Genomic DNA, 69,951 nt, shown 5'->3' with positions numbered 1-69,951 from the left:
CCTCCTCCATGTTGGGGATCTGCTGTCCTTGTCCTTGGGCTGTGACTGAGCTGTGCTGTGGACATGCCTGTCCTTGGCCCTGCACCTCTCAGGTGCTGACCTGACCCTGTCCCTCTCCTGCTGACCTGACTCCCTGTCTCTGCCTCAGACCTGCCCCCTCACTACAGTCAGGAAAGCCTTGGCAAGAAAAGCTGTGACCTGAGCAGATCCCAGGGAAGGTTGTAGGTACAAAAGGTGACCCTAGCTCCATAGCAGCAACTCCTGCCTGACAGCCAATTTAAAAGTGTAAGGAGAGCTTTGGATTTGGGACCTGTACCCAGGTAACACTGCACAGAAAGTCTTAGCTGGGCAAAAAAGTGAGCCAGGCACTTGGGCCTGATTTTATGATGCATAGTTATGACCACAGGTTTTTCTGTATCACAGCTCAAGTGTTCATGAACCATTTGTGACAGGGTTCCTGCCGGGAAGAGTATGTTGTCAGGAGCACCAAGAGCGGGAGCAGACCTGGTTTGGGGATGGTAACTGGGGTCAGGCACAGTCCAGCAAAGGCCAGATAAGACTGGAGGGCTCCAACCAGCCCTGCTTTGTGTGGCAGGTTGGACTGGAGACCTCCAGAGATCTCTTCCCACCAAAACTCCTCTGTGACTCCATGCATTCCTGCTCCTTGGCATCTGCTCTGGCACAGGTGGCACAGGGACAAGAGCACCTGGGGCAGGGCAGAACGAGCCTGGTTGGGAGAGTGTCAGGGGGAAGATCCAACGGCCCCTGGCTCAGCCTTGGGCTTTGGAAAACTCCCTCATGCACCTCGAGAGGTTCCGTCTGCCTCTTCCACCCTGCCCTGTGCTCCCCTCCCCTCAGCCGAAGCGGAGTCCAGCATTGCCTGGGCACTCTCTTCCTCATGGGGAGGAGAGGGAGGGCCTTCACCAGTGTTAAAGAATAGCGAACTGAAACTATCTAGAGGTAGCCGCTTAGCACAACTTATATAAAACTTGCTTAGCATGAGGAGCTAAATTTGCTGAAATCTTAGGCCGCACTTAGATAAAATAATGAACTTTTACTTAGTCCAGTAAGAAAAGGGCCTCAGAGCTGGTTCCAGCTGGGAAGATAAGGAAGTTACAAGCAGTCTGCATTCCTGCATCTCACACTCCCAAAGGGAGGGTGTCAAGGCTTTGAAGTAAGACCAGTGCAGGGCATTAGGACCTTGAGGGACAAAGCCTTAGCTCACTGCTGGGGCAGTGTTAATTGCTATGATTTAGAATCAGCTCCTCCTCCTCCTCAGGACCTTGAGACACAACAGCAAGACCCAACAAAAACAGAGGTACAACCAACATCAGAGACTGCAAAAAACAAAAATAAGGAGAAAAACAGCTTACCTCAGAATGACGATGAGACCCAATGAGGAGCAGGAGACCCCAGACCAAAAAAATTACTGTTGGTCTAACTACCACGTGAGGGGTGGGAAATGTAAGTTGAAAAAACTATAATTGTCCAGGATTTGTTTATGTTAGGGTCCCTCTTTGGAGGCACCCAGCTCGAGCTGTAATTACTGCACGCGCGTCATTAATATTTAATTATTTAATTTGTTTTGATTTGGCTCTGAAATTTTCTGCAGGAACCTAGGGTCGAGCCCTCTTCTGGGGGCTGACAAGCCTAATTTCCATAACAACCAGCCCCACGCTGCCTTTCCCACCCCTGGCCTTTGCAGTTGCATGTGCCTGGCTCTGCCCACTTGCCTTCACCACTGTCATGGCTGCACCGAAGTCCATTGCAGCACTCCTACCCTCGAGCTGGCATCCACCCTGCACCCAGAGCCTGGCTGGCCACAAAGGCATCACCCATCCAGTGCCTTGGCTGTGCAGCCGAGGGCAGGGGTCTTCGCCCCAATTTCCCTGCTCCCGGCACCGCTGCTGCTGTGCCCATGTCAAACCCTCCTGCCACCAGACTGCCCCGAGGCCTGAGGCAGCTCCAGCTCCCTCCAGGGCTGTGCTGAAGCCTTTCAGGAGCGGGTGGAGGTGGAGCTGGCACCAGAGATCTCTGACATGAAAAGGGTATCATTAAATGACTATTAAATGATCTCAGAGTCGGGGGGATCCAAACACCTGCCTGCCCATCCTGGGCTGTGCCCCACTCGGGGGTCAGCAGACAGCCATGCTCCAGGATCTGCTGCGGTCTGGTGCAGAAGAGAGGCCGTGCAAGGCTGGCATTTTCCTCTCCATCGGGATATGGAGACCTGCACAAGGAAGGAGCTGGCCATGGTCCACCCCACAGCTGGGGTGCGCAGCCAGCACTGGAAGGGCTGGTCTGGGACGATGACCATGGGGCAGCTTCCCCAGCGTGTACATGTGTGGTGAGAATACCTGCGGGAGATCTGGTGAGGAGTCAGGGGACTGGTAGAGTACATGCTTGCAGCCCCAGCATGTGCTCTCTGTACACCGACTGAATTCCCGTCAAAGGTCAGACATGCATGTCCCATTTTGTCAACAACATCTAGCTGCCTCACAGCCAGTATCTGCTCAAGCTTAGCATAGCTGAGATAAGGAAACAGTTCTAGCAGATTTAAGGGGCCCTCTAAGATACAACGAGGTCCAACAGCGAGCCCTCGGGGCAGTTCCCGGGTTTGGAATGTAAGTCTTCTGTTAAATCTGTCCTGATTAACCTCCCATGAACCTTGAGTGTCCCTCTATGCAGTATCTGACCCTCCCTTTCCCGCCTTGCCATGACAACATGCAACACAGGGAACAACCTGGGCTCTTCTCTCCTGCACCCGCCATGTCCTGCTGCCTTTCCCAGCAGACCTGCATTTGCCTGCAAGCAAACAGTTCTGTGCTCCCACACTGCCCTTCACACGCAGCAGCTGCCTGCTGGCATTTGTCCTCTCCCAGGTCCTTTCCAGACCAGCCCAGACCCTCCCCAGAGCTCCCCACCTCCCCTGCCCTCTCCCCAGCCCACCCAGCACAGCAGACCAGGCTGGGGTGGCCCCACAGCAGTGCCTGTGGCAGGGGGCTGCAGAGCTCTGGGCACTCACCCCACAGCCCCAGCCCCTCTGCAGGCCACAGCAGCTGCTGGGGGGCAGAGAGGGGTGTCAGCCTCCCCATCAGCCCCCGGGCTGGGGGCCAGCAATGGCACAAAGCAATGGAGGCCAGGCACTCCATGTCTCCACTGCTCTCGTGACCAGAGACCCTTAACCCTGGCTGCCTGCAGCCCCTCTGGGCAGCCCCTCTCCCCAGGGCAGCACCAGAGTCCTGGCCCCGGGGCTCCTCAGGCAGCTCCAGTGACAGGGCAGCCTGCCCGGAGCTGACACACACGGAAACAGGTTTTCATTTATTCCTCCTCACAAGCACACAATTGCTCCTTTGCTCTTCTCTGGAGATGTCCCTGCTCCCCAGAGAGCCTTTCTTCAGGTCAGTGTGTCCGTGCTGGCCTGATCGGCCATTCCTGCACCCCTGTCCTGGGCTCCCTGCAGGGCCCCGGGCTGGCGGTGCTGCTCTGCAGGGCAAGCAGGCTGTACGGCCCCAGGGTGACTCCTCACTGGCCATCCTGGTGAGGGCAGACCCAGCTAGACCAGCATCACTGCACCTGACAAACCCTCCCCAGGGTCTGTGGCTTTGGAGGGTCCTTGGAGCAATCACAGGCCATTTCACATTGCTCAGGATGGGTTCAGAGGTGTCCTTAGGCCCAGTCCACTGCCTCTCCTGAGACTGCAGAGCCCTGATGTGGTGCATTCCACGGTTTGGCTCTTCACCTTTGGGTGACTCCACTTGGTTTTGGGAGTCTACATGCACTGCCCATCCCAGGCACAAACTGCTCCTGGAGATCCCCTCTGCTCTCCGGGTGGCTCCATATTGCCTTCCAGAGGGATGGGCATCTGTCAACAGCCCTCTAATACATGGCACAGTCCTTGGCAGAGATCTCTTGAGCACTCACCCTCCCCAGGGGTACTGGGCACCCACTGGGCACCCTAACACATCACCCTATGAGTGCATCCCCCTTAGGCCATGGAAAACCCAGGCACAGCAACAGGGCCTTATGGGGTGCAATTCCCTGAGTGCATGCTTGACTCCAGCTTGAGAAGAAGACCTCAACCTTCAGGCACAGGACTAAGTAGTACCCCATTTATTACAGAGATGCTACTTGGGAGGCCACCTCTGACACAGTGATTTACAGATTTACAGAAGGCCTCTGTGTCAGGCAGACGGGGTTTGCACTTCTGGAGAAGTGGGAGGAATTCACTGATTTGTGCACAAACATGCCTATCACAGGCAGAACTCCCAAAACACAAGAGCTGCCTGAGATAAACTGGGAATTGCTTGTGAGGAGAGATGGGCAGCTCATTGCTGCTGAACTAGTACCACTTGAAACAGTTTTTTCAGTGTCTCCTGGATCTCCTTGTTCCTCATGCTGTAGATGAGGGGGCTCAGAGGTGGAGGCACCACCGCATACAGAACAGCGAGCACCAGACCCAGAGCTGGGGAGGAGATGGAGGGGGGCTTCAGGTAGGCAAACATGCCAGTGCTGATGAACAGGGAGACCACGGCCAGGTGCGGGAGGCACATGGAAAAGGCTTTGTGCCAGCCCTGCTCAGAGGGGATCCTCAGCACAGCAGTGAAGATCTGCACATAGGACAGGACAAGGAAAATGAAACATCCAAAGAATAAGCAGGCACTAACCACAAGAAGCCCAACTTCCCTGAAGTAGGAGTCTGAGCAGGAGAGCTTGAGGATCTGGGGGATTTCACGGAAGAACTGGTCCACTGTGTTGCCTTGGCAGAGTGGTATGGAAAATGTGTTCGCAGTGTGCAGGAGAGCATTGAGAAAACCAGTGCCCCAGGCAGCTGCTGCCATTTTGACACAGGCTCTGCTGCCCATGATGGTCCCGTAGTGCAGGGGTCTGCAGATGGCAACATAGCGGTCATAGGCCATGACAGTGAGTGCGAGAAGTGCAAGAGCTGCAGCTCCCATGTGTCTGCGAATGGCAGGAGGAGGAACTCATTGAAGGAGCTGCTGTTGGACATTTTGCTATCTCCAGGCATGGGGGACTGTCCAAAGGAGAAAAGACATTGAGAAGTTAGGAGAGAATCTTCAAACTAAAAAAACCCCCAAATGTTGCAGTTCTCACACAACACCCCACATTGCCCCTCTCTTTACTGAGAGGATCTGTGTGCAGCTCCCTTGCTTAAGCTCCACTTTACACTGGCTGAGTGTGCTGCTGTGAGGAGCAGGGACCTCTGCCCATGGGCTCCAGAGGAGTCAGTCCTGCTGTACAGCAGTGGGAATAGGGAAATGGGGTGACTAGCTCTGACACTCACAATTTCTGCCAGGTGAAATACACTCGTCACATAGAAGGGCTTTTCAGCATCTTCGCTCCCCATTCTAAAGAATGAGGTATGAAGAACAGAGTTTCAGGGTTTTTTTTATTTTCTTTGACATGTCCTCATCACCCCTGGGGAGTGTTCCTTGAAGGTAGAAATCATGGGCATTCCTCCTGTGAGTCCTGAGAAAAACAGGTTCACTGTCCCTTATTGCAGTGTGAGGACAGCGAGTCTGTCTATTAGTCTTGTTCCCTGCTGTCCTGTGCTCCCACCTCATTGAGCTGGTGGACGATCGCACTCATATGTTGCCCTAAAAAGACACCAGCCATTGCTGAGAGCAGAAGAGTCCCCTTTCAGAGTGCAGATCTCCAACCTTCCACCCTTTCTCCAGGCACCAGAGGGAGCTCTCCACACTCCCCTTCCAGCCAAGGACACACAGGGCTCTTTTCAGCTGCCCATATACAGCCTCCCACTATCATCTCCATATTCTCAGCATCTCTGCAGCTTCTTCAAGTCTCTCAGATATCACAGAGGTACTGTGCGACTGCTCTTCCTTTCTGGAGGGCAGCTCAAAGCCTGACAGGCCACCCGAAGGATATGGTCAAAGGACTGCTAAGGCTGAAGATGGGCTCTCCTTAAGGGAAAGTCAGCTCAATTCCCAACCCTATGGACTGCCTTTCCTGGAGCTCCACAGGTTAGAAGGGGTCTGGGGCAACCTCATTCCCATGCAGATCCCTCTGCTGCACAACTTGCAGCATCAGTGGCTGCAGCTGAAACCCCCCAACCCCAGGGAGCCCAAGAGCAAGAACAGGAGCAGCATGGACAGCAGGGGAAACAAGAAGCAACACGATGATCCTGCTGCCAAGGGAGGCAAGGAGAGAGAGAGAGACAGGGGGACTTGGGAAAGCCCTCACCTTACCTAGATGGGCATGCCAGCTGGCAGACTGTGACATCGCAGGACAGTTGCTCTCAGTCTCTTTATTAAGCAGTATGAAATGGGTCTGTGGCAGGAGAGATGCCCTTCTCCTCTGGCAGAGGTCTGGCTGCAGAGAAGGTGGCTGATGCCCTGGACCCCATGGCTGCCAGGACAGAGGCTCTGCTGAGCTTTCCTGCCCATCTCTGCTGCCTGCAGCTGTCCCTGCTGGCAGCTCTTTCTCTGTCCCAAGACCCCATCCTACCCTGGCTGTGCTCAGTTCTACCTTTCAGAACTCGGTTCTACCTTACACAAACCTCCTGGACAGGGCACTGGCCAGGGGCATTGCTCTGCTCCAAAGTGCTAAGCAGCAGGTCACATAAAGCCTGATAATGCCTTAAAGGTGATGCCGATGCTGTCTGTAGGCTGGGTGAGGATGAAGGGGCTTGCTGAGGTTTTTCACAGCACTAGTTTAGAAGTCCAACTTCTTTGTCAAAGCAGAAAACTCTTTTCTTTCATCTGCCTGCAAAAAGTAGGGAACTGAAAGCACATACCCTAAAAGGAAAGCTCCTTCCACTCCAAGTAGCCCTTGCCCTGAGCTCCCTCTTGAAAAGTCCCCTCAGGAATGTGCTCAGGGTGAGCTGGAGCTGTGAGCAACTGTGACCCTGACCCACACAGCACTCTCTCAGGGGGAGAATGAACCTGCCCTGCCACCCAGAGCTTCTCCCCGCAGTGCCATGGGGAGCTCCCTGGGCAGGCTGAGTGCTGACCCTCGCAGGCAGCAGAGTCACTGCCCTGGGCACACAGCACCCTAGGGCACAGGGACACTGCCCTGAATCACAGCCCTGTGCAGTCTCTGGAGCACTCCCTGGCTTCCCACCCCTGCCGCCATCTCCAGAAAAAGAGAGCAGCAGGCCCTGTGCCTGTGATGCTGTGGCAGGAATCCTGCTCTAAAGCATCTCCCTCTCCTCTACAAAGGAGAAGTCAGCAGAGTGATCCTTAAAAATCCAATCATTGGATGGGCTCCATTTAGAAGACCCCTCCAGGAATCTCACTAGCATTGCCCTGCAGCCAGAGACTTACCATGCAAAAGGCTCTGAAGATTTCCCCCACAAGCAGCTCTCCTCTGTCCTCCCACTCCACACTGCCTTGCACTTCTCTCTGCCTTCTCTCATCTCATGTCAGCAGCAGCAGGCAGTGCCCGCAGCCCTGCTGCTCTCTGCAGAGGAGCTGCTCCTGCACACAGCTGTGTCTGGGCAGTGCTGCCAGGTTGCCCTGAGCTCCCTCCATCCCAGGAGCCTGGCCACACTCAGGAGCAGAGGCCCAGCTGAAGGCATGAATGTCTCTGTCCCTTGTGCTCCCTCCTCCTGGGAAATGTTCCCTGAAGTAGACTAAAATAATCACTGATAGTCCCTCTCTGAACAGTGGAGAGAGACTGTTTCCAGCATTGCACTTTGTCTCATCAGTGGATGGTTATCTGCAAGAGGTGGAAACATCCCATTCTGGAAGCCCCTATTCCTATCCCTTCATTAGGCAGGAACCTAGGTAGGGACAAGAAGGGAGTTCATTTACTCATGGTTCAGATGTTGATTCAGATGAGTCAGTTTGGGCTTCCCAGGGTGCTTTAGAAGGCCCTGGGACGGAGTGGGATTCAGTTCCCTCCTGTGAGCTCCACAAAAAGCACACAGGAGGTGGGATTCCCCTTGCCCAGGCAGAAGTGAGCACTGCACAGATGTCCGCATGTGAGATCTTGGTCTGTGCTCCCATTATATTCCCTGGAGATGGAGGGTGGGAGTCAGCTGGACACACACAAACACCTGGTGACAGCTGAAGAGACAGAGGTGGTCCAAAGCATGTGCCAGTGTCTGCTTGTTCTGACAGAGCAACTATGACACCCACATCCTTCTAGAGCATGAGGTGGGGGCCAGGTGGGGAATTGCCTTGGCCATCTGAAATGACCCTAGATGCCTACTGCAACTAGAGCTCCACTCACTAGGAAGCTGAGGCACAAGCAGATCTGTACAAAGCAAACAGCCAATGCAATTCAGTGCAGACAGTAGATTCAGTGACATAAAGACAGACCATAGGCAGGGCCATGTCCCATGCCTGGTGTGTCCAGCACAACCACAGGTCTCTAGCAAATTCAGCATGGGACCTACAGGAAAGCCATGTCCTTCTGGAGTGGTTGCTGGGAAAGCACCCCAGGGCCTCCCAGGTTTCCTACCTGTGCCCAAACAACTGGATCCCACCATTGCCTTTAGGCAAAGGCCATCGTGTGTACATCCAACAGGGCTGCATAGACGGAAGGCACATCACACCAAGGTCTCCACTGTAGTCCCTGCACTCTCAAACCCTTCCAGCTTTTCTCTCCATGAACAACTTCTCACCCCCTCAGATGATGTGAACAGGGACTGTGCTAGTGATGTCCACAGGTTGGTTGGATGACAGGACATCCAGGTCCAGGGAATGTTTCAGTGGCACTTGTTCTTCCTGGAGATTGGTTCACCTCTGTCACAGGTCCCACGGTGCTGCAGAGTCAGCTCAGGCAGCAAACGCCTCTCCTGTCATTTCATCACAGCCCAGCTCTGTTTCTTCTTGGCCTTGGGCACTGCAGGGTTAGCTCTCTTAGTGGGAAGCTCCTTTCACCATTACATTGCCACCTGCTATCTGTGCCAGCATGTCTCTGCTCTGAAGTGGGGCCATTGCACACATGGTGTCTTTGGCTCATGGTAACAGGTTTTACCATTACAAATCTGTTCTCTGTGCCACAGCTGAGGCTCTGCAGCCCAAATATACACAAGTGCATGCAGCCTGGGGCACAGGCATGGGCAGATGGAGATGCACAAGCCAGATAAGGGTGATGTCTTCCTGGATACGGAAGCTGGAAATAAGGAGGAACTGATCAGGGATAGGATAGTGCCAGCCTTGCCTACCGTGACCATGAAAATGTACAGTCCCAAACCCTGGAGGGAGTGAGGAAGGACAGTGGCAGAGTACAGACCCTGGACTTCAGAGGAGCAGGCTTCCTGGCCTGTTCAGGGGACTGGTGCGGGATCCCAGGGGAGGCAGCTCTGAAGGGCCCAGGAGCTCAGCAAAGCCAGCAGGTCTTTAAGGACAGACCTGCCAAGCACAAGGATGGGCCATCCCGATACTTGCTAAAACTAGCAGACACCTCAGGGGACCAACTTGGCTAAAGAGGGACCTCACACCTGAGCTCCAGGGTACTAGGGCAGCATGCAGCAGGGGGAAGAAGGGAGAGGCAAAGGAGGAATTTAGAAATATTGTCCAGCATCATAGGCTTGGTGTTAGGGAAGAAAAAGCTCCCCTATGACTGACACTTGCAGAGGACGTCAAGGGCATGAAGATGAGCTGCTACTGCTCCCGTAAGAACCAAAGAATAAAAAGGGAAATGTGGCCTCACTGCTAAATGGGACAGGGAATCCTCTAGCAGCAGATGCAGATAGGTCTGAGGAACTCAACCCATGGTTGAGCTTCCATTTCCACAAGCAAGGTCTCCTGGGCTGTTGTGCCTTGAGTCAGGACTCCAGAGGAGAAAAAGAGCCAATGGTGGATGAGGTTAGTGAGGGATTCCTTGTGAGAACTCAAACTACACCAGTCAGGGGGGTTGGATGGGCTGCATGTGAGGATGCTGTGAGAGCTGACTGCTGTCACTGCAAGGCCACTTGCTACCATCTTTGAAAGGTTGTGGAGATGGGTTGAAGTCCCAATGACTGCAGAAGAGCAAATGTTACATCCATCTTGAAAAAGGCCACCAGAGCAACCTGGGGAGGTGCAGGCAGTTCAGCCTCACTTTGGTGAGGAGTGAGTCATGGACTGAATCCTCTCAGATCACATTTCTGGGCACATGAAGGAGAAGAAGGTGCCTGGGAACGCTTAGCATGGATTTATCTGGGGAAGGCTGTGCCACACCAACCTGATTGCCCGCTATGAAAAAATAATGGTATTTGTGGATGGAGAAGAGTAAAGTCTTTTTCCTAGACTTTAGCAAGGTGTTTGACACTGTCTCCCTCAATATTCTTGCATGCACATTAGAATGTTATAGGCTAGAAGAGTAGACAACTGGATGCGTAGAAGCTGCTTGGATGGTCAGGATCAGAGGGCAGTGGTGAATGGGTAGCACTCTTCCTGGAGGCCAGGGAGAAGTGGAGCACCACTGATCTCTCCAGAAGCTTGTCCTGTTTATCATCTGTACTAGTTACATGCAGGAGGCAACACTCATCATACTTGTAGATGATCCCAAACTGGAGGCTGGGAGGCCCAGCCATATGCTTGAGGGCTGCCATTCAGAGGGAGCTAGACAGGCAGGAGGAATGGGCTGTCAGGAACCTCCTGAAATTCAACAAGGACTAATGCCAGGTCTTGCGCCTGGGATTAACCAACACCCCACAGTGTTACAGGCTGGGGCCTGAGTGCCTGGGGAGCAGCTCTGTGGAAAAGGACCTGAGGGTCCTGGTGGACAGGAGGCAAAACATGAGCCAGCAGTGTTGCCTGGTAGCAAAGAAGGCCAGAAGCATCGTGGACTGTCTGAGCAGGAGCACAGCCAGGAGGTCGAGGGGAATGATGATCACCTTCTGTTCATTAGATCACCTAGAGAATACTGCATCCAGGTTCAGGTTCCCAGAACAAGAAAGAGGGTGATAATTGGGAGCAAATTCAGCCAAGGATCCTCACAGTAGCCAAGGAGCTGGAGCACTTGCTCTGAGAGGAAAGGGGGCTGGTTCAACTTGCAGAAGAGATGGCTTTGCAGGGATCTCCCAGCAGCCTTCCAACGGCTGCAAGGAGGTCATCAAGAAGATGGAGCCAGGCTCTTCACCAGGGTGCATGGTGGGAGGACAAGAGACAATGGGCATTGGCTGAAAGAAGAGACATTCATGCAGGAAAAGCTTTTCCACTATGCGGATGGTCAAGCATTGGAAGTGGTTGCCCAGAAAGGCTGTGCAGTCTCCTGCCTTGGAGGTTTCCAAGACCAGACTGGATGGCAGCCAGAGCAACCTAGTCTGACCCCAGAGCTGACCCTGCTGTGAACAGGGAGATTGGGCTAGAGGCCTCCTGAGGTTCCCTCCTCCACCCTGAAGGAGTCTGTGATTCTTCCCACTCTTGATCTTCTCTTATTGATGTCAGGCAAAGCACGCAGGTTCCCCGTGACAGTGGAAGTAGGTCAGCTTTCTTGTCCTTCTCCAGGCAGAATTATTCAGATGCAGGGCATCTTGGCAGGAATCCCCCAAGCAGCTGTGAACCATCCTTTGTTTCACTTTTAATTTCATTTTTTTCCTGTTTTCTCCCCTTCTTAATTTGTATCTTTTACCATTCTGATTGTTCCCATACAGCCCACCCCACCCCTGCTTACCCTTAGCTCATTGGTGCTGTTTTGGTTTAGTGTGGGGTTTTTTGCTTTGTTTTTTTTTCATTTTGACACAGATGAACTTTAGTCCAGAAGACTCTTGAGAAACTCAGGTGATTCAGACAACAGATGCCACATGAAGATTTACAAGAGAAGTGTCAAGTCCTGTGGATAGATGGGAGTAATCCCATCCGTGAGGAGAGGTTGAGGGACCTGGGCTTCTTTAGCTTGCTGAAGTGCAGGCAAAGGGCAGTAGAGTAGGAGCCTGTGACTGCTGGAAGGGTGGTTTCAGAAATGCTGGAGCTTTCCTTGGTAGTGGGAAACAGCATGAGAAAGAGAAAAAGCCACAAATAGCAGCTTGTGGGGTTTAGATATGACATTAGGAAAAGAAACTGTGCTGTAGTGCTGTGGTGCTACCAGTCACCCAGAAGGAGTCTGTGGTCAGCCCCTGGCTTTGTGTTTCAAGGAAAAGCAAGTGAGGACAGGAAGTCATCAGGAGAGGTCGGGAGATCCCAGGGTGAGTGCAAGGTGGGGAAGCAGGTTGGGTGTCTACAGTATGCAAGGAACCAGGCACAGGTGTGGGAAAGCATAGCACAGCCTGTGGTGGAGATGGCCTGGGGTACTATCAAGGCTGAAAGCTCCCAACACAGCGAGGTCTTTGTCCTCTTGGCTATGGCTGGTGTCTCTGCCATCATGGCCCATGAGAAGCCACCATTCCTCAAAGCACTGTGGCCTTGCTGCCTCCTTGTCCCCAGGGAGCCCAGGAGGTGCCGTATCATGGTCTAGCATTTGGCATTGCACACCCTCACCCGCATACTGCCTCCAGGAAGAGCCCTGAGCAATGCAGGATGGAAAGGATCACCCTACCCAGGGGCTGGCTGTCAGTGCCTGGCTGCTCTGCTTGATAACACACATCCAGGTTGACTTGGCATCACAGCCACCTGCACATTGCCTTTGCCTGCCTGCAATCAGGGCCTCCAACTTTCTGCTCTAATCAGCCCCTGGGGAGGCTTTGTTGGTAATGGCCCTCAGTGGGACCTGTTAACACTCCAAGAAACTTGGGATTTGCTTCTGACTGTAACTTCTTGAGAGGTTTCTTCAGTCTCTTCTCAGCATCTGTGGTTCATGGGCTCAGCACCAAAAATCCCATGGGGCTCATTAAAATGCCAAAACCCCTAAGGAGCCATGCCTCTTTCCATTATTTTCCTCAGTTCTTCAAGTCTCATGTGGCTAATTGGGAAGCTTTCAGGAGAGTACTGAAATTAGGCAGATTTCAATGAGCACCTGAAAACAAAAGATGTCTGCTTCTGAAGTTTTTCTTTATTCTTCAGTTTTCACAATAAGTGATACCCACATTCTCCAATTCACACTGACCCACTCAGTCACCAGATGATGTCTGGGCATGTAGGACAAGCAGGCTTTTTGATAGGAGACATGTATGGACAGCCTTCCTCCCCAGCTCCCCAGCCCTGCCAATTCCATCATCAGCCACTGGGGACTTAGAGCACTCTGGTTAAAATCTAACGTTTTTCCTCTCAAGTCTCTAGCTGAAGGTTACAACTCATGTGCACCAATTCCCACCTGCTTTCCTTAGAGAACTAGCTGCAAAAAGGCACAGAAAGATTTATCTTAATGGCGATCAAACAAAAATAATGTTTAAAACAGTTTAATAAAAGATAAAAGACACTCCTCAACTCTATGCCAAGTCCAAGCTGCCTCCGGTGAGGTCCACTTCCCACAAGACATAACCTTCCTTGAAATGTTCTCGACAGATAGATAGGAAAGGATAGACAAGAAGCAGAACAAAGGATCTGGCTAAAGAGACAATAAGACTGCTGAAAGACAAGGCAAGCTTCAGTACAACCACAAGCACCCAGTGGCACTTGGAGAGGCCCTGGTGTCTCTGAGGCATATGCCTGGGCCTGGCAGCTCTCACACAGGACCTGCGGGAGACCGGAGCCCCTGGGAGCTGCAGAGGGAGGCTGGGCAGAGGGGACCAGGGCACCTGCAGTGGCACCAGCCGTCCATGACCCTGTGACTGCATCCCAGCCCAGTTCTGAAAATCATTTTCCCTTTCAAAAAAGAAAATAAAGATTCTCCAAAAAACATTAGTGTATCAAAAAAGAACTAAGCAAAACAAGATACTAAGAAAAAGGAGAAAACAAGAACACAAAAATAATGAGAAAAAGAAAATAACACAAAGAAATTTTAAAAGCTGAAAAGTGTAAAGAAACATGTTTCCTTTTTAGTTTAGATAATTTTTAAAATTTCTTTCTTCTTTCATTTCTATTGACAGTTTCTAAAGATATCTTTTATAATAAGGCCTACACTATTAAAAATGATATCTTTGTGTCTCACACAAGTCCAGTGCCCCTCAAACCACTCCCTGCCCAGGATCTTCCTTGCCACTGCTTTCTCGTTGCACACAGTGAGTCGCACCATGAGATGTCGCATGCTCACAGCTGATAGAGGAAAACAGGCTGATCAGCTTCAGTGAAAACGCTCTATTTATCGATGGCGTAATTTGCACCAATCTCAACATACCTGTGTTACACTGACATCTTAAAAGAGTCCCTACACCTCTAGCCACACTCCCTTTTCATTCCCTGCATTGTCAATGAAGCGTGACTCCATTTGAGGTGACAACAGGGATGGGAATTATCTCACCCAGTGCCAGACCCCTGCAGTGCAGATGCCTCTGGCTAACCCAGTTGTCTGGACTTCCCTTTCTAGAAATGGAAAGAAATAAGTTGTCCAACTGAGAGGTCTGGAGATGCTTCTCCTGGTGACCAGCTAATGCTCCAGAAAGGTTCCCATAGTTCCTGGGTCACATTTCCCAGCACCACACAGGAACATACCTACATAAGGCATCGCCTTATGGCCACCCTGCTCAGGACTAGCCCTCTGGAGCAGACCTGCCACCAAGCAATGCACAGCTCCTCACCTAGGTCTCCTCCAAGCCCAGCGTGCTGCCCCTATCACCCAGAGACACCATGGACATTATCTGGAGGCTTCCTTTGGCAGCTTGACCTTCCCAAAGCAGCACATGATGGATTATTACCAGCCAGAGGGCTTTTTTATAGCATGCTACCAAGGAGGAGTCATCCTGCAGGCTCCAATGTGCAGTTTGATGATGGGTGGGTGAGCTGAACTGTGCAAGGCCTGCTGGGACAGCCCTGCACTGCTCTAGAAGGAACTGACCCTCACTTGCTTTTATCCACACCTCACTGCCAAGACGGCACCTTTCTCCAAATTAGCCTCAGATCCACACTTGGGATGTCATCTCACAGGGGGTTCACTTGCAAAGAAGAGTCCACAAGTGAGCTAAGACCCAGGCTGTGCCTGAGCTCATCAGGCAGGAGCTTCAGAACCTGCAGGCCTCAACCAGCTCAGTGACACACTGCAAAACGTGCTCAGCTGAGCTGGACACCTGATCTGTCAGGTCAGAAATGACTCCCTTAGAGCAGAGAGGAGCACATGGGAAGGTGAGGAACTTAATTCTGAGGAGATTTGCAAGTTATCTGCACAAAACAACTTCAGCTCTGCAAGCTGGTTCTGAGCGATGACCCCTGAAGTATTTCCTGCTGACTTGCAGGGAAGTCCTTGAGCATCACGACTAACTGTAGTCACTGGACAACTGGGAGAAGTGGTTTTAAAAGTCAATTATATTCTGAGTAAATACTTTGTCTTTGGAAGTCTCCCTTATTTTGCCCATTTTAAAAGCTAATGACTGTGGCATTGCCACGTGGAAGAGTGCCTCTGAGTTCTGCACTGTGGCAACACCATTTGCTTGGTAACTGTGTGGGTGAAAAAAGTCCCACGTGATCTAAACTGCTCTCTGCGTCCTCCTGCTAGATGTCAGCCCTGGATGTCTGGTGTCAGAGCCCAGGGCAGTGCGCAGTGTACAGAGTGCAGCAGAGAGCCCTGAAGCAGCTTGGCCTTCAGCAGGAAGAGCTCAGGACCCTCTCTTCCAGCTATATTTCACTGGATTGTAGGGGGATTAATCGGATGGTAAAGTAACGCCTAATTGGGGGATACTACTGCATTGTTAGCAAAGAGTTTCTAGGGTCCTGCCACATGAGAAGAAAAGAGTGTCTGCACCAATTAGGTATATGGGCAGTATTCCCCACGTAGCCTTAGCTAATAGCAGAGAGAGGCAACTGCTATGTCTCCAGCCTAAAAAAACCTGTGGTTGCACAGATCCCAGGAGTGTTAGCTTCAAGAATCTCCAGCAAGGAACCCTTTCTGAAAGATGACCTCTTGTACTCCAAATACTCTAAGATCCATATGTCTATGTACTTCACAGTCTATGTGGCATATCTGGCTGCAGATCCTGGCAAGAGCTTTGGAAACTCAAGGCCTGAACCTCAGCGCACAGAAGGCAGCAGGCTGCCAGCATCCCTGGCTCTGGCCACCAGGGCAGCCTGGGCCCTGCGAGCCAAGTCACCTCCTCACCTCCAAGGGCTCCCCCAGCTCCCCAGCCTGGCAGCACTCCCCACGCACAGCACTGCTCTCTCCAGACACTTCCTCTCATGAGAAGTACAAAGACACTGGAGCCACCACCCATCCCGAGCACAGGGCACCCCACCACTGTGACACAACCCAAACTTCTCCAATTAGCCATACAAGACTTGAAGAAAATTACGGGAAGAGACACAGTTCATCAGGGCTTTTTCATTTTAATGATCCCCGTGGTGTATTTGGTGCTGCGTCCATGAACTGTAGCTACTGGAAAGAGATCGAATGAAATGTTCAAGAAGTCAAAGTCAGAAGCAAAGCCCAAGGTTTCTTTGAGTGTTAGTGGGTCCCACTGAGGGCCATGAGCAACAAAGACTCCCCAGGGGCTAATTCGAGCAGAAATTGGTGATGACCAGCTACAAGCAGGCAAAGGCAATGTGCAGGTGTTTTTAATGCCAAGTCAACCTTGATGTGTTTGATCAAGTAAAATGGGCAAGGATGGACACCCAGCCCCTGGGAAGGCAGATCCTTTTCTCCCATGTTTCCCAGGGCTTTTCCTGGGGGCAGGCTGCATGTGGGGGTGCGCAATGCCGAGTGCAGGACAATGACACAGCACCTCTTGGAGTCCCCTGGGGGACAAGCGGCCCTCAGGCTTCCCTGTGCCCTTGACTGTCTCCACCACCGGCTGTCCTACACTGTCCCATGCCTGCTGCTGTGTCCCTGCACACTGTAAACCTGCTTCCCCACCTTGCTCCCACTCCAGGATCTCCCTCCCTTTACTGGTGTCTCTCCATCCTCACTGGCTGTTCCTTGAAACACAGAGCCAGGAGCTGATCACAGACTCCCTCTGGGTGATCTCTGGCAGCACAGCACTACTCTTTGAGTGGCATTCATTCACATTAATGTCCAGCCTGAACCTCCCAAGTTGCAGTTTGTGGCTGTTTCCCCTTCTCATGCTGTTTCCCACTACCAAGAGAAGCTCCTGGGAGTCCCACCCTGGGACACACTACTGCAGCTGTGGCCACAGCAGTGCTGAGACAAGGGGGATAATGGCTCCCCTGGTCTGCTGGCCAAGCTCTTCCTAATGCAGCCCAGGCCCTTCTCCTCAGAGTCACTCCTCAGCCAGCAAGTTGCCATCCTGCCCTGATGCATGGAGTTATCCTTCCCCAGGTGCAGGACTTGCCCTTCTCCTTGTAAAACATCCTGAGGTTTCTGTTGGCCAAACCCTCAGGTTTCTAAAGGTCCCCCAGACTGAAGCTCTCTTGTGTCAGCTGTTAATATGTGTGTGTGTGGAGATGTCTCCCCTGACTTGTGGTGCCTCTAAGTAGATAACAGCAGGAGGGATTGCAGACACCACAGGTAACAAAAAGAGGTCCTAGTTTAATGGAATTGCTGGCTGAAATAGGAATTACCAGGGCAATATTCTCAGAAACACCAATGAGGGTGCAAGGCAAACAAAACCAGGGCCTGTGGGAAAAGTGTAAACAGAAATGTGCTGTTTTTTCTGGGAGGGTGTGAGGATGGTGTGACCGCAAGGCAGGAAAGGGAGGGTCAGATATTGGTGTAGGGACACTTCAGGTTCGTGAGGGGTTAAACAGAGTAGATTTACTGAACTGGGAACTGCATGAGGGGGTTGCTGATGGGAGGATGTTGGATGCACAGGTCGGATGCCCAGGCAGGACTCACTCTGTGTACCCTAAGGGCCCCTTTTATCTCCTAGAACTATTTCTTTATCTCAGCTGTGCTAACCTTGAGTAGCTCCTGGCTGCAAAGCAGCTAGAAATAGTTGACAAAATGTAATATGCGTGTCCAGCCTTGAGGGGTTTTGATCAGTGTGCAGAGAGCACACGCTGGGCTGTGATCACGTACTCTGCCAGTCCCCTGACTCCTCACCAGATCTCCCGCGGGTGTTCTCACTGTACTCCACCCCCTGAGTGACAGAGACGTGGTGCTGGTGCCACTAGTGTGTAGGCAAGGTTTGGACATGCCTTTCAGGCATTAGCTTAACTAACAGCTAAGGTGCACAAGCAACACAGCTACCCCAGGGCATCTCAGGCAGCAATAGCCTCTCGATGTGGCCAAATGAATCAAGCCCAAAAAGTAGAGTCTAGTTATAAGTTGAAATCTTCTCAAAGAATAACTCAGCGATTGATTAAAAAAATCCTCATTTCCAAAACTTCACACATTTTTTTTACCATTGCCACATATTTTTTTCTTTCTTATTAATTGGCAGCACCATGTTCATGCACTAGAGTCATTAGTCTGTCTATGCAAGCATACATACATATACACATTATTCACCAAAATACATTTGCTACCAACACTCTGCATGGAGAAACTTTCTTCTGAGGAGCTACTTTAATTAAATTGACATGTTTCAGATCCCTTCTTCTGCCTCTCTGTCCTTCTTCCTCTGACTCTTCTCTCTTCACAGACCTCTGTCTGACCATCCTTTTGAGGATGAACTCACTCCCTGTGTGGCTCTGAGGATGGGCTTGACCAGGCAGTACAAATGCCAGCAAGGCCTCAACCCCACAGCAGTGTCCCCTGCCCAGGACTCCTCCTTCCAGCCCCTTCCTCCTGGAGCATTTGGATTGGGAGGGACCGCTGGAGATCTCCAGGACCACGATCTGCTCTGAGCTGGGCTAACTTTACAGTTAGATCAGGTTGTTAAGTGCTTTCTCAAGGAGAATTTTTTAAAAACTCTGGACCTCTGCCCCAATGCTGCTCAGCGCTCATGATTATTTTTGTTTTCATTAAACTCTTTTGAATTTTGCTTTACTGCATCTTCTCCTTGTTGTCTCTCGTCCTTTCCTCTCCTGGCCACCAGCCAGACCATCCCATCTACTTTGACCAAGGACAATCACAGCCTCACCTCCAAGCACAGCCTTGCTGGGATCTCCAGGCCCTGTGCAGGTGGGCCGTGGTGGCCAGCTCCAAGCAGAGCTATGTATTGCAAGTCTCTACATGGTCTCAGAGGAGAGTGTAGGGAGACATAACATGACCCCGGGCAGAGGCTGTGGGCTGACACCAGGGCAGAGCCGAGATCAGCAGGGGTGGGAACACAAGACCTCCAGCAGCTCCTCTCCCTGCCTGTGCAGGAAGTGACACACTTGACAGTGCACCTGAGAGAGGACAGTGATGCAGGACGGAGGGCACCGTGAGCTGCGTTACTGGGCTCCAACCACCTGTGCTGGGTCTGGGAGTCCTGGCAGCCTGTGCCACTGGCTGCAGCCCTCGAGAAATCCCCGACTCTGCTAGCAGCAGTGGTTCCCCTCCAGGACTGTCGGGAGCTCCTGGAGTGTCGTGGCTCCTGTCTCCCTCCTGTCCCTGCGCTGGCCCAGCCCTGCTGCCCTCCATGTGGCCCCATGGCCCCACTGTGCAGGCACCGCACAGGACAGGGTGCGTTCAGGGTGGGGAAATGTCCCCCAGCATGGTTCCCATGACAGCCCTCAGTGCCCCCTCCCCCAAGGCCCTCCTGCCCAGCAGCCTCCCACCAGTCCCCAGCCCCTGCCCAGCCCTGATCCTGTCCCCCAGGGTTAGCAGAAGGCCATGCTCTGGGGTCTGCTGGGGTCTGGGCCCAGGGAGAGGCCAGGCGGGGTGGCCATTCCCCCCACACAGGTGCTGAGCCCAGCAGGCAGACGGAGCTGGTCACATTCAAAGATCAGCCCTCACCAGGACCATGGGGAATGGCCAGTGCTGGAGATGGCTGGTACCAGGGACTGGGTGTGTGAGGAGTTTCCTGGGACAGCTTCTCCTCTCTGTTCATCCAACAACAAGGTGGGCTGGATCTTTGCCCTGAAGCACCCTGCTTGAGGGCTCCCGTGGGAGGAGGATGGTCTACAGGCCGAGTAGACTGCCCCAGGACCTCCTCTGCATGCTCCCTGCCAGCCCTGCAGAGGACCCAGGAGAGGGCTCGTCCTCCCAGAGCTCACAGCAGGACACACTGTCCTCCAGCTGGGCATGGACCCCTTTCTGGATGTGACTTTTGGGGTGAGGACCAGCATGCAGGGTGAGGGAGATGGTCTCAAGGTCATGTGCTGGGGACCTGGCCTGAGGGACAGCAGCAAAGTGATATGGCTTCTGGGTCCTGCTTCCTTCAATGCAGACTCCCACAAAGGATTCCAGCCTTTTTTTTTTTTTTTGGTGCCACCCACCAGGAGGGATGATGGCATTATGAGCTGGGAGGGTGGGGAGCATTAATCCTTCTTCAGGCACTGCCCAGGCCATGGGGAGGGTCAGGACAGCGAGGACTTCTGTCTCTGTACCGTAAGCTCGCTTTAGTGTACTCACACTCTGAAGGTTTTTGTTTTTTTTTTTAAGGTACGTCAGTATTTTTCTCTCCAACACGCTTTCAAGCCCAGTCCCACTTCCTTCTCATCTCTCCCAGTCACTCCTCTGATCTTGCTGGCCATTCCCACACCCCCTCCCCTGTTCTGCAGAGCCCCAAGCTGCTGGCACTGCTCTGCAGAATGAGCAGGCTGTGAGGCCACAGGGCCATGAGGTGACTCTGCACTGGCCGTGCTGGTCAGGGTGGGAGCAGACCCAACCAAATGGGGATCACAGCCTCTAATCCCTGCAGGGGGACTGCAGATGTGGCAGGTGCTTGCAAGGACTGTGGAGCATTTCCAAGGGAGCTAGTTGTGTCCAGGTGTGGCTCTATATCCCGCCCCTGGTATTTCATTGGTGATGACATGAATCGCTCTACAGGCTCCCTTCCCTGTGCCAGATGGGTCCCCACTGCCTCTCCTGGGATTGCAGAGTCCTCCTTTGCCCCCAGATACCTGGGTTTCACACTTGGCCTTTAGATGACTCCACCTTGGACGATCTCGCCCTCTGTGAAACTCTTCTCTCTGCCCACCCTTAGAACATGCTGTCCCAGGAGAGCTTCTGAGCTCTCCTGGCACCTCCAGCTTCCCCTCCAGAGGGACAGGCATCTGACACTGTGCTTTAACATGTGGCACAGCTCTGGCTATGTGAATCTGTGACCATTCATCCCCTCCACTGTCACTGGACACCGATGGGGGAGTGCTAAATCCAGCCCTTGGTCTCTAAGAGATCATTACATGACTATGAGCTTTTTGCTCCTGAACCCATGGAGAACCCCATTAGCAGCAGCCCTTTTGGTCATGATTTCCTTGGGCCTATTCTTGACAGCAGCTTTGGATGAAGCCCAGCCTTCAAGCTCTACACCAGAAAGAACCTACTTTATTTCAGAGATACTGTGAGGGAGTCAGCTCTGACCCAGCGTTGGAAACAATTCTATATGGGCACCAGGTGAGACAGAGGAGTCTCAGTAAAGGTAGAATGAATCCAAGCATTTGTACACCAACAGGATAACAAATACTACTGATCAAAGTAACAATAGTGAACAAACAGTGCTCAGTCCTGGTATGGGATACCATGGGAGTCATTTGTGGAGAGCAATGGCAATGTTACCACTGTTGAAAAATGGCCATGAAATCACTTTCCTCAGGGCATCCTGGAGCTCCTTGTTCCTCATGCTGTAGATGAGGGGGTTCAGAGTTGGAGGCACCACCGCGTACAGAACAGCCACCACCAGATCCAGAGATGGGGAGGAGATGGAGGGGGGCTTCAGGTAGGCAATCATTGCAGTGCTGATAAACAGGGAGACCACGGCCAGGTGCGGGAGGCACATGGAAAAGGCTTTGTGCCGGCCCTGCTCAGAGGGGATCCTCAGCACAGCAGTGAAGATCTGCACGTAGGACACCACAATGAAAATGAAACATCCTGAAGCTAAACAGGCACTAACCATAAGGACCAGAGCTTCCCCGGGGTAGGATTCTGAGCAGGAGAGCTTGAGGAGCTGGGGAACTTCACAGAAGAACTGCTCCACTGTGTTGCCTTGGCAGAGTGGTATTGAAAAGGTGTTCCCAGTGTGCAGGAGAGCATTGAGAAAACCACTGGCCCAGGCAGCTGCTGCCATTTTGACACAAGCTCTGCTGCTCATGAGGATCCCGTAGTGCAGGGGTCTGCAGATGGCAACATAGCGGTCATAGGCCATGACAGTGAGGAGAGAATACTCTCCTCCAAAGAAGAAGACAGCCAGGAAGACCTGGGCAGCACACTCCGAGTAGGAAATGGCCCTGGTGTCCCATAAGGAATTGGCCATGGATTTGGGGACAGTGGTGGAGATGGAGCCAAGGTCCAGGAGGGAGAGGTTGAAGAGGAAGAAGTACATGGGGGTGTGGAGGCGATGGTCGCAGGCTACAGCTGTGATGATGAGGCCGTTGCCCAGGAGGGCAGCCAGGTAGATGCCCAGGAAGAGCGAGAAGTGCAAGAGCTGCAGCTCCCGTGTGTCAGAGAATGGCAGGAGGGATAACTTGTTGAGGGAGCTGCTGTTGGAGATTTTGCTCTCTCCAGGCATGGGGGACTGTCCAAAGGAGAATAGACATTGAGCAGTTAGGAGAGACTGTTCAAGCAAAAAAGCCCCCAGCTGTTGCAGTTCCCATACAATCCCCTACATTGCCTCTCTCTTTACTGAGAGGATCTCTGTGCAGCTCCCTTGCTGAGCTCCACTTTGCCCTGGCTGAGTGTGCTGCTGTGAGGTGCAGGGGCCTCTGCCCATGGGCTCCAGAGGAGTCAGTCCTGCTGTACAACACAGGGAATGAGGGAAGGGAGGTGACCAGCCCTGACATTCACCATTTCTGTTAGCTGAAATCCACCCATCATCTAGAAAGGCTTTCCAGCATCTTCATTCCCCATTCTAAAGAATGAGCTTTGAGGAAGAGAGTTTCTGGGATTTTTTATTTTCTCTGAGATGTCCTTGTCACCCCTGGGCAGTGTTCCTCAAAGGTAGAAATCCGTGCCGTTTCTACAGTGAATCCTGAGAAAAACGGATTCACTGTCCCATGCTGCAGCGTGAGGACAGCTGGTCTGTCTATTAGTCTTGTTCCCAGCTGTTCTGTGCTCCCACCTCGTGGAGCTCATGGACGATCACACTCATATGTTGCCCTAAAAGGAAACCAGCCCCTGCTGAGAGCAGCGGAGTCCAGTTTCAAAGTGCAGATCTCCAACCTTCTCTCCCTTTCTCCAGGCACCACAGGACACACAGGGCTCTTTTCAGATGCTCATATACAGCCTCCCACCATCATCTCCATATTCTCCGCATCTCTGTACTGTCTTCACGGTCTCTCAGATATTACAGATATGCTACGAGACAGCAGTGCCTTTCTGGAGGGCAGCTCGCAGCCTGGCAGGGCACCACAGGGAAACAGTCAAAGGACCATCAGGACTGCAGAGGGGCTCTCCTTAAGGGAGGATCAGCTCATTTCCCAACCCCATAGACTGCATTTCCTGGAGCCGCACAGCTTAGAAGGGGGCTGCACACCCCTCACTTCCATGCAGACCCCTCTGTTACCCAACTCGTAGTGTTGGTGACTGAACTGCAGCTGAATAGCCATACACCCAGACAGCCTGAGAGAAGAACAGGAGCAGCATGGACAAGAGAGGAAACAAGGAGCAACACCATGATCCTGCTTCCAAGAGAGGCAAGGAGAGAGACAGAGGGACACTTGGGAAAGCCTTCACCCGGGAAAGCCTTCACCTTACCTGCTGGGCATGCCACCTGGCAGAAGGTGCCATTGCAGGGCAGTCATGCTCAGCCCTTTTGTCGGGCACCGCTAAACAGGCCCCTGGCAGGAGAGATGCCCCTCTCCTCTGCTGGAGGTCTGGCTGCAGAGGACATGGCTCATGGTCTGGACTCCAAAGCTGTCAGGGCAGAGGCTCTGCTGGGTGGGAGCAGAGACATGGGGGGCTTGCTCAGTGCAATGTGTTTGCATTGGAGGCTCTGACCATGACTTGCCCAAATCCATCCTCCCACGATGATTCTGTTAGCAGTTCCCTCTCCTTCCCTACCCAGCTCTGCTGCCTGGAGCAGTCCCTGCTGGGACCTTTCTCTCTCTCAACATCTTTTCCCAGGCAGTGCTCACAGACCACATCACACCTTTTGTGTGCTCAGATCTGCCCGACAGAAACCTCCCGGGACAGTGCACTGTCCAGAGGCATCTCTGTGCCTGCAGTTCATAAGGAGCAGGTAACATAAACCCCAGGGAGACCACACAGGTGATGCTGGTGCTGATGCTGTCTGTAGTTGGAGGTGGGGTTGAAGGGGTTTGCTGAGCTTTCTCCCAGACCTCCTGATCTCTGAGAGGGAAGGTTTGTGAGTCCCAGTTCCTTGCCAAAACAGAACACTCTCCTTTCTCCTCCCTGCCAAAATTAGGGAGAAAATGGAAAGCAGAGACACCAGAAGGAAAGCTCCTTCCCTTGGAAGTAGCCCTCCTCTTGATCTTCCTCTTGCAAAGACCCCTTGGACATGACCTGTGCATGAGCTGGAGGTGGGAGCATCCTCGACCCACGAATGAACCTGCCCGGCCAGGATCAATCCTCCCACCCAGAGCTTCTCCCTGCAGGGCCGTGGGGAGCTCCCCAGGCAGGCTGAGTGCTGACCTTTGCACGCAGCAGAGTTACTGCCCTGGGCACACAGCACCCTGGGGCACAGGGATGCTGCTCTGAATCACTGCCCTGTGGAGACCTGGGTACCCACCCCAGCAGCACACCGCTGCAGTATCTCCGGAAGAAGGTAGCAGGCTGCCCTGTCCAGTAGCAGGATGCCATGTCCCTGTGAGACTGAGGCAGGGAATCCTGCTCCGAAGCATCTCCTCCTCCTGCTATGCCCTGGAGTAGCCAGGAGAGAGAGCATTAAAATGCCTATCACCCCATGTTACGGGCTGTGTTCAGAAGACCCCTCCAAGAACCCCAGTAGTATCACCCTGCAGCCAGAGACTTACCGTGGAAAGAGCTGTGAAGATTCCTCCCACAGTGAGCTCTCCTCTGTCCTCCCGCTCCACACTGCCTTGCACTTCTCTCTGCCTTCTCTCATCTCATGTCAGCAGCAGCAGGCAGTGCCCGCAGCCCTGATGCTCTGCGCAGAGGAGCTGCTCCTGCACACAGCTGTGTCTGGGCAGTGCTGCCAGGTTGCCATGAACTCCCTCCATCCCAGGAGCCTGGCCCCACTCAGGAGCAGAGGCCCAGCTGAAGGCCTGAATTTCTCTGTCCCTTGTGCTCCCTCCTCCTGGGAAATGTTCACTGCAATAAACTAAAATAATCACTAATGGTCCCTCTCTAAACACTGAAGGAAGACTGATTCCAGCATTGCAATTTGTCTCATCAGAGGATGGTTATTTGCAAGAGGTGGAAGTGTCCCACTCTGGCAGCCCCTCTTCCCATCTCTTCACTAGGCAGGACACCTAGACAGGGATAAGAAGGGATTCATTGATGCATGGTTCAGTTATTGATTCAGATGAGTCATTCTGGGCATCTCATGTTGCATTAGAAGGCCCTGGGCTGGAGTGGGATTCAGATCCCTCCCATTATATCCACAAACACACAGGAGCTGAGATTCCCCTTGCCTAAGCTGAAGTGTGCACAACAGAGAGATCTGCCCATGAGCTCCTTGTCTAAGCTCCCAGTGGAATCGCTGGAGATGGAGGATGAGAGTCAGTTGCCCACACACAAACACCTGGACACATGTGAAGAGACAGAGATGGTCCAAGGCATGTGCCAGTGTCTGCTTGCTCTGTTGGAGTGACTGTGACACTCATCCTTTTGGAGCCTCAGGTGGGGGCCAGATGGGGAATTTCCTGGGCCATCTCAAAGGGCACTAGATGCCCACTACTGTGAATCAGCTCAGGCAGCAAACCCCTCTCCTGCCACTCCTGCACAGCCCAGTTCTGTTTCTCCCTGGCCTTGGGCACTGCAGGGTTTGCTCTCTTAGTGGGAACCTTCTTTCACCATCACATTGCCACCTGCTATCTATGCCAGCACGGCTCTGCTCTGAAGTGGGGCCATTGCACACATGGTGTCTTTGGCTCTTGGTAACAGGTTTCACCATGACCAGTCTGCACTCTTTGCCGCAGCTGAAGCTCTGTAGCCCAAATACATGCAAATGCATGCAGCCTGGGGCACACACAGGAACAGCTGGAAGTGCACAAGCTGTCAGAGGTCTGAAACATCTTTGGAATGACTGAGACATGGTGGGATCACTCACAGGACTGGAGGGCGATGCTTGTAGGGTACAATCTCTTCAGGAGAGACTGTCAGGGAAGATGAGGAGGGACGATGTCCTTTATGTGAAAGGGCAGCTCGGGTGTGTGGAGCTCTTGCATGGGATGGACAAGGGTTTGGGTGAGAGCTTGTGGGTGAGCATCACAGTAAGGGTGACATCATGATGGGAGCTAAAGACCACCTAATCAGGGTAAGGGGGTGGATGCAGTCTCCTATAAGCAGTGTGAGCAAGTCTGTTGATCACAGGCCCTGGTTGTTGTAAGGGGCACTTTAATCCCCCTGACATGAACTGGAAGGGCAAACCACAGAGTGCAAGCAGGCCAGGAGGTTTCTGGAAAGCATCAAGGATGACTTCTTTGCACAGCTGCCAGATGGGCCAATAAGGGTGATGCTTTCTTGTATCTGGAAATCTGAAACAGGGAGGAACTGATCAGAGATGTAAGTGTGAGCCTTGCCTACCATGACCCTGAAAATGTGGAGTCCCAGATCCTGAGGAGACTGAGGAAGGACAGTGGCAGAGTACAGACCCTGGACTTCAGAGCAGCAGACTTCCTGGCCTGTTCAGGGGACTGGTGGGGGATGCCAGGGGAGGCAGCTCTCAAGGGCCCAGGAGCTCAGCAAAGCCAGCAGGTCTTTAAGGACAGACCTGCCAAGCACAAGGATGGGCCATCCTGATACTCAGTAAAATGAGCAGACACCTCGGGGACCAACTTGACTAAACAGGGACCTCACACCTTAGCTGCAGGGTACTAGGGCAGCATACAGCACGGGGAAGAAGGGAGAGGCCAAGGAGGAATTTAGAAATATTGTCCAACATCATAGGCATGGTGTTAGGGAAGAAAAATCTACCCTACTGTTGACACTTGCAGGGGGACGTCAAGACCATGAAGATGAGCTGCTACTGCTCCCGTAAGAATCAAAGAATAAAAAGGAAAATGCGGCCTCACTGCTAAATGGGACAGGGATTCTTGCAGCAGGAAATGCAGATAAGTCTGAGGAACTCAAGCCCTTGTTAGCTTCTGTTTCCACAAGCAAAGTCACCCGGGCTGTTGTGCCTAGAGTCAGGACTCCAGAGGAGAAAAACAGCCAGTGGTGGATGAGATTAGTGAGGGATTCCTTGTGAGAACTTAAACTACACCAGTCAGGGGGGTTGGATGGGCTGCATATGAGGATGCTGTGAGAGCTGACTGCTGTCACTGCAAGGCCACTCGCTACCATCTTTGCAAGGTTGTGGCGATGGGGCAAAGTCCCAATGACTGCAGAAAGGCAAAAAATCCATCTTCCAAAAAGGCCCCAAGGACAACCTGGGGAGCTGCAGGCAGTTCAGCCTCACTTTGGTGAGGAGTGAGCCATGGAATGAATCCTCCCAGATCACAGTTCTGGGCACATGAAGGAGATGGTGCCTGGGAACACTTAACATGGATTTACCCATTTACATCCCCCACCAGCAGCGTGTATGGAGGGGGAGCTGCCAGCGGCACAGAGGCCAGGCAGTGTTGCCCCTGTTGCACCCACTTAGCTCCACAGTGGTTGTGGACCAATAAGGGATATATCTGCAGAGGACAAAAGCCTGGGGAGGTGTGGCAAACTGATCATATCGGACCCTTACAGGAGAGCCAGTGGCACAGATATGTCCTGGCTGCTGTAGGTACCTGCTCTGGTCTGTTGTACACCCGCTCCTGCACCACAGACACCCAAGTTCACACCATGAAGGCATTAGAAGACTTGATTGGGTTATACGGTTCCCCAGTGGAAATCCAAAGTGATCAGGGCACTCATTTTACAGGCAATGATGTTCAGAACCGGGCTGGAGAGCGGGGAATAGCCTGGACATATCACGTACCCTGCCTTCTGCAAAGGGCAGGACTGACAGAGCAAATGAACAGGCTGCTCAAAGAGCAGCTGCACAAATTGTCCTCTGTTGGTACCTTCACAGGTTGGAGCAAAAATGTTCCTCAGCCAGCTACCTACCTCAGTGACCACCCACCATGTGGCTCTACCCCGTATGCTCGTTTCCAAGGAGAATCCATGGAGCAGCCATGTGTGCTTAGAGTGCAAGGGCTGCACCCCCAAGCCTGCCTCCCCATGCGAGCCAAGCCCGGGAGTGCAGGGTTGGGTCTGCGATTGTCACACAAAGAAATGACCCTGGAACTGGAGAGCCGCCATCTTGTGAGTATGGGATTGGTGGTCACCATACCTCAGGAGCATTATGGTCGCTTGGTGCCCTGCAATAGTTTAGCTCTCCGGGGTGGTGGACATCGTTGCAGGTGTCATTGACTTGAACTGTCCTTGAGGAGGTGAGAATTGTAACCCACTACACCAGATCCCAACCCCTGCAATGTACACAGGGAGACCCAACAGCCCAACTGATATCTGAGCAGATAGCAGTCCCCACTGTCCAGGCAGGAGATTCTTGCAGCCCACTCAGCATCCAGGTGGTGTTGGGTATAGAGGGTGCATGAGCCGAGTAAACCCAAACAGTTGGTGGGAAAAATCATTGCTGACGGGCCAGGAGACACCTGCCTAGCACTAATCAAAGGGGAAAATATCCTAGTCCATGTTCCCTGCAGGAGACTCTCTCCCAGAGAACTGAGACCTGATGAGTATGCTGAGTGGAGCCGCGACATTGCTGCTCTCCATCCTAACGCTGTACTCTGATGGCAGTTGGGACACCAACAAACCTGCAGTAAGTACATCAAACCCAACATCCAGAAGATAATGAGCCTACTCCAGGGACTACATGATGTAAAATCCAAAGAATCAGTGTGGGACAACCCCTGGCAGTGACTGTCATCATGGCTGTCAGATTTAGGACAATGGGGAAACACATTATACTCCTGGTCTTCTGGGTGGATTAGTTTTGCATGCATGTATATTACAATTTACTATATATTTTTACTGTAATTTAACTGCTTGTACACTTTAGCTGTCAGTTAAGCCTGAAAGTCATGTCCAGATCTTGCCTACACACTGGTGGCACCAACACCACGTCTCTGTCAGTCAGGGGGTGGAGTGCAGTGAGAACACCTGTGGGAGATCTGGTGAGGAGTCAGGGGACTGGCAGAGAACGTGATCACAGCTCCAGCGTGTGCTCTCTGCACACTGATCAAAACCCCTCAAGGCTGGACACGCATATTCCATTTGGTCAACCATTTCTAGCTGCTTTGCAGCCAGGAGCTGCTCAAGGTTAGCACAGCTGAGATAAGGAAAATAGTTCTAGGAGAGAAAAGGGGCCCTTAGGGTACACAGAGTGAGTCCTGCCTGGGCATCCGACCTGTGCGTCCAGCAGCCTCCCATCAGCAACCCCCACACACAGTTCCCAGTTCATTAAATATACTCTGTTTAACCCCTCATGAACCTTGAGTGTCTCTATACTGGTATCTGACCCTCCCTTTCCTGCCTTGCAGTCACACCCTCCCAGAAAAAACAGCACATTTCTGTTTACACTTTTCCCATGGGCGCTGGTTTTGTTTGCTTGCACCCTCATTTGGTGTTTCTGAGACTATTGCCCTGGTAATTCCCATTTCAGCCAGCAATTCCATTAAACTAGGACCTCTTTTTGTTACCTGTGGTGTCTGCAATCCCTCATGCTGTTATCTACTTAGAGGCACCACAAGTCAGGGGAGACATCTGCACACACACACACATATTAACAGCTGACACAGGAGAGCTTCAGTCTGGGGGACCTTTAGAAACCTGAGGGTTTGGCCAACAGAAACCTCCTGAAGTTTTACAAGGAGAAGGGGCAAGTCCTGCACCTGGGGAAGGATAACTCCATGCACCAGGGCAGGATGGCAACTTGCTGGCTGAGGAGTGACTCTGAGGAGAAGGGCCTGGGCATCATGAGAAATGCTGTACAAACCAGTGGGGTACGCTCATTGTGAATAAGGCCAGATGACTATGGGCTGCATTAGGAAGAGCTTGGCCAGCAGACAAGGGGAGCCGTTTTCCCCCTGGACTCAACACTGCTGTGGCCACAGCTGCAGTAGTGTGTCCCAGGGTGGGACTCCCAGGAGCTTCTCTTGGTAGTGGGAAACAGCATGAGAAGGGGAAACAGCCACAAACTGCAACTTGGGAGGTTCAGGCTGGACATTAACGTGAATGAATGTCACTCAAAGAGTAGTGCTGTGCTGCCAGAGATCACCCAGAAGGAGTCTGTGATCATCCCCTGGCTCTGTGTTTCAAGGAACAGCCAGTGAGGATGGAGAGACACCAGTAAAGGGAGGGAGATCTCGGAGTGGGAGCAAGGCAGGGAAGCAGGTTTACAGTCTGCTGGGACACAGCAGCAGGCATGGGACAGTGTAGGACAGCCTGTGGTGGAGACAGTCAAGGGCACAGGCAAGCCTGAGGGCCACTCAGCCACCAAGGAAACCCAAGGGGTGTCATGTCATTGTCCTGCACTTGGCATTGTGCTCCCCCCCTGCAGCCTGCCCCCAGGAAGAGCCCTGGGAAACATGGGAGGAAAGGATCTGCCTTCCCAGGGGCTGGGTGTCCATCCTTGCCCATTTTACTTGATCAAACACATCAAGGTTGACTTGGCATTAAAAACACCTGCACATTGCCTTTGCCTGCCTGTAGCTGGTGATCACAAATTTCTGCTCGAATCAGCCCCTGAGGAGTCTTTGTTGCTCATGGCCCTCAGTGGGACCCACTAACAGTCAAAGAAACTTTGGGCTTTGCTTCTGACTTTGACTTCTTGAACATTTCATTCGATCTCTTTCCAGTAGCTATAGTTCATGGACGCAGCACCAAATACACCACAGGGATCATTAAAATGAAAAAGCCCTGATGAACTGTGTCTCTTCCCGTAATTTTCTTCAAGTCTTGTATGGCTAATTGGAGAAGTTTGGGTTGTGTCACAGTGGTGGGGTGCCCTGTGGTGGGGAGGGGTGGTGGCCCCAGTGTCTTGGTGCTGCTCTGCATGGGAGGAAGTGTCTGGAGAGAGCAGTGGTGTGCGTGGGGAGTGCCGCCAGTCTGGGGAGCTGGGGAGCCCTTGGAGGTGAGGAGGTGAGTTGGCTCGCAGGGCCCAGGCTGCCCTGGTGGCGAGAGCCAGGGATGCTGGCAGCCTGCTGCCTTCTGTGCGCTGAGGTTCAGGCCTTGAGCTTCCAAAGCTGTTGCCAGGATCTGCATTCAGATATGCCACATAGACTGTGAAATACATAGACATATGGATCTTAGAGTATTTGGAGTACAAGAGGTCATCTTTCAGAAAGGGTTCCTTGTTGGAGATTCTTGAAGCTAACACTCCTGGGATCTGTCCAACCACAGGTTTTTTTAGGCTGGAGACATAGCAGTTGCCTCTCTCTGCTATTAGCTAAGGCTACGTGGGGAATACTGCCCATATACCTAATTGGTGCAGACACTCTTTTCTTCTCATGTGGCAGGACCCTAGAAACTCTTTGCTTATAATGCAGTAGTATCCTCCAATTAGCCCTTACTTAACCATCCGATTAACCCTCCTCCAATCTAGTGAATTATAGCTGGGGGAGAGAGTCCTGAGCTCTTCCTGCTGAAGGCCTCGCTGCTTCGGGGCTCTGTGCTGCACGCTGCGCACTGCTCACTGCCCTGAGCTCTGACACGGGACATCCAGGGCTGACATCCATCAGGAGGCCGCAGAGAGCAGTTTGGGTCATGTGGGACTTTTTTTCATCCACACAGCTAACCAGGAAATGGTCTTGCCACAGTGGAGTGCTCAGAGGCACCCTTTCAAGTGGCAGTGCCACAGTCATTAGCTTTTCAAATGGGCAAAATAAGGAAAACTTCCAAAGACAAAGTATTTCTTCAGAAGATAGTCGGTCTTTAAAACCACTTCTCCCAGATGTGCAGTGACTACAGTGAATTGTGATGCTCAAGCACTTTCCCACCTTAAAATTGATGAGCTCTTTCCTCCCCTGAAGGCAATATTAAAACCATCTCATCCTGGATCTCTGATCAAGCAGCTTCCTTCAGACTGCCTTCCTTGCATAAACCGAAACTGCCCTGCTGCTGTTGTGTTGCGGCAGGATCAAAGCGAAGAGGAAAGGTGGTGGGGTGTCAGTGCGGGGCCAGGGCAGGGGTCTGGCCCTTTCCTCCCTCTGTCCTGACGTCTGTCATACTGCTGCTTAATTCTGGCTTCAGCGCTTCAAGTGCAGCATGTTCAGTTTGGCGGAGGTGGGAGGGGACCAGGTTTGGGGAAGTCCCTGCAGGTACCAATTTACCACTAGCTCACGGTCATGTGGTGCCCATCCCCCAGTGCCCAAACCTCTTCTGCTCCCTGGAGCTCTAACGGGGAGTGAGGGCTGTGAGCCTGGAGCGTGGCCGTTCCCCCCCAGCAGCTGCCGGTGCATCCATCAGCTGCTCATAGCTCACTCCTGAAGTACAGCCACGGTGCTTGCTTCAAGTGTTGGCAGTGCTGTAGCTCCTTTTCTAGGAGCAAGTCTGACACCTTGGGGGGGGTGGGGTGTTAAAAGGCAAAGTGTTGCTACCTTTGCCAGAGCAGGGCCAGTTTCCAAAGAGGAGGATTTTGCTGGTTAATGCTGCCAACTTGGCCCCATGATTGGCTCTGCTCTCATTAGCCCTACCCCTCCTCTGCCTCGCTGTGCTGCCAGCTCCCTCCTTAAAGCACACAGTCTGGCTCTGTTTCCAAGGAAAGCCTAGCTTTCCCTCGCACCAGTCCAGCCTAAGGCAGAGGTTTCCTGTTTAGCCTCAGATGAGCTGCAGGAGAACCTGTGTAGCTGCTATCACCTTCCTCTGTCTCTTTTCTCTCCCCTCCCCTTTTTCTTTTCCTTCTTTTTAATTAAAAGTTATCTCCTGCCCTGTGCTGTCGAGTCTATCTTGTGGAAAGAGATCCACATCTCCAGCTCTTGCTACCTGCACAGGAATGTTCCCAAACATCTGTATTAGAGATAATAGCATTGTCCATAATGCTACTCGAGGGAGCCCAAAAAAACTTGCTAAGACTGTGTGTCTACTCATGAACGAGCTGCTGCCCTCGCCCCAGCTGTGGGAGAGGGACCTGCCTTACAAACTAAAGTAAGTCTTGTCCTGTTTCCCTGGTCCCTTGGGGCCTTTTGGCATCCACGGTGCATGTTGCAACACGTGAACATCGTTTCCTTCCCTGCTTTTTGTGATGAAGTAGGTCCCCATGGAGCTGGGAGGCTGGGGAGGGAGAAGGGGCAGGAGCTGTACTTGTCTGTATTTGTGTGTCCAGTGTTGTTTGCTTTTCTTTTTGTTTTTAAATGCTCTGACCAATAAATCCATCCAAATCACCTGCTCTGTTCTCTAACCTCGCCCTGGCTGCTGGCATTGGCCCTTGTATCAACTTTCAGAGCTGTCTTCTCTGCCAGCCCTCAGCAGAGGAAGAGGAGACCGATAGCTGCTGTGCTTCATCCCCGGTGAGCCTGAACCGTAGCAAAGAGGGAGGTATCTCAGGGCCATTTTTAGTGCCCCCAGCTGCAACGCTGGGGCTGGAGGGGGCTCCGAGCCTTTGCTGTGCTGCAGGACTATGAGTTTCCGCAAAGCCTGTCCTGCCGCTGGCCAGCCCCCAGGCTAGGTCACAGCAGCTCGCCTTTCAGCATCTCCTCTCAGCCAGCTTTGCCAGGCACCCATGCTGGGTGCCCACTTAACCGGGGACTGTGGGGACATTCAGGGTGCCTTTGGCATGAGTCAAAGGCTGCCAGGTTAAGTAGACCGAAGAGGCCAGGCATGGAGGGCCCAAGTCACCATAAGGTCACAGTAATAGCACACGTAACCACACGCAAGTCACAGCTTGCCCAGCCAAAGGAAGACTTAAGTGACACATCTCTGCTCTCTCCACCCCACCTCCAAGCTCCAGGCAGGGAGGACAAGCAGATTCACAACTCCGGCTGCCCCTGCAGCCTGGCCTTCCCTCTAGCCCACCTCCGCTGGGGCCCGGGCAGCAACAGGGCAGGCTCGAGCCTGCAGCCACCCTGCCCTTGGCTCTGCTTACTGCGGTACCGGCACGGCAGTGGTACGTCTCCACCGTAACAGCTCTCACTGGTGAGATGAGCATGGTCATGGCACAAGGAGCAGCTCGTCCTACATCCTAATCACACTCTTCACTCAGGCAAATTTCTGCCTGGGGAATCTCTTGCTCCACCAGAGCAGGAAGCAGGTCCTGCTGCACACGTGCCCCATGTCTGCTCCAAAGCTGGGGATCTCGCCACACTTGGGACACGCGCCACTGGGTAACTCACCGTGACGAAGACTCCTCCTTCAGTAGCTTCTTCAGCTCAGGCGACACTTGGAGCAGCACAGAGTCAGGAAACTGCCCCAAATCCCCACCTCACTGTGGAAGAGAAGTGCTGCAGTCTCAGCAGAGCCCAGGGCCTCTTTCTCCCTACCCCCATCGTCCCATTGCTGCAAGAAGGGCCCTCTCTTGTCCCCTGGAAGTGTGACTGAGGCTGGACTGGGCACAGCCTTTGTCCCATCTGAAGCAAGTCGTTTCTGCACTGCAGGTTTCAGGATCCTCCACCACCCTGCTCTGCTCCCAGGGACATTACTCCAACCAAGCCACCACTGCTGCCCACCTCCTGCTCTGCAAGCCAGCCTTGGTGGGCACCAAATGGCTGTCCCACCACCAAGACCACCACTAACCTTGCTGCTGGGCACCCAGGGGCCTCCCACCCCAGCCTCACTGGCTCAGGGCAGCCAGCCCTGCTCCGTGCTGAGGGCTTTGGAGAGCTTCTTACCTAGTGTGGTCCTGCTACAACCCTCAGCAGGGCTGGTGGCACAGGCACAGAGGGGGAGCTGGCTACCGAAGGCTTATACAAGGAGAAGTGAGCTTATTTCCAGTTTGTACAAAACTGCTTTAACGACAAAACAGCTGCAAGAAAACTTTTGGTGTGTTTCAAGTACCATCCAAAAGCCTCGTGTGATCCTGTGGGACAGAGTCCTCTCCAGGCCTGGGTTCAGGCCCTGGGGAAGCAGGGATCACCCCCAGCTTGGAAGGGCAAGAGACTCTTCTCCGGCACCTTCTCCCAGTGCAACACTTCTCCAGGGAAGGGTCTGTCCTCGAGTCCACAAGGAAGCCTCCTTCAACACCCTCCACTAAGGACCATTTTCCTTCCATCTGCACACGTGTGCTGGAAATACGTCTGTGAAGTGCTCTGGCATTAAGGCTCCTTCTTGGTTCAGGAGTGCTCCTGCTGCCACCACCTTTCCCAGCACGGACGTTCTCGTTGCACCCCACCGCGAGAGCTGGGGGAGACGACAGCGGCAGACTCGTCGCAAGCAATGCTTCCAGACTGGAGCCAGCCCAGCCAAGTCCTTGAGACATGAGATGCGCCCTGCGAGGCGCTGACCCAGCAGGAGGGCTGGAGAAAGCAGAGTCCAGGCCTCAGCAGCTACAGGGTGAAGGTGCAAAGAAATACACAGCCAAGAGGATGAGGTAGACCATCACCAGCACAGTGCCTAGGGCAGAAAGACCAGTTTGGAAGGGGGTTATTTGCTGGAGCAGGAAGGGAGGTTGCATTTAAGCCCTTAAGAGGGAATAGCAGTGATTTCCCCCTTGGGAGCTGCTCCCTTTTCCCACCACAAGCCAAGCCCTGCTCTTGTATTTGGTTGCAGGGTGGCAGCTCCAGCCCTGGCCCAGCACCACCTAGATTGTCATCAAGACCCCAGAAATGGCTGAAGTCACCACCAGCCAGGAGCTACAGCAAGTGGGTGACCCCAGGGCTGTCTCCAGGAGGCCCCCTGGTCCTTGCAGGGAAGCTGGGTACATCTGGCGCCCCACAGCATTACCTTGGAAGTAGTCACACTTGCCATCCATGAAGATGTAGTTCATGAGAACCACACTGAACATGCTGGCATAGACGTGCAGGTCACTGAAGACCAATGTGAAGCTGGTGGGCTGTGAGGCAGAGAAAAGCTGTGTTCATGCCTGACCACTGACTTGCATGTCACCCCCCCCCCCCAAGCCCCCCCACCACAACATGTCCCTCAGTGTGGGAGCAGCATCAGCCCAGGGAGGAGATGTCTGATCCCGCTTCCCCCTGCAAGTGGCTGTGTTGGGCAGAGGGTGCTGAGCCAGCAGCAGAGATGATGGGGACAGCGGCTGTGCCCTTGCTGTGCCTGGGCAAGCACGTGCGCGTGGTGTGTCCCTCACCCAGGGCTCTCCTGGGCACCACTTACGTAGAAGATGGTGAAGAGCACCAGGATGGGTATCTGCAGCACGCACACCTGGACAGCAATACAGTTCCCGATCTCGATGCTGGGGAGGAGCAGAGGGGTCACAGACACCAAGTGCTAGATCTCCAGCCACAGGAGCACCAAGGATCTCACCCAGGGGCGAGGTCAGAGCCCCGGCAGCCCTTGGGGCGCCCCGCAGGAGATGGGGGACATTGTCCCACTGGAGCATCTCTGATTTCACTGTGTTGCAGCTGTTTCACAGCTCGGTTAAGCAGCAGTTTGTACCACCTGCAATGCCAGTCCAGCTTGGACAGCTCAGCTCAGGGTGTGGACAAGGCTGCCTTTGAGGACCAGAGGAGCAGAACCTGCTTCTGGCCCCATTTTCCAATGATTTTCAGTCCAGTCATGGCCAAGTACGAAGGCCACAGGGCTCACTGCCTCGTCATTGCTGCAGGCTGGAGCTGAGCAAAGGAAAATTCAGCCCCATTGTTGCACACCAGGGCAGGGGGACCACCCTGAGGAGGACAGCATCAGGCGCCGGCCCATCTGGGTCACCTCACTTCAAGCTTGGGTTGTTCTGCAGAGCGAACTGGATGCCATTGACGATTTCAGGCAGCTCGGGCACCATGGCCAGCACAGTGACCCCGATGAAGTACTGCCAGGGAAACGGAGGCATCAGTGCATGCACAAAGCCCCATCCTGGCTGCATGCCGCCTGCGTGCAGAGCATCTCCTCCCACCGAGAATCAGCTCTCAGCATCCCGGCCCTGCTGGGCAAGGTCGCCCATGGCCAGGGTGGCTTCCTGGCCCCAGAGGGCAGGTCTTGGCCCCACCACACTCACCTGGGAGGTGGTGGAGTTGGTGAGGATGGGGCTGATGTGCTCCGTGGCCACGTCGGCGCAGGCCGACATGCAGAGCGTGGACAGCAGGAGGATGACCAGCGCCCTCCACCGAGACCAATGGACCACTGCGCTGTGGTGGTGGCCGGGCACTGGGGGAAAGGAGCAGGGAGGTGGTCAGAAAGCCCACGTGGGCCTCCTGGGGTGTGGAGTGGAGGACTCGTCGAGCCGAGACGGGCTGGCACTCACTGTGGCAGTCGCTGATGTGGATGTTGTAGATGTGCAAGTGAGTTTTCAGGGTGAAGAAGAGGCCGATGAGGAAGGCGGCGGGGAGCAGCAGGGACACCGTGTACACCAGGGGCCTGCAGGACACAGCGCTCAGCCCCACACGAGAGGCCTTTGGAGGCCGTGGTGGCTCCACCGTGCCCCATGGGGCTGGGGACACCAGCGGCTGTCCTAGGACGGAGGGAGACGGACACTGCATGGTCCAGCCTTGGGACAAGGTGGGCACAGCAGTGCCATCCCCAGGCTGGGGGACACCCTGCCAGGGACCAGGCAGCACCCTGAGGAGCCACAAGCCAACGCAAGAAGATCCACCTCAACACGGGGACCAGGGCCACACTGGGACACTCACTGGATGTGGCTGTAGCAGAACGTGCCATTGTTCTGCATCTGCAAGGGAGAGTCCATCAGTGGGGTGAGCGCTGTGGCCGTGCCCCGGGCACCCGCTGCCACCCATCCTGCAGCACCCTTCGAGGGCTGCTGGTGAGGAGCCCCATGGGCTAGAAACACCCCCGAGCCCCACATCCTGGTACGGGTGGCCCTGGCATGGACCCACCAGGAGCACCGCGGTTGGGGGCTCACCAGGTCAAAGTGGCAGCTCTGGCAGAGGTAGTGGCCCAGCGGGTTCTGGGTGACGTCGTGGCACTCGCCGCACACCAGCTTCCCGTACACCTTGGAGAAGAGCGTCAGGGCGAAGACGCCTACCAACGGGAGAAATGGTGGTGGGCACGAGGCTGCGGCGTGGGACGTCCCCCATCACCCGCATCGCCCCCGGGGTGCTCACCTCCCACGGAGAGGATGAGCAGGGCCGAGCTGACGCCCGCCAAGTGGCTGTTGAACCTCTGCTCCTGGTGCCGGATGCCTCCTATCACCATGCACAAGCCCTTGGAGGGAACGGGGCCATCAGCACGGCCCCAGTGAGGAGGTCCGGGTCCCCCTCCCCACCGGGCTCACCGGGACGAGGAGGACGCAGCCCTCCAGGGTGCCGGCGAGCGCCGCCTTGACGATCTCCTCGTAGCAGTTGTTGCCCTTGCGGGCGCCCTTGATGAGCACCGTGATGTAGAAGGTGAGCTCCGTGATGGAGCCGAAGGTGGCGTTCACCACCGCCCCCGCTGCGAAGCTGCTCTGCACCAAAATGCTGCGGGGACGGCGGAGGGGGTCAGTGGGGGGCGGCAGCGGGGGGCGGCCCTGGCGTGGGGGGCCGCTCACCTGGCGATGGCCATGCCGATGTAGTAGGAGAGGGGCATGATGGAGAGCAGGGCCAGGGCAAACTTCAGGGGTGAGCTCGTCAGCCGGTTGCACCCGTCCACGTAGCCCAGCACCAGCGTCACCACCACCAGCGGCAGCAGGTCTGCGGCGGCCGTCAAGGACGCGTCCAAAGCATGGGGTGTTTTTTTGGGGGGCAGCACCTCGGGGAGGTGCCCGGGTTGGTGTGTCCCCCCCAGAAAAGAGGGATAAAGGATACTGACGGCGAAGACGTTGATGCCATCCACAGTGTACTTGTAGTAGTAGGCGTTCACGGCACGGTAGCAGCACAGGATCACCTCCGCGTCCAGCGGCACCTCCGTCTGCGGTGGGGCGGGGACATGTCGGTGACACCGCTCCGGGCGTCCCCCCCCCAGCCCCAGCCCCCCAGGAGGGCCCGGGGGCCACCCACCATGAGCAGGCGCCAGATGCACACCCGCTCCGGGGGCAGCAGCAGCACCCGGTGGGCCGTGCGGGCGCTCATCTTGGCCACAGGGATGAGGAAGATGAGGAGCCAGGCGACGAAGCAGACCAGCCCGTGGGCCAGCGCCAGCACCGGCTAGCCCAGGCAGAGCCAGGCCATGGCGGCAGCGCGCTGCTGCAAGACGGGGGGGGGAGGTGGCACTTTTTTGGGGGTGGAAAAACCCCAAAGAGGAGCTCAGCTGAGCTCCATCCACCCCGGGCTCCATCTGTGCTGGGTGCTCACCCGGTGGCCGGGGTCCACGGGGTGCCAGTGGCGGGGCGCTGGGCTGCCAAGCAGGGCCGAGGTCTCCTGGGCGCCGGTGGCCTCGGGGGACACCCGGGGGCTCGCTGTCACCTCCAGCCGCTGGATCACTTTGCTGAAGGGCCAGAGCAAGTAGCCGGCCAGGTCCCAGCAGAGCCGCCCTGCGGCGAGAGCGGTGTCGGGCAGGGATGTGGGGTGGGAGCCCGTCGCCCCCCACCTCGCGCCGGCTCAGCATCCACCGATGCAGGTGGAGACCCGCTCCCAGGAGGACCTACCGTAGGGAGCCGCCACCACGGTGAGCAACATCACGGCGGCCACCAGCAGGTAGAGCAGCGCCAGCCACCAGCCGAAGAGCAGCCGGTAGAGCACATTGCTGCACGTCACCGTGGAGCCTGCGGGGAGTGATGGGCCCCGTGTCACGACCGCTTTCCTCCCAAAACCCTGCTCAGGGCTTCCCCCAGGGGTCAACACCACTTGCCCATGGGCTTGGCCAAGGCAGAAGCGGCCGTGTCCCACCAGTGGCTGCGGGATTTAAGTGGACGCCTCCAGGCTTCGCCGCTGGTGGAGCCAGGAGCCGCTGTCTTCTCGGTGCCCAGTGGCCACCCACCTCCAGGGCCCTTGATGACGTCGAGGTCGGAGTAGAGCTCCTTCACGATCTCTGAGCGGTCCTCCCACGGCCGGGCCGTCACGTGGCTATTCCACTTCTTGAAGCCGAACTGGAGAGAGGGGAAGGGTGGGAGCGAGCGTGGGGGCCAGCACAAGGCGCCCAATGTCCCCTGCCCCAGCTGGACCGTGGTGGCCCCAGAGGGAACAACCCGGGGGGCTCCTCGCCATGCATCTCCATCCACGCCATCATCTCCGACAGCAGCCCGGGGCGGAGATGCTCCCCCCCAAGACGCCCCTGGGGGCCGCGGGAAGGGGGCCGGGAGGACCCACCTTGTAGTTGTTGGAGAGCTTGTTGGCCTCCACCACGTTCTCGGCCGTCAGCGTGGTCTTCCCCGGGCAGCTCTCGCATGCCGGCGCCTGGTCCGAGTGCTGCTGGCAGGCGCTGACTGCGGGCGAGAGGTGAGCGGGCTCTGGCCGGGGGGGGACCCCCCTGGCCCATCCCGGCCCCCGGCTTTGGGGAGCGACCTACTGGGCAGCAGGCGGGGAGCGAGGAGGCCGTGGGGGCGGGAGCCCGAGGGCAGGTCGCCCAGGTCGCCCAGGGCGTTGCTGATGGCAGTGCAGCGGCGGTCACAGAGGGAGCACCGCTGTGGCCCCCCGCCCCGCGCCTCCGCCTCCGGGGGGGGGGGGGTCTGCAAGAGAGGCAGTGGCCCGCTGGGCGCGGGGCTCCCCTGAGCCGGCGCTTGTCGGCCCCGGAGCCTCCACGGTGCCCGCTGGCACCACAGGGCCTTTGCGGCCTGGGGAGGACCCCAGGAGCAGAGGTTTGGGGTGCCGCCTGGGGGGGGTCCCACAGGTCCTGGGAGCCCCCAGCATGCAGGGATGCTCGGGGAAGGGGGGACAAGGACACCCCCCCCAGGCTTGCACACCCCAGCGCCATGCAGACCCGGTGCAGTGCCCTGGGGGGGGGGGGGGGGCAGGAGGGACCCCTCCAGCCCCTAGTGCAATGCTCAGTGACACCCCAGCATGCAACACCCTCCCCCCAGTGCAAAGCCCAGGAGGGACACCGCCCCGTGCAAAGCGCCCCCCCCCTCCCGTGCAAGGTCCAGGTCCCCCCCAGGGGTGCAACACCCAGGAGGGACCTCCCCCCCTCCCCGTGCAATGCCCAGGAGGGACCCCCCCAATGCAACACCTCCCCCCCTCCCTAGTGCAAAGCCCAGGAGGGACCCCCCCCCATGCAATACCCAGGAGAGACCCCCCCCCAATGCAACCCCCCCCCCCTCCCCGGTGCAATACCCAGGGGGAAGCCCAGGGGGAAGCCCAGGAGGGCCCCCCCCCCAGTGCAATGCTCAGTGCCACCCTGCCATGCACCATCACCCCCCTCCCGGTGCAATATCCAGCCCCCCCCGCTGCCCCCCCCTGCTGCAAGGCCCCCCCGGCGCGGCGCTCACCCAACGCCTCCTGCGTGTAGCAGCGGCGGCTTTTAACGGGCGGCGCCGGGAGCGCGCGCGGGGCGGTGCCGGGGCCCGGGGGGGAGGCGCGGCCGCGGCGGGGGGCGGCGGTGCAGCGAGCACCGGGGTGCGCAGGGGGGCGAGGCGGACAGGGCGCTGGGGTGCGCGGCGTATCGGGGTGCCAAGGAACCGGGAGCACCTGGTGCATCGAGGTGCCCAGGGATCTGGGGTGCGCGGGGGACCGGGGTGCAGGGCACCCACATGGACACGGTACCGGGGTGCACAGGGATCTGGGGTGCGCGGGGGACTGGGGTGCAGGGGGATCTGGGGTGCAGGGCACCCACGTGGACACGGTACCGGGGTGCACAGGGAGCAGGGTGCACGCTGTATCAGGGTGCAGGGGGATCTGGGGTGTGCGGGACCCATGTAGACACAGTACCAGGGTGCATGGGGAGTCGTGTGCACGGTGTATGGGGGTGCTGGGGGATCCAGGGCCCGGGACACCCATGTGGACACAGTACCGGGGTGCACGGGGAGCAGGGAGCACAGTGTATCCGGGTGCAGAGGGATCTAGGGTGCAAGACACCCACGTGGACAAGGTACTGGGGTGCACAGGAAGCAGGGCACACGCTGTATCAGGGTGCAGGGCACCCATGTGGACACAGTACCGGGGTGCATGGGGAGCAGGGTGCACAGTGTATCAGGATGCAGGGGGATCCAGGGCATGGGACACCCATGTGGACACGGTACCAGGGTGCATGGGGAGCAGGGGGTACAGTGTTTCAGGGTGCAGGGGGCTCCAAGGCACAGGGGACCCACATGGACAAAGTACCTGGGTGCACAGTGCATTAGGGTGCAGAGGGTTCCAGGGCACGGGACACCCACCTGGACACAGTACCAGGGTGCACACTGGACTGTGGCACAGGACACCCAAATGGACACAGTACCGGGGTGACAAGCCCTAGCACGCTGGCGACAGCAGCACAGAGGGAAAAGCAGGCAGGTGATTAAGGGGCACAGAGCCTCTTCCTCCCTCGCGAGGATGAAACCGCCGGGACGCGTTAAAAACAGCAGCTCCCATCCTTTCAGAGACGCTGCCTCAGGCAAGAGCCCACCAGCCCCTCTCGCCTCCGCTGCTAAACCAGGGCCAGGAAGCAGCTTACGAAGAAGCAAAACTGCTTTTTTTAGCCGCTGATGTTATAACGTGGCGCCACGAGCGCTGGCGAACCGTCACCTCACCGGGGCTGAGCTGTGGCCAGGGGTTGCCCAAATAACCAGCCGGGGCCCGTTCACAGCAATACCATTTGTGCAAAGATGATCTGGGCCCGAGCGATGGAATTAGGGCCTCAGAGCAAAACACATTATAGTGTGTAAAATGCTGCAGCTTTGGTTGCTTTAGCTGGGGATGAGTCAGGAAACAAGGCAGGCAGCCAGCTGGGGCAGGCGGACGTAAACAGACACTGTTAACACAATCCGGCACTCACTACCCCCAGGAAAGACCCAACCGCATGCTTGGTAAAACAAACCAATTTAATAAAGGGACAAAATAAGCTCTTTTGTTAACAGTCACCTCCCCGCGGAGATGGGATCTCCAGTAACATTCATTTCCTCTATACATATATACACATTTGGCTCATGCCAAAACATAGCGACCCGCCAGAGATTACAAAAATGACAGCACCTGGTTTGAGCACAGTGAAATGCCTTAGGCAGGCGAACCAAAATCCGGTACAAAAATACAGTACAAAAATATATTGTCGTAATAAAACTACTGCACACGGTGCATTCTCCACCAGCAAGGAACCAGTAAGATTTTCAAGTTCTGGATTTTTTTGGCAGTTTGCAGTGACACTAAGAGGTTCCCTTTTTTGCTCCCCGAGAATCCCTGAGGGAAACTGAGCCGGCACCCTCACCTGCAGCTCACAAGTCCTTGGCATCTCCGGATTTACGCAGTTTCACCCCTCTCTTTAAAAAAAAATAATTAACCACATACACTTCTAAAACCTTCTGGATTGCCTGAATTTGCAATGGATTCCCACCCCCCCCCCCCCAAAAAAAAAGCTTCTCAGCAATATTTAAGGGCCTATTCTTTGAAACAAGTGCAAGTGTTTTTCCCCAAAAGGGGACTCCCTACAAGCGGAGCACCCACTCACAGGGCCGGGGTTAACCGCCCGCGTGGGGTTATATGAGAACAGGCACACCCCGCTGCTGCCCGAGCTTTTAATAAAGAGACCGGCACTGCGACGTGAACCGCAGGCTGGCCCATGGTCCCAGGATTTGACTCTTCCTAAGGAATAATCCCTGCCACCGCAGGGGGCAGAGCCTAAGAAGCCGGAGGCTCAGAAGCTGGGCTCTGGCCACATGGCATCCACTTGCCCTCAGGGAAAAAAAAAAAGCCATTTCTGGCTTTGGTGAGGCAACAGGAAATTAGGGATGTTCCCGTAAATCCCTGGGACATAGCTGTATCCACCCTGGTTTCCTGCAGGGATGCTGAAGCCACATGCCAGCCTGCAAGGCCCTGAAAATAAGTTGCTAGCAGAAAAGCTGATGCGAGAAATAAAATAAATAAACTTTAAAAAGTTAAAAAGCAAAAGCAGGGTAACACTGTAGTACTCAATTCACCCACAACATCTTGTAACTCGTAAGACAGTCACATTTGAATTTTTTTTTTAAATCTACCTTATAAACATATACTGAAACTAGCAAGTCAGTTTTCTCTTTCCCTTATATTTGCAGTGGAGACACCTGAAACATCTAATGAGGTCATAAAATCCAATTATTCCAACGGGCAGGGATGAAAGATGTTCTTTCTGATCGCATATAATTAAATTAACCAAAACACAGTGTAAACTTACTAACTTGGCATCTGTTATGCCCACCTGGAATATCTTGGATCTTGTGAACCTGGCAGTAACTACCTTTTCCAGGGACTGTGAGCGAGCGGCTGTGTAAGCCCATGGGAGCTGCCTGCGGTCCGTTAAGCTCTTTAGAGCAGCAATGGCATTGAAGGGTAAATGCAACAGAAATAGCAAGGTTTTTGTTTTTTTGTTTTTTTAAATAGGATTCGTTAAGGTGAGGAGCCAGAAAGAGAACACCTGCCTGGAGTTCCTATTTAGATGCATTTCAACAGTGAAATATTTTAAAGAGTATCCTCCCAAAAACTATGGGAATTACAAACATTTCCCCTCTGTCCATAAAGCAGAGTTTAAATTATCCCTTTTCATAGTCCATGTTTAAGGCAACAAGTGTAATGACGCTGCTCAGTTCATCTCGTCAGAGAAGCAGGATCATTCTTCTTCTGAGCTGGAGTCTTGCTAGAGAAGTTATTCTCCAAAAATCCATAGAACATTGACTCCTGATACACCAAGATTTACACGCCTGCAAAAATAACATTATAATGACAAAACACAAGTAAGTTAAAGCTCCTATTTAAAACAAATCTTCATTACAAGAAAAACTGCCAATTCCACACATCAGCATTTTAACCTTTACGTAGGTATTGTGTTTCACCTTGAATTAAGTACAGCTCTTCCAGAGCAAAAAAGTCCGGACATTGCTTTTGTGTCAGTGCAGCTTTCACTGTGCACTCCGAACTCCTCTTGTTATGCCAAAAACAAGAGATTACAGCACAATGGCAGTATCTGTCTCCTGTTTATAAATAGCACAGGACTTTCAGCAAGAAGGCAGCAGGCTGGTTGTCTGGCCAAGGCCACTGCTCCACAGCATGGACCCCATGAAATTTTCAATCAGCACAAGACCAAAGAAAAGCACAAAACATTTCCTGTGCGCTCACGCGCACAAAACTTACATGATCTTGTAAAAAGGCTGCCATTATTTAAAATGAGTAGATGATTTTAACTCCATCAATATCGTTCTCTTACAGCAACTTCAGTTACAGTATTTCAAAACAGAAAGCTCCTGTTCAGATCTCACGCGCGGCGCAATGGTACATAACGTTCGACACTTACCCAAGCATCCCAGATTCTTTTGTCTTTATGATGTACAGAAACATAAGCAATGTATGGAACATGTTGTTTCTGCCCTGAATCCATGGGAAGAGAAAAGAACTTGGAACTGAAGTCATGTACAAGCAATCATACCAATATCTTAGATAGAATGTCTTAGTTGAAACAACTGTCATGTCCTGTCCTTATCTTAGGTAGAGCAGTACAATTTTTCCTTCAAAACTTTTTGCAAGATATATCTATATACGCACACACACTGCAGTGTGCGCCATGCTGGCCTGTTAAATAACTTGAGATGAGAAAAAACTACAACAGAGAGAGACATTGTGAAATGGTATTACAGCTTGGATTGCTGGGTTTTTGCCTCAATACTTACCCTTCAATTAGGCAAACACCAGAAAAAGACCAAACTTGTTTTTTTGGGAGGATTATCATCCTCAAATACCTATTAATGCTTTTTTAAAGAGCCTTTCTGAAATCAGAGATCAAGTCACAACCAGGGCTCAATATAAAGTTAAAATGTGCAGGAAAAGTCTAGTATTTTGATAGTGAGACCAGACATTTCCCTCCAAAAAATCCTATAGACAAGCATCAGGCTTGTTGGCATTGAGGAATAGCAACTCACACCAGAGCTTATAAAAATTAGGATTTTAGAATAAATCATCAGAAAATAAACAACAGGAAGTACTGCCTGGGTACTGACGTAGCTAAGTTAGGCACTGAAGCTATTATTTAGTAGCAGACAAAATACCACACAATGGTCAAAGATCAAGGTAACATTTGCTTTCTGCACTGAGCCAGCCTCCATATAAATATTCAACAGAAGTGGCTAGTTCCAAAAAAAAATTACCCTCAAATCAGGTCTGCTCAAGATTTCTTGCCAGCAGAAAAAAACTAACACGATCATACCTCAGGCAGATTGTAGACATGGCGGTGGTAGATCAGCTCATAGTGGGGTGGATTGATGTTGCTTTGGTAGATGCAAAATACATTTTCATTTGTAATGTCTGTAAATCAAAGTTTTTAAAGAAAATAGGGATTTTAAAAGTGGTGATGCGATCCAAGCAGTAAACAGCAGCTAAACAAGCAGTCCAGGAGTGCCAATACCTGGTTTATCTGGTGTTTGAATGAAGTGTTGTGAAGTGAAGGTTCTGCCATCAGGATATTTGGGGCTAGGTGGCAGTCTGGAGTCGAGGTAAGTGCAGAATATGTGCATAAGGATCTGTGCAGACAAAAACAAACCTCACTTTAATATCATTAAAAAGACTGAGGAACAAAGTGCTACAATACAGAGTCCGTTGTTGCATCATGGACTTAATCCCACTATGTTCAGAAGCCCAAGGCAGCTTAATACTTAAAGCACTGAATTCAACGGTCCAAGGCATGCCACTGACGGCAAGGCAAGTTTATTTTTCCTGTAAATAAAACAGTTTTGGTCACAACATGATAAAATGGTGCTGTATGTGAACTGAACTCCTGACAGACAAGTAACTTTATCTTCACATCTTACAGAATTTGGCAAAGTCGCAGATCTTAATAGCATATACAGGACAAACTACAAGCTATCTGATTTAATGCTGCTTTTGATACTAGCTGCAAGGATTTGGCTTAGAAGGGCACATCCGATCTAATTATAACTTTTCCAAACACTACACCTATCTAGCAAGTTTCTCCTCTCTCATCAAAAACGGCAAAACAAAATCACTGAAAAAACTTGAGCTGCCCATGAATCTTACCAGCTATGCCAAGATTTTGGAAGAAAGTCCTAGAACAAGTATCTTCTTACCTCACAGTGAGAAAATTGCAGCACTGCATGTTATATGTTTTAACCCTTACAGTAGAGCTCTCAACATTCTTTATGTGCAATGTGACCAAATTACTCTGTAATATGATACCTTATGTGTTCAATATATAAAACACAGTTTGTTTTGCAGACAAAACAAAAGAATTTCTATGGGCTAAATGCCCAAAGCCTCAAGAGGTCTGGTGGAAATCACTGCTTTATACTGCATGTAATGAGACTAACATTACTGTAAAAAACTCTTCATTTTGCATTTATTGTCTTGAGCAAGTTAATGCCAAAGCTTCAAGACAAATGTTTATATTAATTTCATCTTTTATATCACAACGTCCTTCCCAGAATCTTCAGAAGTTTAATACGTTGTCCAATACCACCTCTCCTAGTTGGTTTTGGTAAAAGACAATGAACTCAGGGTGTGATGTTCTGTGTTACGATCTTTAACACTTTCAAGCTGTTCAGCTTGCTATCTACCAAGACAGCCAGAGCTGCTTCCCAGCTAGTCAGTCCCAAATATTTAGTCATCTTCACAACTAGAAAATTTAAATCCTATTTCAAGACAGATTTTGTTCAGCTTTAGCTTCCAGCAATTCAATCTTTTTATATCTTTGTCAGCAAAGTTGTAAAGCTCTTACATACGGATCTCCTGTTTCTTCTTCTCCCCAGTAACTGAATATCTCTAGAGTGAAAAAAAAAATCACCCGGACTCTACTTTCAAATAGAGAGTTCAACTGAAGAGTCACACTGTAAAGCTTGTTTTCCACTCCCTGGATTATGCTGTGGCCTTTCTTTTAATTATTTCAGCTGAATTTTCAAGTCACTGTGTATACTCAAGTGCATTAATTGGCTAAGCATGACTACAAGTCTGATCTCAAGTAAGATAATGCAACACCTGCAGATTTTTCAGGAAACATTACTCAATTAGACATCAGACCTGCCACTCAATCTATGTTTGTTCCTCTATCTGCTGCAGCAAAGGAAAACTAGAAGAAGGAGGAAGGTTTTCCTTGCATTAGAAATTATGAGGTTTGGTTAAGGCAGACTTTTTTTTTTTTTTTTTAAATACGGTAAGAAAATTGCTCTAACAAGATCCCTATGTGTCAGGCTGCTCCCCACACAGTTTCCTGACTGACATCTCAGATGAGTCTAAATAAGAGGCTGGCCTAAGACTAAGACATGCAATTGCATTTTTGTGATCTGCACAATGTCCAATCCCATTTGCATTATTCCTCGCATAATTTCACTGACTACAATGGGATTATCAGTAAGTGAGGCAAACAGGATTTTGACCACGTTCCTCAAAAGACTTCTCTGCTATCACCCACAAAATCTGTGCTGAAAGACCCGCTTTAGGAAGTTATACCAAGCCATCTTTGAAAACTTACAGCACAGTCAGTGGGCAAGTCAGTGCCCCATTTACGGCCTTTGAAATCTCCTCCTCTGTTCCACCGGAATGAGCTCATGCATCCTCCCTGAGAGAGCTCTGAAAACAACAAGATTTATTCAGCTACTGGGGGTTGAAGGTGTAAGAAAGACATATTTGACACTAGCTTTGAGAACATCGCATGTATTTCCAGTACACAAAATAGGAAGAATTCAACTAATGAAATGCTTGTAAAGATATACATTTAGGGGAGTTGAGTTTACAAGGTAATTTTTATTTGTAACTCATGAAGGGATTAAATATGACACTTCATACCCCAAACTGAGTGAAATGGGAAATAAAACTTCTAAAAATATTCCAAGTCCCACATCATTATATTGCTATGAAAAGAGAAGGCTGGAAAAAATCTCTCTGCTACTTGAAAAGCAGCTCTCCTCCCTGCTGTGACTGTTTCAAACATCTTAACTGACGGGGCATCTGACGCCACCGACACTTGACCCAGCTAACTGAAATGTTTTAAAGTCAGTATGGTGACCACGTACCTTTGATCCTTTCAACCAAATACTCTTGGTTCGGTGTAATATCCAAATACTGCTCTATACCGTTCAGATTTGGAATGAGTGGAGCTTTAATCATCGCTGCCTCTTTCAGAGTGCTGATGCTGGCATGCAAGAAGAGCCAGCACGCCATCTGCGCCCACGACAGAACTTTGAACAGTCTCCCTTACAAGGCGTTAACAAATGCACTGTTACAAAGAGGAACTGGCTTTTCTGTCTCACTATTTGCTAAGCTCCTAGACAAAGTTAACATCTTATGCAGTACCCCAAATGCTCGTTTCCAATCCCAACGAAGCGCTAGCTGTCTCCCTTACACCACAGATTATAAACGCTACACAGCATTGTGCAGTCACAAAGGAGGACAGTCCCTTATCCGAAGGACTTGCATTCCATAAGAAAACAGAAACATAAATAGCGTGAAAAAGGGAAGAACTAACATCCATTTTAAAGAGCAGCAGGACAGCAGCCAGGTGGAGATGCGGCCAGTAACGATCAGTTTTTCACAGGCATCACAACAGATGCAGATCTTGAGGGGAGACTACAAAAAGGCCAAAAAAAGTAGGCTTTGTTTAAATGCAACATATCAAATCCTGCTCTTGGTTAAGGGGGATATACATGTGAGATGACAATGGAAGTAGTTCTTTCAGAGTTGTACCAGCTCATCAGAATGTTAAAAAAGAAAGAAAAAAAAAAGAAAAAAAACTGCACCCCAAAAAAGATAATTTCTTCTAATGCTCGTAGCTCTCTAAAATCCACTCGAGATTGTCCTCCCCAACCCCAACTAGTGCTACATCTAGTACAAATTATCTTAAATGTAAATGATTAATAGCCTATCTGAGATAACAGAATTATTTTAGGTTAAAGAAAAAAGAAAAAAAAAAAAAAAGCACTTCCCAGGTCTGTGGATTTAATATTATTTCAGTCATAACGAGACTTCTCAGTTCTTCACAGTATTTGCATACAATGCATCACATCTAAGTTTTCATAAAACGTTTTGTGGCCTGACTGCTTTGAGACCAGATAGTGGGTAACAACTCAAGGAAGTAACGGCAATAGGTTTTTCAGGAACTAGCTGATTTTAAGGAAGAGTTTGGAAAGACATGTACTAATGTAGACAGTGAGAGCTGATAGGCAGCTATCCTTGCAATGTGCAATAGTTTTCTGACAGTTTAAGATATAATAAGGATGCTAATCTGAGCCTTTAACTCTCCAGGAATAAATTCAGAGAAAACCAGAGCTTAAAAATTGTATATTATATTAGCATCAGCAAGCCTTCATCAATATTTCCAGAAATCTTATGAAGAACCCTTCCGGTTTAATAAAGTGCATTACATGCAGCAAAGATCACACAAATTCAGAGAGGAAATAGACTTGTTTTCTATAGTACCTATTCGGTGCCCTGCTATGGGGCAGCCCTCCACCAACCACCACAGGGAACCCCACCGCTACTCTGTCATCCTACCTCCAATCTGCATTTCTGGGTACCCCATTCTTCTCAGCTGAGTGCTCACAGACTCAATCTCTTGTACAAGTGGCACTAAAATAGTCTCATTAATCCACTAGGAAAGAGAAATGCAAAAATTAAAGAGGTTAGAAGCAACAAAAATGTGGGAAAAAAATGTTAGTTTACACCCTAGTCATCATCACCACCATTACAATCACAAAGGAGCTTAACAACAGAAACTTTGAAGCCAACCAGGAAGGAAAAGCAACTAAATTAGAATATCCGTTTAGATAGGGTTTAATGACTCTTTAATACCTTCTAAAGCACCAGAAATTCAATATAAAGGATTTGGGAAAACAAATCTCCAGAAAGCATTGATAAAACTTTTCTGGACAATGAGAAAAGGGGTATTCTGAAGCACTGCACACCATTCATAAAGATAATTTAAACTTTCATGGGTCCACTCCCTCTCAAATCTGTTTCAGGAAATCAAGGGTCTGATAAACACAATATGTGATACTTGTATGTGACAGGATATGGGAACTGAAGCCAAGCTGCCTGCAGGTTTATGAACAGATGCTTAAGGATCTGGTACAGAACAGTCATAATCCAAAATCTCATAAAAATCTTTACTTTTCAGTCACCCCACTACTTAAAAAAAAAAAACAAACCAAAAGAACAACAGCTACATGCATGGTAGTTGCTATGACTGAAGGGGTAATTCAAAGTTAGACTTACAAATTATTTTGCCATAGCACGCAATTTTATTTCCTTTGCTGTAGTGATTCCTGCTCCTAAAACCAAAATTTTCTTTTTGTTTTTTATTGTGCTCCTCAAGACTGTCAGAAAAAGTCAACGGGCTGGCACTTTCCATGCTTTACTTGAGCCCAGGAGAATGAGTTTGAAATACAGGAGAAAAAAAACAATTCAGAAATTTGGGTTGTAGAAAGAAAAAACAAGTCTTATCACATCCACTGCGTGCTAAGATGCTTTTGTCTCCATTCGAAGGTGGGTGAACTTTACAATTGTAAAGTCTTCAGAATACAAAACACCTAGGTCAGCAAGTGCAGAAGTTCAGGTTGAAAATGTGTCTTAATACTTGTTACAAGCGTGCTGTTTTAATCTCCTTGTCCAAGCCCACCTTAATCCTCAAATGGACTCAAATATGCAATTCTTTTCACTTCCCTAGGTATACATGGGGCATTGAGGTACTTTTTCATTCTGCTGTACCTAGTCCAACAGCAAGGACAGGCAGTCTATAGGGACAGGACTTACACTTCTGAACCTAGCGGTCCAGGAATCCATGTGATCAAGCTGTCGTCGATTCACAATCACCCTTGCCCAAACCTATGGAAAGAACATTATTACCTACATACAGCAACTTAACAGAAAACCAAGACAGTTTTTAGGGCCTAAGATGTTTTCTGATCCCAACCACAGCACATAATTCAAATTGCATTTGTCCCAGCACTCTCATACATCTACTGGCTGTATCATCTGATTTCTACAGCAGCTTAACATACTAGACTTCTACTTTCTTTTCACAGCACACCAAATCTCGCATGAGTCCAAATTCGCAGCTTTGAGCTCCCTGCTTTATGAGGATAAAATTGGTCCAAATTGTAGGATAGATTAAAGAGGTACTTGAATAAGAAGCTTCATTAAGTTAACGTATGAAATAAAGAAAATGCATCAAATTTAATTAAAGCTACATTAATGACATTCCTTTGAATCAGACTTATTCCAGACACAAGTATAAGGGAGAATGTTTTACATACCTTCAACTATGTGACCATGGCAGGTGCAGGCCAGTTTCCAGTCAATTTTTGTGTCACAAGTTTATTTTACCCAGAGTACGAAATGGTAAAAGAAAGTTCCGCAACTGCCATTCTCGAGTTTAACTCATAAAGTCTGTCTATTCTCAGATTACATAGTAATATTAAACAACTTCAGATAAAATATTTCTGAAGAGTTGGCCAAAACAACAGAAGGGTTTCCTGCTTTCCACCGTGGCCCGCACAGTGAGTATCAGTGAATTACAAAGACCACAGAGCAAGAAAACCTGAAATTCTCTCAGGAGCCACTTTTCTACCTAAATACAGGTATCTTGCTCTCCAAGGGAGAAATCATTTTCCCATATGAGAATTCATCTCTCTCTCTTTCTAATATTGTTGATGGAGCTCAAGTCCAACCCTTTGCATGAAGCTACATGTTTTAGAGCCCTGTTTTTCCCTTTTGGCCCCTTTGGTGCTGAACTTACTTCTTCTGCAGCCTGCGGAGAGCTCAGATAAGCTTCGTCCTTGTTCGCTGATGGAACTTGGGACCTGCAAGCCAGCTGATACTGGAAGTTTCTCAGCACCTGTGCTTGCTCTACTAAGCAACGGCTGTAGTTCCAAAAGCTGGAATCTGAACTTCCTGAAATGACATTAAACAGTCACGTACAATTAATCACAAGAATCACAGAAAGGAATCACAGAAGCAACAGTACAGACAAAATATTCCTCTCATCAAGGTGATAAAGCCCACCATCTTATCACAGTCCACTACAGCCAAGAAATGCTACAGATAGAATCTATCAGTACATATTTCCATAAGACTTATTCCTTGGGCCAGTGACAGCAGCATATTTCTATCCAGTAGAAGGAGACGGAGGAGAATTTTCTGAAGCTCCTCAGCCACAGAGATGTGTAGGAATTACCGCATTCTGCCTCATGTCTTAATTACTCGGTAGAAGACTAAACTGGTCAGCAGCCACCTTTACCAATTTCAAAAGTGATTACCGTATGTATGAGTTACGTCTATTCACTAGTACTTCAGCAGCTCTCTGTCCTTGCTGGAATCCTTTCCAACTTTGCTCATCCACAAAAGCAGCTCTCAAATAAAACCAACATCCTCTCCTTGACAAACTTTTCAGGCCAAATAAAGTTATTTACCCAATTGAAGTCTACGCTGTTTCTCTTCTTCACTTCGAAGGTACTTTTGCAGCGACTTCAGGTCTGTGATTTCATCGTCTTGACCAATACGGGAATTACACAGAATTAGTGAAGAGCGGTAACGAGCCCTTAGCCTGCTGCTTTCCACTGGTCCAATGCTTGTGGGATATGGTGAACCAGTAGAAGGGCTGAAGCTGGAAAGCTTTGGGGAACAAAAGCAAACAGTTGGGTCACATGAGGAAGATAAGAGTTCCATTTTGATTTTATAAACTATGTGAATTGATTGACTCAACAAAAAAGAATTTACTGCTCTGCTGATGGCTGCTACAAAATATACTCTGGTTTTGGGGAGGGATTTTTGTTATTTTGTATTTACATTTTAGTTTCTTATTTTTGCTTTGGTCTGAAACAAACTAGCTACTCTAAAACAAATAAATTAACACTAGGGAAAGAGGATGAATACTGACAAGACAAATTTTCATCTGCTCTGCAAATGCAGCAAACACACACACGACCCTCCAATAGCTTACGGCACAACACGAGGACATGATAAGTAAATCCAAACCGTTCCCCTTGAAGCCACCTTGGTCATTACCTTACTGTAGCTGCTGCTTGGTGAATAGGTTAAAGCACTGCTGTAAGAAGCACTGTTGCTTGACGGAGCCTGCAGCTGAGGGCTGTACCCCACGATACAACCAGATGCAAACTTTGGACTGGCCCTGGGGGAGCGGGCTGGGCTGTAACTCAGCACACTTTGACCCTGGATTGTAGGAGAAGGCGTAGAAGAAGGGACCTTCTTCGCTGCCAGCTCATGCGGTGGAATTATCTGTACCGCTGCAATAAGCGGAAAAACACAATTAGCACTGTAGATGCAGCAGCCCAGAACTCTCCTCCTCACTTTAAATACACAGCAAAACACATACACACAACTCTATCTTAAGGAAATTCTATGACGCTAAAAAGATTATTCTAGTCTGACCCCTAGAGAATTCAGCAGCCAACCCCACTGACATAAAAATCAGAAAACAGACACATGATCACAATTCAGTACAAATTCTACAATCTAAAATTTCAGTTAAATGCTACCAGGCACTTTACACAGCCTGGGGTAATTATTTAACTTATTTGGTTGGCTGCTCTGACTGCTTCATGCATCTTTAGCACATCTATGTCTTAATTTACCTGCGCAAATACAGACATTACGCCCTTGAACTTTGGTGATATAACCCTACTCCCTTCTGCTGCCCTTTTTCTAGAGTCAGCCTAGTAGTACGTAATACACTGTACCAGCATTTTGCTGTCGCTGTATTTGTCGGAACTTTGTCAAGTTTTTCCTATATTTTACAACTTCATTTAGACATTCAAAAGCTGTCAGAGTGACTGCTCTCTAGTTTGTTGTTTTCAGACCACACAATAAGGTCTGCCTGACTCTTTCTAATTTCCTCTCTTCACCCAGTGTGATATTAGTAGGATATCAAATTCAAATACAAACCTGCACTCTCTGCCTTGTTCTCAGTCTCATGTATAGATTACAAATTCCTTGTCCAGCTTCACAAAGTTTGAGTCTCTCTCATTGCCCTTTAACAGTCCACCATCCTGTCCTTTATCGTTGCTTGTTTCCTCCCCAGTTCTCCCCTCAATCACTCATTAATTTATCACTGTATTTTGAACTTTAATATGCTGCAGTTAATTCATCCTACTGCTTTTGTCAGCTCAGGTAATTGAGAACTCACTTCACTAAAGATTCATGGACTTGAGAAAGATGCTATCTTTTTTTCTTCTTTTAAAAAAAGACCATAGGTATTATAACACCTACCTGCATTCTGCATCCCTAGAAGGATCTGCTGCCTACGAGTCATGACCAAGGTAGTTGGTGCCATTGTGTATTTGAAGTACATCCAAAAATCAAATAAGGCATTCAGGCTGAACAGGGATGCAAATGCAAGCTCTGGAACAAGCAAAAAGGTTTTAATCCTGCTAGACAGCATCAGCATGAGTAATAGCAAAAGTAATTTATTTGGAAAAGCAGGTTTATACACACATCAAAAATAGGTTATTATCAGTGCTACCAATAACTGCCAGCCTGAGCACAAATGTAAGACTTCTGAACCTTTTTATGCAAGAACCATTAGAGATTAATTTCCTTTCATATTGAAATTAATGTGTGTGGCTAGAAGTGTAAGGTATTTTCCAGACTAGATACAAACTACTGCAATCAATTTTCACACTATTTATCAAGTGTCTTCTGCCAAACCTTCTGTCACTCATCTGATTTTGCTCTCACTCTTCCTTCTTTTCATCCTCTAATAGTATTTGATACAGCTAGTTTTGAGCCTACTCATTTGAAACAAACTTTGATTATCTGGAAATCTCATGCAGCCCTACAATACAACGCAGCCCTATAATCTCAACTATTCCACACAGCCTTACTGCACACACTAAACAGATCTAGGGTATGAAACGAGTTCTTCACACCCTTTCATGAGACATATTTAAGACAACCGTTAAAATCCTCTTACCTGTCACTAAAGTGATGAAATTCCAACAGTACCAAGAGGGATAGAGGGAAGCAAAATGAAGTTTTGTTTTGCTTTTTTAAAGCTGCCTTAAAAATGCCTTCTCCAGCAAGGAAACTGAAGGCTGAAACCTTCCCTCCTCCCCAAAACTAATTTACATGCTGTGGCAACTCACCGATATACCACAGTGGCCAGTATGTGATGTTGCAATACGAGCTTATAAATTTTCCAGGCCTGAAAAGAAAAGCAAAAAGTTATCAACTTACAGTAATTGGGTTCTGGGAAATATTTAAGCATATACAAAGTAGGACGCTTTACTTATTTGAGTCAGATGTAACAATCAACATACATGTCAGCATATATCATCCCTGCAAGAGATATATTAAGGAGTCCCCAGGCCCAGACCACTTTCCGCTCCTCAGCCTCCTTCCTTATCTTCATGGTCCGGTCAATGAGGGAAGCTGCTGAAATCTGTTCTGCTGCCATTGTCTGTAACACGAAGCAGAGAAAGACAAAAATTGAAAATTTTTATACAGTAAGATTCTCACTCAGTACAAGAATTAAGAAAAAACAATAATCAAAAACAAATTATATAAAAAGACTTCATCTTTAGGTACCAATTCTTGTGTGCTGTTTTAAAAAAAGAAACACATTCTTTTTACCAGTAAAGAGAGGCAACGTTTCTCTTATAAACTCTGTAAGCACTGTCACCTCTTTACAGTTCAACAGTGTCCGTTTTCTCCATTGGGATGCAGAGGAGAGCGCCAGGTTCTGACTGCGCTTTTGAAAAATAACATTCTTCGGAACGTCTAGGCAACACTGCCTTCTCCGAGCGAGGAAACCAGACCGAGGAAAGACCTTGCAGCTTTCCTACCGAAAATACCTCCTCCCAGTTCAGCACGTACTATGACACTTTCAGACTGCACAGCCGTCTCCTTCTATCAGCTCACTACAGCTCAATACCCTCCACACACTGCCTCACCTTTATGCCCCCAAAAGCCATACACGACAAAAACAGCACTTGTGACTTTTTCTGCTCCTCCCATCACCACAAGAAACTACCATGCCTTCCCCCAGCCGCACGTTTAGAAACTTCTCAGTACTTCATCGCTGAATACGAACACAAACCACGTGCTTTCTGGGACAAACAGTTGTAACTATTGTCAGTTCAGTTCAGTTGTAACTGAACTAACGGTACTCTGTACCAAAAAAAAGAAAATCACAGTGCTCCCCCCCCACACACCCTCCCCGGCCTCCCCACACAGACCCGCTGCCGCTCACAGCCCGCCCCACACGCTCCCAGGGCTCGCTGCCAGCCGCTGCCCTCCCGCAGCCCCGGCTCCCCTCCCAGCCCACCCCGCAGCCCCAGCAGGCGCCCAGCCAGGGCAGCGGCACCCCCGCCCCGCCCCGCCCCGCCCCGCCCCGCCGCCGCGGCCCAGCCCCGACCCCCGACCCCCGCACGCCGCCGCCGCCGCAGCCCTCACCGCAGCCGCCTCAACGCCTGCGCGAACGGCCTCGTCGCGCAGACGTGACGTCACAGGCCGACGCGACGCCCGGCGCGGCCGCCCGGCGCCACGGCGACGCCGAGGACGCTGCGGGCGCTCGCGCAGACGCCGTTGCCGCCCCGCGGCCGTTGGGCGCCCGCCCTCTTTGGGCGGGAAGCGGCGCGAGGGCGGCGCCGCCGTGGCGGCCGCGGCGCCGGGGTGGGATTAGCTGCGACGCCCGCAGCGCTCCTGGGTTTTTCCCTGCTCTGCTGGCAGCTCGGCAAATACCGTGATACCGCTCGGGCTGCCCCAGGGCAGAGGCTGATCAGACGTGTTATTCCCTCCCACAAAGCTGGCCCTGGGATGCGTGTAGGAATAAAAACACTGTGGGCTGGAGAACGGGAGGAGACAAAATTAAAAAGGACAACACAGGGTCCTGTAAGCACAGGCCAGTGGACAACGCTGGCTGCTCTGAACGCCTTCTTGGCTTTGCCTCATTTCCCAAGCACGAGAGTGAAAGCAAGAAAAGCCTAGAATGGGGATAACATGGAAGGAGCGTTAGAAGTCTAAACCCTAACTTCCATGCAGCTCGACTGAGATGGGATGAATCCCACCCGCGATCCCCTCAACGCCGTAGCCCACAGGGACCTGCGGGCGCCCTGGCCTTCCCTGAGCCGAAAGCCTTCCAGGAGGGCAGCTTTTCCCTGGGAGGAGCCCAGAGCCGGTGGTTTCTGTGGCTCTGGGGCCAGGTTCTGGCGTTTCTGGGGCGGTGGGTTCCCGAGGTTCTCACTGGGACAATGGGTCGCCCAGACGCCATGCGAACACAAGTTCGCGTGCCCCTTGCCCCTCCACCTCAGAGAGGGCCCGGGGCTGCGGCCCCTCATAAGCCACCAGCCTTCATGAGATTCCCCTTTCTCCATTTTTGGCAGTGTTTTTCGGCTCACGACCCTTTGTTCTCCGACGCCAGTCAAGAAGCAGATGACAGGGAGTATGATGAGGATGAGGAAGGCACTTGGGGGATCACTGGGAAACTCCTGCTTTGCTCCTTTATCGGCATTTTGACCATCTGTCTTGTCTGCCACGCTTGTGTTCGAGTAAGATATTACTTTATTTTGTGTTTTGTGCTGACACCTGGTGGCCCTTAGCAGAACCTTGCTGTGGGCCGTGTTCAAAACTCTCCTACCTGCAAAGATTTCACAGCCTCAGAAGTTGCTGTTATACCGTTATTGTTGTTATTTATAAACACTATAACCTCATGGGTTGATGTCACCATCGGTTGCAACGAGTGTTTAATCTTGAGGTATAGGGGATTGGTTATACTTCTCCCCGTACCCTTCCCCATCCTTTCTTTACTAGTTAAATATAATCAACGTGTTTGGTGTCCTAAAATGCAAAAATGCAACGTGATCCAATGGAGTGTGTGGTGCATTTTGAACTGCTACATGACTCAGACACATGAAATCCCGGGGTGGCTCTGGAAAGCTGAAGATCTTGGTTTCCTAATTTTGCTGCTGAAAATTTAAGTCGTCAATAAGTAGCTCCACTGTGGTCGGTGTTACGGCATTGGTGTGTAGCTGTGAATGTTCCAGAGATGATAAAATGAGGATCCTGATCCTAAAATGATGCTAGTGATGTCTACAAATACCGAGCAACGTCCTGAAATCCCTACTCCTTCCTTACTCAGGGCGTTCCTAAGGTGCCTTGTGGATTAGGGACATGTAAATAATCTATTACTTACCAAAAATAGTAGTTCAGTCACCAGCAATGCATAATGAATTGTGTTATAGGGAATTGCATGGGATTAACTTCCATAATTCAGGAGATGAGTTACGCATGAAGCCCCTTGCCATTTCAGTGCTATGGGTTTATCCCAAGATTGTGAGAAAAGAAACATTTCTATCCAAAGGGGCCCTGTGTAAAAGGAGCAGGATTTCCGAGGAGCATTGCCCTGTTGAAAGGCTCAGCAGAAATGCCAGCAACTGGAGTGCTCCCCCACACATAATATTTATACATTCTTCTAAGTAACAAAATCTATATGATGTGTCTTTTCCTAAAACAGATTCTCCGAAAAAGCCAAGAGAAAAGATTATCTTCTGACAAAAGGGCTAGCGATTCAAAAGGTAAATATGAGTTTTATAAGGCTATGCATAGGGTTCAAAAAAATGGTGCAGAAAGTGCCGGGGGCCGGGGTTACTAGAAAACTGTAGTAGGAGAAATATTAGCATGGGAAAACCCATGGCCAAGAGTCTACTGGTAGAGCTCCACTGCACCCCGCTGAGAATTGGGACATCCTTCAGTTTGACACTCATTTTCTTCTACCTAGAAAAAAACTTTACTACAGTGCCAAGGAGCTTTGTGGGCAAAGCTTTGAAAGCAGCTCCTCTGTTTCAGTCCTGAATGTGTCAGTGGAAATATTTTGAGGTGAGATCAGCCTCCTATCTGTTGATTACTTTGAAAGCTTTGATACATGTGTGAATTCAGTCACATGGAGTTCAGATATGTTTTATCTGAAGGAGAGTTTCCTAACAAGTGCTGTATAAATTCGCCTTTGCTAGATTGATCTGCTGTTTCCATCAAAAATGAAGCTGATTTTGGTCTTCAGTGCCCTCTTTGGCGCTGCCTTGTGCCTGGAAACATTTGTTGGGTGAGTTATACTTCTGTAGAAGACCTTTCTTTTCAAGACCACATTTTTCAGTTACTCCTTTTTTTCATTACCTTCACTTTACAAAATCTGTTTGGGGCATATTCTTTTCTTCTCAGAACTAGCTTGTCTCCAAAATGTGTTAACTTAGCTCTTTTGTGCATCTCCAGTCACTTGGAGGTGATGGGAATCTGGCTAAGCAGTTCTACCAAAGAATATCATAGGCTTAATACTGCACTAAATCATACAATATAATTAAGCCACTAGGAAGTTGGTGGTTTCAATACTTCAAGATTTGAATGAATCCTCCTCTTTAGCTTGATCTGGGTTTTCCAAGGAGATGGGTCTAGCTGCAAAGTTAAATTCATCTTAAATTCATGTTCACCCAAGGCTTTTTTCAGCTTCTGGTAGAGCCACAGAGCAGCCTCAAAGCCTAGATCTGGATCTGAACCTCACTGCAAAGCTTGAATATCCAGCCTAACAGATCTTGTCCAGAAAAAGCCAGAAGATGACAACCTGGCTTCATATCCAGACAAGTCCAGGAGTTGGTGTTTGAGATTCAGGGTTTAAATTCTTTCTCACAGACCTTTGAATGTTTTGAGTTATGAGTAATCCCAAAAGATAAAAAGTGAAGCTCATTTGAAGCTTTCATGCTCAACATGATTTTAAACATTGGCCAGAAAAGAAATTCGGGAGTCCCACTAAGACTTCTATTTATGCTGTTTTCCTTCTGCAGAGAGTGTGATTTTATGTACCTGAGTGATTCTGTGGTATCTCTCCATAAAGTTTTATTTCCACTTCTGCTTTTAATACATTTGCCTGAAAATTCACGCAAAATTATGTGCAGAACTACTCCAGGGAGATTCATGATCCTAGAACTAAACTTTCAATAAAAGTCAGACTCTGTACACAGCTTCTGCCTCAATAAATGTTGTTCCTTTCAGTCCTGAAATTTCACAAACCTCAGGCTTGGATCATTATTCAAGTGAAAGATTACTAGCTTCTCATTATTTTTGGAGATTCTTATTTCCCTTTAAATGTTTAATCCGCTTCAGAGCCTTGCTAAGCAATTAGAATCATTATTTCCAACCATTATGTTCTAAACTTTTATCTGTATGTTGCATCACAAAATATCTCCTTTAGGTTTCTTTCCCCACAGCCTTACTGAGCACATAAGAACCTTAATAGAAGATGATAAAAAATCCCCAAAAAACTAATAGACGCTTCCTGGGATATAGTGAGTGAACAGTAGATTCTAATGAATAAATATCTGTATATTAAAATGTAAGGACTAAGAACAAGAAATATAAATTTAGTTTACTAAATTGACTCTAGAGCTTGTTAAGACTAGGAGATACTATTGTGATCATTTATTCTGGTCTCCAGCATAATATAGACTGGTTTCTCTTGAACTCATTCCTGCATCACATCTAGTAGTGGTGGTTGCTGAGCCCTGTCTCTTAAAAGAAGAATCCAGGCTGGAAATGGAAGCTTACAGTGCTGGAGAATCCACTGAAAAGTTATTGCCATGGTAAAGTACTTCTGTTTGTTTGACTTGGTCCAATAGAAGAATCTTATGCCTCAGCTGGCCAGACAGAAGAACCTGGTGTTATCAAGTGTCTCTTCTCAGCAATTGCGTTCACACCAGTAAATAAACACAACTGAGCTAAATATGCTAAGTCCTAGCCTTAATACAGCTAAGGATCACACTGGTGCTTTTCGCCATGGCGTTGATCCCAGACTGTGCTTCCAGCTGATTATTCAGCGTGGCTCCCAAGTTTCCTTCTGAATCCCCGCTGGTTCCTCAAAATAGGATCTCCTATCCCATGACCATTGTGTACGTTTGTTGTTCCTAGATCCCTTTGTTATTTCATAGAAGCATTGGTTGGAAGGGACCTCTGGAGCTCTTTAGTCCAATCTCCTGCTCAGAGCAGAACTGGGAGCTGTTGTCCCTTGTTGTTATCATCTGCCCCTACCAAGAAGAGCTTGGCTCTGTCATTTCTCCAGCTCCCCTTCAAGTAGTTGTAGGCTGCAGCTAGATCACCCTGCCCTTATCCTCCTCTTCATTAGCCTGAACAAGGCCAGATTCATCAACCTCTCTGCACAGTACTGTTCCCTTGCACCCATTTTACCAAGCAGCCTGGGTCACCTTGTGTTTGGATGTGATATATCTGTCTTTAAGAGTTCTAAAAAGTACAATGTCTAGTCTAAGTTAATCGCTGAGGTTACCTCTGTAACCAGTGGAGGGAGGTCCTTTCAGAAGGTGATTCATTCCACCCGTCTCTCTGGAATGGTACAAGCCACCCTCTGATGGTGTCAGCTTCTGGTAACAGAGGGAAGTTAGTCGACAGTCTTCGCCTAAACAACTAAAGAAAGGTGAGATGAATCCCATATTTAGTGTCTGCTCTTTTTTATATCATACTCCCCAAACATATGCAAACTCAACCAGAATTGTTTTTGCAAGTTGTTGGCAAAAATAATAAATAGATGCAAGACCGATCCTTGTAACCAATTAAAAACTCAGCCACTTGATGTCTTGTTTCCAGTGAAACCTTAGGAACTGCCATTTAGCTAGTTGTTAATCTGAGGCACATGTAGCAGGTTGGATCTGCAGGTTGTTCGTCAAACTCTTGGGTAGCACTAAGTCAATTGCATTAGAGAAGTCTATACTCATTGTATCGATACAAGTGACTTTTCTCCAAATCCATAATCCTAATAACAAGCTAGTTCAACAAGGTCTTTTCTCAAGACTGTTTCTGAAGGCTTATTGATTTACTGCAGACACCAGGTTCTCCGAATCAAGGCAAGCAATGAGGAACAGATTGAAAAATTGCAGCTTTTGGGAACGCTGGAACATCTTCAGGTATGTTATTACCATCGAGGCATTTGTTAACACTTCAGACCATGGGTTCATCGGGGTAGGACTTTACATCATGTTGGGAAGGTTTCCAACATAATGTGGCAGCTGCCGTAAATAAATAGCTGTCACAGTAGTTGGTGTTTGATCTGTAAGTTCTAGCGCCAGCCTGGCAGTCAGGAGCGCCTGCATTCAAATTCCCTCTTGGCTGGGTTTACGATCATGTTTGAACTGATCTGCTCTAAACCTTAATATCAAAACACCTGTTTTTAAAATGGAGGTGCTGATATTTCTGTATTTGTCTCCAAGAGTGGTGGGAGGAATTTATTAGTTAGAGTCTATATCATATTGAAACAGGAAAGCACACTATAAAATTCTAGGTATTAGAGTTCTTATTGCCATTACTGAGAATTTTTATTTTAATTTTCTTTAAAAATATTGGTTTGAAAAATATATAAACCAAAATTTTAAAAGTTGTACCAATGGAGAAATAAAAGCAGTGTTTCACATTACCTAATAATGGAGCTTTTTTTGAAACTATGACTGGTAAAAAGGAGGACAGTAAAATAATCATAATAGAAGACTAAAATCTCCTCCTGCTTATACAACTGAAGCTCTGAAGTCAGTAAAAATGCTGACTTTAACCTCCCTCTGGATCTTTTTTTCTTTCCCAAGTTGATCACACCAGCTGGTACAAGATTGTGGTGAGGCCAAGCTGAAGAATGGGATGTGCTGTAAGCATGGCGTGGCACGATGCGGCTGGAGTTGTACAACTTGGGAGAAATTAGTGTTTCTAGAGCTTCAGGGAAGCTGTTTGCAGAGCGTGCTTTCTCAAAACAAATCCCTTTTCCTTCTTTTCAGCTGGATTTCTGGTTAAACCCCTCGACCCCTGCTCACCCTGTGGATGTCCGAGTCCCGTTTAACAGCCTCCAAGCCATCAAAGTCTTCCTGGAGTCCAACAACATTGAGTACTCTATCCTGATTGAAGACCTGCAGGTAGACAATGCTATGGGCATATGATTAGCTTCTATAGCCAGTGGAAACAAATAGCCGTTCATGATCTGGCCTCTTTCATTAATCCATGCACTGTTCTATATTCTGCTTTCCATGAGGACTTCTTTCCCTTCCTTTGCTTTTGTAGACTGTGGATTAAGTTACTGTTTCCCCAGAGATGGTCTGTGGACCACTGATGCCCTGGGAAGCTGTGGAGATCACTCTGCAGATGCTCTCTGAAACCATTCTGAACAGTGACACTATTAAACTCATTCATTCCATAGGGCTATTCTGATAAGTGAAATTTTGTGTGATCTTTTGCCGTCAGAAATTTGGGAATCACTGCAGCAAGTTATCCGTAATTCAGTAAGGTGGGATATGAACAGCTCTGGACATCATAACGCAAAAGAACTGTACCACACAGCATGAGGGCAAAAATCACACTCTTGGGCACTAATCTAGTATTGCTTCATGAGCGGTAATTCCAAGACGTCATCTAAAAATTAGTTTAGCAGAAACACTGCCCGTTTTCAAGCTTTCCAACACTGATCTTGTTCATCTTAACAAGTGTTTAAAATTTAATACTGACCAGTGATCTTGCCTTCTTCGCTACAGCTAAGTCCAGCAGAAACATCGGTTTGCTCCGTAGCTGTGTGAAGCTTGGGACTGTGTCCAGAGCCAGTACACAGCGGCACCATCTCGTTGTTTGAGGTGAACATTGGGTGAGAAGTCTGCCAAGCAAGCAGGCTTTCCTCCACATTTGAATGGCTTGTTCTAGGTCATACTAGATGAAGAAAAGCAGGATATGGCCAACAGTCAACAACAGGAGCGCAGCAGCAGCACTTTCAACTATGGAAGTTACCATTCTTTAGCTTCGGTGAGTAACTTGAATCCAACTTTTGGGGAAGGTGATTCTTATTTCTAGCTTTTTTTCACTATCTTTTCAATCAAATCCTATACTAGAACCTAAAATTCCTTTCTGGCTTCTTCTGGTACAGGGTTTTGTTTTTAAATGGATTTTTTTTGAGGTCAGCATAGTGGGACAACACTCTCCATCACAGAGTGTTGCAACAGGCCAATGTTGATCACACTTTTTCTTAAAATTTTGGACAGAGCGCTATCAAAATACTTCCTTCTGACCCCTCAGAGATACTTCAGAGGAGAGTGAGAAATAAATAAATCTTGAAATAGAGAAATACAGGAAAGCTGCAGCCATCAAGCAGAGCAGAGGATAAGGTATTTTTACTATCAGGAAGTTCTTTAAGTGTATTTTGAACTTGTTCTTGGAATAAGTGGATCTTGAAGATATGGCAGTATTTCTCCCTGCATCTGAGAAGCTGGGAAATAGCGCTGACCACACTAACATAGGGTGAGCTGGGGCTTTGGAGAGGCCGTACAAATACAGGCAGAGGGGGACAAAGTGGATTTCACCATATCCTACAGAATTCATCAGATCCTACAATTGTTCTGGGCAGCATAATACACAGATGGAATATAAGTGTCATCCTGACTTTTAATTTTAGATTTATGAAGAACTGGATAATCTTGCATATGAGCATAGCAGCATTGTCAGTAAGCTAAAGATTGGGGAATCCGATGAAAAGCAGCCTTTGTATGTGCTCAAGGTATGGTTCCTGTGTATATAACATATTAAAGAGTGTATGTCTGTGTGTAAATATATATGTGTGTATACATACATAGATATATATGTATGAATATATATATACACACATATACTGCTATACAATTATTATACATTGTATTATATTATAGATATGGTACAATTCAGTCCCAAGCATCCCAGTCTATATGGGATGTTTGAGTAAGAAGTGTCAGTAAGAGTTTTACAAGTTTCTATTTTACAGTTTCTGTTTTATTTTACAGTTCAGCACTGGAGGAACCAACCGTTCTGCAATCTGGATTGATGCTGGTATCCATTCCCGAAAGTGGGTTACCCAAGCAAGCGCAATATGGATAGCTAAAAAGGTCACTTCAGCAGGGATTGATTTTCTTTTGTCTTGGGAATGCCATTGACTATTTCAAAGTATATCTACTGCACCTGTATGTACTTAACCAGGTCTGCTGCCTCTGCTTCACCTGTCTTAAAATGCAGCTGACTCCAGGCAGAATATGGCAACTATTTAGACACAGAACTGAAATATTACAACAGCAGGGAAGAGTCTAGGTAGGCAAAATGTAATAGTCCAGGTGAAATTGTTGAGGACTCCAGGGCTGATAGCTTTATGAGTGACTGAGGACTTTCAAAAAATTAAGATTGGTTTGAGAAAATTATTGTTAGTTTGCTACTTCAGTCTGCAGATGCAGAGGAGCGCTGTGTGGTTACCTTTCACAAAAGTTCTAAAAAATCCCAGCTCTATTCAGATGATCATTTAAATTCCACTGAAAATGAGTAAGCCACCAGAGAAGTGCAGCATAATTATAGATTCTCCAGCTGGGCCAATTCAGCTCAATCCTAGTGCTAGCTTTGGTGCGTTCTCAGGGACTTGCAGGAGAAAATTTTGTTGCCCTCTTCCATTAAATTCCTGCCTTCTGCATAAAATAGTAGAACAGATTCGTTGCTCTCTCCAAGCCCCAGGTTTAACAAGGAGTGTAAACGTGAGGGAAGGTAATACGCTGATCATCATGGTGTGCCATCCTTTATCTCTGCTTAGATTGCTTCCGACTATGGCAGTGATGCATCCATCACCTCTCTGCTGGAAAAAATGGACGTTTTCCTGCTGGCAGTCACAAACCCTGATGGATATGAATTCACTCATACCAAAGTGAGTAAGCACCGTGCCTCTAAGCTGATTTAGAAAGCTGTCATGTTCTTCCAAGCCAACAATAAATGTGAGGGAAGTCGGTTGCAAAAGTCCATTTGTTAATGTTGTAACAAGGAAATGCAAAAGAGTCAGGCAGCCAAAGACACTGGTTGCTTGTCTAATCCATCTTTCTTCACTGTAAGTTCACCAGCCCGTTGATTGTTTCCACTGGTGCATCTTGGCAGTTAGCCCATCAGAATTGGTCCTAGGCTTGCTCCTTTTCCTTCCTAGTGAACAGTAACCATTTCTGGGTGGTAGGTGTAATGCAAGCCCTGAGCTTTGTTCCTTTGCAAAGCCACAGTGTTGCTTTGTTTTAGAATCGCATGTGGCGGAAGACACGCTCCAAGATTCAAGGCAGTCTGTGTGTTGGAATTGATCCAAACAGGAACTGGGATGCAGGTTTTGGAGGTAGGAACAAAGTTTCTGGATTCTGGCTGTCACTAAGAAGAAGGTTCCCTTTCACACTTCTGGATCCTGTTACATGGGAACAGCAATTTCCTTAACATAAGGGATTCAGAAAGCAAATGGTCAAATATAATAGTAGCTGCCTTTTGTAAAGATGATTTCTTACTGACTAGTTGCCAAAGAGCTGAAGATGAGAGAAGTAACCTATACCTTCTAGCAATAAGTCTCTTCAGCATCCATACTCCAGACTTTGCTGAAGACCTGTTGTTAGGAATCACACAACTTTGTGTTGGTCTGCTTTGTCGTTCCCTGAACACTAGTTCTTACTTTGCTCTCCTTTTGTACCAACAGGTCCTGGAGCCAGCAGTAATCCCTGCTCTGACTCTTACCATGGGCCCAGTGCCAACTCGGAGGTGGAAGTAAAATCTATTGTAGATTTTATTAAGAATCATGGAAAGATCCTGGCCTTCCTCACCCTCCACAGTTACTCTCAGCTCTTGATGTATCCCTATGGCTATAAATGCACTGAACCAGCAGACTATGAGGAGCTGGTGAGACACATTGACTCAACTCTGTCTTCCTCTGTCCTTCCAGCTGGCTTTCCATACTTGAGTATTACAGTGAGATAGCAGGATAAATGGACTGAATTCAGCCATACTATCATAATGGTAACCATCCATGGGAGCGAATGGGAGCTGTTGCAATGCAATGCCTTTAAAAGAGAAGTCTGGGTCATATACAAACACATGCCATTGCCACCCATTGTCAGCCCTGTTCACTCACTCTGAGGCTGCTCCACATTTCCTTCTTTAGCTGAAATGTCAGTACTGATATCTTTGAGGGGATATGAATCATACCATCATAGGATGATTTAGGCCTGGAGGCTTCTGGTCCAACTCTCTGCTCAAAGCAAGCCAGCTTTGAAGTCAGTGGCAGCTTCAAAGTTAGATGAGGCTGCTTAGAGCCTTGTCCGTCTGAGTTTTGAATGTTGCTGGAGACATAGATTCCACAGTTTCTTTGGGCCCATTCTGAAGTTTTCCATGCTCATGGGCATTTTCTTTTTCCTAATATCTCTGTGGAATTTCCTGTGGGGCATTTTGTTTGTTGCCCCTTGTCCTTTTGCCGTACACCTCCAAGAAGAGTCTGGCTGTGTTTTTCCTGCAACCACACATTACAGAGCTGAAGTGAGCACAAAGCTGACCACTAAGTATTGGAAGATCTCTGACTGCCTTGGGGTTTTCTTGCATCTTCTGAACCTTCTAGTGAGAAGACAGTGAGTGAGATAAAACACCAGGTGATTTGATATGGAAGCTTTTATATTAATTTGCCTGTAATATCACCTCCTCAAAATATTGTGGAAGGTGTGATTGCTGTCACTAGTATCCAGTAATGAAGAAATTCATTCATTTGGCACAGCTGGTTTTGGGCGGAGTGAAAGTAGGTTGCAAACCAGTTTGGAGACTTCCCTAAATAGGGTTCAGGATGGTAAAATCTGAATATTTAGTGTCACTAAGCATGGCTACTTTCTGACTCTTCCTTCATCCTCTCCTCCCCAGGATACCTTGGGGAAAGCTGCTGCCAGTTCCATCCATTCCCTGTATGGCACCACCTATAAAGTGGGGAGCATTTGCTCTACTATCTGTGAGTATTTCACCATTCTGAGCTTTATGGGCTATCCCGGGGAAACATGCCACGCTCTGGTCTCCCCCCAAGTTCTCTGACCCACCTGGGCCTTCTTGGAAGTAGTGTTGCTTCAGCAGAGTGACACCACCAGTCAGATGTTGCCAGCTGAGTGTTCACGTGAAAGCCTAATACTTGTCCCTCACAAATATTACCATGGTAGAGCTCTCTTCAGGATAGCATCATCTCAATGCCATATGCCTCAAACCAAGAATGCTTTCACATACTTGGGTATGGCCTGATTGTGAGAAATTCCAAGCATATCAGCACAAATTGGCTATGGTTGCTGAGAGTGCTGCATGGAAGCATAACCCAGACCAACCCTCCATTCCCAGATCGACCCTCCGTTCATCCCTTGTGGCTCTTTCTCCCTTTCTGTTTCAGACCAAGCCAGTGGAGGCAGCATTGACTGGAGCTACGATTACGGCATCAAATACTCTTTTGCCCTTGAGCTGCAAGACACAGGTAATTACGGTTTCCTTCTGCCAGCCAGCCAAATCATCCCAACTGCAGAGGAGACCTGGCTGGGTCTGAAGACAATCATGGAGCATGTGCGAGACAATCCATACTAAAAGTCAGGATGGGAATCAACCGTCTAAATTCTCCTCCCTTGACATGCTCAAGACAATTGTAACCGTGTGGCATATGGCTGAATAAAAAGCTTGTGTGTGTTCCTCCTGCAGCAATATGTGTCTGTATATAAAGAGCATTTCATGCATATCTTTTTGGCTCTCTGCATTTGTGCTTGCATGGTAGACTGCTTGCAAGGCGTTACAGATTTTAGGCCCCAGTCAAAACTTTCTAGCAGGCCCTGTTGCAGTCTGCCTCAACAAGACGCAGTAGGAGCTGTGATGGAAGGAGAGGAGGTTGGAAGATGTGACTGCTCCTGTGACTAACTACTACTGAGATTTTACAAATGACCTGCAGTTAGAAAAAGAAAACAGGCCTTTTCCCACCTAGATGAAGAGGTCATCATCCAAGGGGTCTTCCACCAGTGCAGAGGCTGAGGTGAGAATTATAGTCTTAGAGAATTAGAATTTACTGGTATAGACAGACTGTGAAACTGCCGCACCATGA

General features: G+C 50.0%; 2 protein-coding genes and 1 pseudogene across 6 annotated transcripts; 1 reads left to right on the top strand and 2 right to left on the bottom strand.

Annotated features, from left to right (window-relative positions):
• Nucleotides 1-34,942: 34,942 nt before the first annotated feature.
• Nucleotides 34,943-43,332, bottom strand: LOC112995614 (uncharacterized; annotated as a pseudogene).
• Nucleotides 42,912-57,526, bottom strand: LOC112992175 (transmembrane protein 209). Of its 5 annotated transcripts, none has more exons than XM_064503990.1 (16): nt 57,477-57,526; nt 56,342-56,481; nt 56,168-56,226; nt 55,293-55,424; nt 54,072-54,310; nt 53,477-53,678; nt 52,804-52,958; nt 51,819-51,890; nt 50,562-50,658; nt 49,085-49,264; nt 48,544-48,641; nt 47,794-47,835; nt 46,468-46,582; nt 46,270-46,367; nt 45,364-45,437; nt 42,912-44,773 (listed from the first exon to the last, which is right to left on the bottom strand). In XM_064503990.1, the coding sequence occupies exons 2-16, from the start codon at nt 56,476-56,478 to the stop codon at nt 44,719-44,721; spliced, it is 1,755 nt and encodes a 584-aa protein (XP_064360060.1). In that variant the 5' UTR covers nt 56,479-56,481; nt 57,477-57,526; the 3' UTR covers nt 42,912-44,718. The 5 variants fall into 5 exon arrangements, with proteins under 5 accessions (XP_064360060.1, XP_064360061.1, XP_064360062.1 ...); XM_064503991.1 differs by lacking the exon at nt 57,477-57,526 and adding an exon at nt 56,704-57,186; XM_064503992.1 differs by lacking the exon at nt 47,794-47,835.
• Nucleotides 57,527-59,999: 2,473 nt separating this feature from the next.
• On the top strand, nt 60,000-69,461 carry LOC135326243 (carboxypeptidase A2-like). The gene is made up of 11 exons (XM_064504092.1): nt 60,000-60,120; nt 62,899-62,980; nt 63,836-63,970; nt 64,746-64,844; nt 65,491-65,592; nt 65,852-65,953; nt 66,640-66,750; nt 67,107-67,197; nt 67,546-67,745; nt 68,751-68,835; nt 69,259-69,461. Exons 1-11 carry the CDS (start codon nt 60,056-60,058, stop codon nt 69,444-69,446), a joined length of 1,260 nt encoding a protein of 419 aa, XP_064360162.1. The 5' UTR covers nt 60,000-60,055; the 3' UTR covers nt 69,447-69,461.
• Nucleotides 69,462-69,951: the final 490 nt, after the last annotated feature.

The sequence above is a fragment of the Dromaius novaehollandiae genome, unplaced genomic scaffold, assembly GCF_036370855.1.
Source record: "Dromaius novaehollandiae isolate bDroNov1 unplaced genomic scaffold, bDroNov1.hap1 HAP1_SCAFFOLD_37, whole genome shotgun sequence".
NCBI lineage: Eukaryota > Metazoa > Chordata > Aves > Casuariiformes > Dromaiidae > Dromaius > Dromaius novaehollandiae.
Note: the sequence above shows the minus strand (reverse complement) of the source record. Positions and strands in the feature narration are given on the sequence as shown.

Bases quoted from the DNA above. Each gene is read 5' to 3' on its own strand.
- LOC112992175 (XM_064503990.1), bottom strand. From the start codon at position 56,478: ATGGCAGCAGAACAGATTTCAGCAGCTTCCCTCATTGACCGGACCATG. The intron at 47,836-48,543 runs GTAAGTTTTCAA...TTCACTCTAGAG, and splicing joins ACTTGCCCACTGACTGTGCT to ATATTCAGTTACTGGGGAGA. The intron at 45,438-46,269 runs GTATGATCGTGT...CCATGGATTCAG, and splicing joins ATGTCTACAATCTGCCTGAG to GGCAGAAACAACATGTTCCA.
- LOC135326243 (XM_064504092.1), top strand. From the start codon at position 60,056: ATGAAGCTGATTTTGGTCTTCAGTGCCCTCTTTGGCGCTGCCTTGTGC. The intron at 63,971-64,745 runs GTAGACAATGCT...GGCTTGTTCTAG, and splicing joins TCCTGATTGAAGACCTGCAG to GTCATACTAGATGAAGAAAA. The intron at 65,954-66,639 runs GTCACTTCAGCA...ATCTCTGCTTAG, and splicing joins CAATATGGATAGCTAAAAAG to ATTGCTTCCGACTATGGCAG.